Source organism: Sander vitreus, chromosome 10, assembly GCF_031162955.1.
Source record: "Sander vitreus isolate 19-12246 chromosome 10, sanVit1, whole genome shotgun sequence".
NCBI classification, from domain to species: Eukaryota; Metazoa; Chordata; class Actinopteri; order Perciformes; family Percidae; genus Sander; species Sander vitreus.
The window spans coordinates 26703630-26775718 of record NC_135864.1 but is presented as its reverse complement, the minus strand read 5'-3'; the positions used below and the strand labels follow the sequence as shown (position 1 = coordinate 26775718).

At 40.0% G+C, this 72089-nt stretch overlaps 1 pseudogene; it reads left to right on the top strand.

Moving 5' to 3' along the window:
• The first annotated feature begins 35054 nt into the window (after positions 1-35054).
• Positions 35055-62083, top strand: LOC144524270 (uncharacterized; annotated as a pseudogene).
• Positions 62084-72089: the final 10006 nt, after the last annotated feature.

Here is a 72089-nt window from a genome sequence, read left to right as displayed (position 1 = left end):
TTTCAGCAGCATTTAAAATACAATTTGATTATTGAAAAATGTGATTAACAACATCAAATGGCTCTCATAATAATCACAATATTTTTTACAGAGAATATTTAACCTTATAGATCAAATTGCGTTCAATTCTGACTACGTCCAGAGCTCCCAGTTAGCTAAAATGCCAGTTGTCAGGGGCATCTTATAAAGAGTGCCTTTGTGCCTCTTAACAAATGCAATTAAAATGTCTGTGCAAAATAGACACGGCCCTTAAGTGACAGCTAGCCTTCAGTAACGCTATTACTGTGCAAGCCACAGGCATCATTTGGACCGTTTCCATGTAGTTACATAGTCACTGATATGGTCATAACCACTACAGTGCTCAATTACCTATTTTCGAAGGGGAAATAAACTTCAAGTTTTCATTATGAAGGCATGACCTGTCCTCTGGACCGGCGCTCCGTGGATTGTTGTCGGCAGCGGCAGGCGACGAAGGCGGCGGGAGAGAAAGCAGAAGTGAGGATGCTGGTCGGGACTGTTAGCCCGGCTAACTCACTAGCGCCGCTATATGACATTACAAACTTTCAATTTCAACATTTTCTTCACAATGTATGAGTTGAAAACGCATCTTGTTGTCACGTAACATTGACATTTTAATTGCATTTGTGTCTGTTAAGAGGCACAAAGGCATTCTTTATAAGATGCCCCGACAACTGGCATTTTAGCTAACTGGGAGCTCTGGATGTAGCTGCAGCAACTCCAGTTTGCTAGCACCAATTTTGCTCGTTTTTTTTTTCCTATCGACAGTACTGGGAGATATATAGCGATCAAGATTCAGGTAAAAATCGGCCAGAATTCTCCTTTAAGCACCATGGCTACATGCAACCACATGCATTTTAGACACCCCATTGTAACAGGGACTATCCCTAGCACCCAGAGTAGCCTAGCACCACCTTAAATGCCTGTCATCACCAGTCCTGGCCACATTCAGAGCAAATGGCCCCTTACCCACCAATTAGCCAACTGTCAAACAGATCACAGAATGTACAGTGATTTGATTAGTTTATTCAATAGTATAAAACAATGAGTTCATAAACAGATAAGTATGTTTGTTTCACACTACAAATCTCACAGTCACTTTAGCCCAAAAGTTGTACCAGAGACGTAACTGTAACAAAATGAACAAAATGTGATAAAATCTGTTTTAATTGAGTTATGAAATATACAATGTACAACAAATATGATACTAGATAAGAGATGATATGTATTTTGGCTTGTATAAGGAAAAACCTGCACCCTCCTTGGATCACCTTCAGCTGCCGCTGTACAGCCGCAACAGCTACGGATGGCCGCCGCTGTGAAGCTGCAAAAGCCACGGCATGCCAAACGCCTTAAGCATAGGTGTTCAAAATGCAAGATCAGCTAAATGACTTCATCTAGTGGAAAATCCCCAAAAGAGGTGGTCTTTAGCCTCGAAAATAGCCAATTGAAGATTTACACGCATGTTCTGAGGGTGATCATTGGAGCGTCCCTCAGGAGGAGGATCTTCCTTTTATAATGGGATGCTAGACAAAGGAATCTTTAGCAAGCTTTGTCCGGACCTTGCCCAGGCTTTCTTGTGTGTTGATTTACTTTCGTGCACATTAATGCTCTTTTTCTCATCTGATTCCCTTGACTTCTCTGTAGATCTTTTTACGACTTTTTTCAACTTTGTTGTACTTTAAACAAAACAAGAAGAGCAATTGAGCAGTCACAATAAGCGGTGAAGTCCATGCCGTTAATCTGGCCTTGAGCCGCGGACATTTAAAATTGACTTCTACATAACAAAGGTTTAAAGCTACTGCAAGGTGAATGAAAGCCTTAAGAAAGTTTAGGGGACTATTGGGCACCGCGCAACTAACATTCGAACCAGCAGGCTCTCAGCCAGTGTTTAAATAGCCCCTTTCAGACATACACCCTTTTACAATAATGTGATGGCAATTTAACATTTTGATCTAATGTCTGAATAAGCACAAGTGTCACTAAATGTCAAGATGTAAATCTCACTAGGTCTGAGTTGTAACATTTCAAGACAATTTTCATTCACATCAACTGCATGGATGAATACTCAGCAAAAATGCTTTCCATAAAACATGTGAGCTAACAGGAATAAATGCAGTTATTTAATGCTTCTGAGTTGTTGGATATTATTAAACAGGAAGCAGAATTTGCTCTTGAAATAATGTGAAATGACGAAATTGATTTAAATGAATCAGTGTATTCGCTGTGAGAAGAGGGTGCAAGCATCACTCACTCTCACGATGATCATCGTACATCAAGGATGTAACAGTGATACAGTGAATGCAGCCTGTGAGGAAACGTTTTTAACTCACTGCTCTCACGTGTGTGTTTGCAGCTCTTGCCATAAATGAGCTGCCATGTGTGAATAAAGGTGGAAGGAACCTTAACATAAACGTCACCAGTGTTTGCATGACATAAAGCCAGCGCTTTAAAAGATAGATGAACATATTCATATATACGTAATTTGGTAAAGTTGGAGTGTTCCTTGATACACTCTCCTTGTCTGTAAATATACATCTATTTATCTTATACCACGGATGCTGAGATGTTTTTGTCATTGTTCAAGGAGTGAAAGAAAAAAATGGTTTAAATTAAGTGAGTGCAAATAGTGAGAGTTGAACAATAAAAGTACCACCCATTATGTATTTATTTATTTCAATGTTTTGTTTACATTGGATATGTAGTGAATACACCGTCTACATCCACACTTCACACTGCTGCCATCTGGCCTCAGATACAGGACTCTGAGGTGTAGAAGTACTCGCTTTGGCAGAAGTTTTGTTCGTTTCTGCCACAGCACTGCTGAACAAACCATCCCACTGACCTTGTATGGATCTGGTGTCGTTGTAAATGTGCTTGATTCTATGTGTCTATATACCTGTCTTTATGTTATCTGTTGATGTATTTGTCGGTGTGTTGCCTCAGGAACTGATCTGGTGCTTCGGCTCTGCTCCGCTGGCGGACTCACCGGGCCAGCCTCGTTCCTCCTTTGGTGTAGTAGTTCAGGTTTTAAAAGGTGTATTGACAAAAAGTTTGTGTTGTGGGAAACAGTGGTGGAGAAAGTATTGAATCTCAGTACTTAAGTAAAAGTGCAAATAACCAGACACATATTTACGTTAGTAAAAGTAAAAGTACCACAATGACAACCCTACTTAAGTAAAAGTAAAAAGTACCTGATTTTAAATGTACTTTAAGTATTAAAAGTAAAAGTACTTGCATAACGATTTATTCTCTTAATGTCTATATTCTAATAATAATAAAAAAAACAAAACAGTATGGGCTGTGGCATTTTAATTAAGTTAGTTTTAGGTTAATGTAATAGTGCTTACCATCTGTGGCTCAGTTTACATTCTGACTTACAATTCTGGTTATCTAGCAGGGTGATCTGCAGAGTTAAATATAATTTGCAAAACCAACAAAGAAGACTGGTTATATGTCTTTAAAATATTTATTTAACTGTAACACAGACATTTAATGTTAATTGCAGTACTTCAACCATTTTAACATTCTAAAAATAATATTGTTAATTGCCATATGTTTAAGGCTGTAAACATTTTTGATTGAAGTTTTAATTTGACATGAACATGTCATCAGGAACATGTATTCTCTGCTTATAGTGCTCTGCTTATAGTACATCTATTTCAATCTTCACACAACTCCGTTTCTAGTCTCCATCAAGTCTGAAAAAAACAAAACAACCTGTGAACATTTGGAGCAGTTTTTAAAAACTTCACATCACCAGTATTTTTTGTTGAGCTTCAAAAGGAGTTGGTTTTCAAAGTTCTCTGAAGAGTCTCTCACAGGCTGCAGAGGCAGGCAACGGCGTATTTACCTTAAGCGACAATCTGTACACGGCAGGCACTGATTTGAGAACGACCATGGTGGTAGCTGTGCTGGCCAGGTATACATCCAGCTGCTTAGAAGTCTCTTGCACGTTGTCTTTCATGATGTCAAAGTAGTCCTCCTCCTCCTCCTCCTCCTCCTGCTCTGACTGAGTCTTGATGTAGTTCATGCCTGTCCATTGGACCAAATAAAGGAAAGAAAGAAAAGACTACTGTATGTATCTCCATAACCAGATATGACCATTAGGGTGACTAGGCTATGGTCATTTTGCTCCTCAGTAACTATACAGTTTTATAAATTTGGGCACCCCCGATAACCCACATTTGTCAGCCATCAAACCTGACTGACCGTGAGATATTTTGTAAGGAGAAATGGTTTAAAATACTTGCAGTCAAAAGCCCAGCAGATGATAAACTGAAATCCTAAAAATTATCAGAGGCGTCCAAACTTTTGCATAAAACTGCAACAACACATTTTTGATTCTACTGTTAGGAGCTGCTCTTTGCCAGGCTTTCCATCTTGCAAATTAAAGAACCAATGACTTACCCAGTTTCAGCAAGTCCTCATTTCTTGTCCAGTTACTAAGTAAAGTTTGCTGCTGCAAAGTAAAATTGTAGCAGCAATGAGTTCGGGGTCGGAAAGCATGGGTCCAAACCGCTGCTGTATTCCTTCTTGAAGGGCAAAGATCAGTGGCTCGCAGAACTTGGAAGAGGTTAGGAGGCGGTCAAGCTTCACAGTTAGGACGGTAATAGTGGGCACCAGCCATCCCATATGGACATTCACCTCTGTCTGCATTATGTTCAGTGCCTTGGTGATTGGGCTCATGGTAGCAGCATATTCAGTCAAGAAGGCAAGTTCTGCAGGGCTGAACCTGTCACACAGTGATAGAAAATCATACAAAATGTCATATGGCGATAACATTTGTAACATACACAGATGGCTAATGTTACTAAATATTACATTAGTTAATATTGCATAAGCAAATATTGGAAGATAACTGCTATTTGTATATGTTTATGCAAGACAATGTGTTTGGCAGCATAACACTTACATGGGGACTTTAAATGCAATGCAAACCGCTCTGATGACTCCTTCCCCACTGTCTTGAATGATTCTTAGCAATCGTTCCACTGAAAGAAAGAGGGAGTTCCACCTAGTGTCATTTGGCCAAATAACTTATAGCTTGCACTCCCTTTCAATCACCTCTGCAGCTGTGGTGGAGCGAGCACTCTTGTTCCACAGTGCCGTGCACTTTGCAAATGCTGCACACGACATTTTTTTGTAGGCCTGATTTGAGTTGGCTTTTGCTACTGTTGAAATCAAGTTCAGAAGATGACATGCACAACGGTGATGCTTTGGGAGCTGATATTCGGAACCACCATCCTCTTCATCCATGAGACCTTGTATCTCAACACCCTCTAACTCCTCTTCCAGATCTTCAGCATTCTCACTGTCACTCACATCTTCCTCCCCCCCCGCCAACCAACCAACTTTCTTTCTCCAGCTAATACAAATGTATAGGATCCTTTAAGCCTTTTGCATGCAAGAGCAACCGAACATCTCTCTAGGCTGTCTGGCTCGATCCAATGGGCGGTCACCCCAATAAAACTTTGACGAAAAGCCGTCCAGCAGTCTGTCGTAGTTGCAATGTATTCAAAAATATATAGTATATGGCTCTTATTTCATTGTACGCTTTCACAGTAGTATTACCAATCTACTAATCTACTAGCTTTATCTTCCTGCCATTTAGGTTGCTATATGTCAAGACACATTTCACAAGATAATAGGTACTAGCTAACGTTAATGTTAGCATAGCAACAAGTTTGCTTACCTCAACATGCTTCTTCAAATTTGAAGGAGAGTTCTTGAAGGCCAGCAGCTCATTTTTTCAGGGCAGGCATAGTTTACATAGGAACCTCCACAAGTTGTTTTTTGCTCCCGTAATTTCGAATAATTCTCGTAAATATGGCCATGGGTGGCTTATTGACTCAGGCTCAGATTCCATCTCCTAACGGCACCACCACACCAGACGGCCGTTGGAAAAGTCGAGCGGAAGGGTCCGGGCTCTGGAATCTTTGGTTAGATGAAGGATCATACCTGATTGGATCCAGACTCCAGAGCCTGAAGGGCTGTGATTGGGTCAAAGATTACGGTTCTAGACTCTATGGTAGCAACCCATATATCGCAACCAGTGTTGCCAATTTAGCGATAAATTTGTCGCTAGATTTAGCAACTTTTCAGACCCCCTCAGCGTTTTTTTTTTCAAAAAAGCAACTAGCGACAAATCTGGCGACTTTCTGTAGAAAAGTCCGTAAATAACCCATATTACAAAAAAAAAGACTAAAACTAATAAAAACTAAACTAAAAGTAAGCATTTTCAAAAAATAAAAACTAAACTAAACTAGCAAACTTGTACTAAACAGAATTTGAAAAAAAGGCAAAACGAAATAAAAATAAAAACTAATGAAAAATGCAAAACTATAATAACCTTGGTACCCACTCAATCACTCTCTGGGACATGTTTTCATGCTAATCGAATGTGTTTGTAGCTTGAAAGAAGCTAGAGCGGATCGCTGATTAGCTTACAACGCTAGTATTCGGGGCACAGGGAAAGTAAAAACAAATCGCTATTTATATCACTAAAAATGCTAAAAAAATATCACCAAACTTCAACGGTAGCATTATGAGGGTCCCTAAATGTTAACCCGAAGCATTGAGAACATTGTAAGTGTACAGACAGTTTATTGAACGAAAAGCTGCAAGAGCTCCGTGAAAGGGCTACGAGAGAGAGAGAGCTACCGGTAGTCAATGCCGCAACACAGCCTCGTACTTCGGGAAACTGGTGGTGTACCTGTGGACATTGTGAAGCTATGGCCACCGAACAGGAGTGTCTGTGTTGCACGGAGTGGGACCTGTTGCGTCGCAACACCCAAGAGATGCAGTGTTTTGTACAGTCTGAAGATTTCCCCTCTGATAAACATGGCTGTACTTTATGGTGCTAAAACAGTATCATAAGTATTTGTAACTTGTGAAACACAATGCACAAATCCGTATCTGTAAGTACAATGCACAAATAATGCAGAGGGATCCGTATCTGTAAGTACAATGCACAAATAATGCAGAGGGATCCGTATCTGTAAGTACAATGCACAAATAAATGCAGAGGGATCCGTATCTGTAAGTACAATGCACAAATAAATGCAGAGGGATCCGTATATGTAAGTGCAATGCACAAATAAATGCATTGGGATTTGTATGTGTATATCTGGGTCGTATCTGTGCCTCTAATTTGTAACTCGTGAAACACAATGCACAAATGAATGCAGAGGTATTTGTATCTATAAAGGTGTATCTGTGTCCGTGACTCTTATTTGTAACTTGTATTTCATCATTTGTAAATCAACTTAGTATTTTTTAATGGAAATATATTTGTGAAACTCCTTCTATCTGTGTGGATACTTTTGAGACTGTTTTTTCGCGCGGTGTATAGCCAGAAAATATTTGTGTCTTTAGTGCCAATCCAGCGTTCTCCAGTAGATGGCACTAATGAAGGCCTATGGATGCCAACAGAAAGCGACCCTTGTGGGTCGGCAGCAGCATTGCTATATAGCTGCTATAATGGAGTATATCTTCTCAATACTGTTATATGATAATGTACTATTTTTTGAATCACACTTTATTAATAATTCATAACTTAGCGAACATGACGAGTAGAATCTGAGTTTCACTCTCAGAACCCAATCGAGCCCAACCATTACAACCATTGCAGGTCCCCTACTCAACTTGTAGCTGCCGAGCAGGATTTTGATGCGCATATATCCGTGTTGTTATGGTACAGATGCTTGAAGCGGCCAAAAACAGGAACGATTCCGCCACTTCGTCTCCGTTCATGTTTCCCCGTCTCTCAGCATTTACAGGTTACAGAAATACAATAGGGGAATCCACTGCTTGTGTGAAGTCTTAATTTCTTTTGCTTAAAATAAGCACTATTGGGCATTAAGTGTAAATTGCATAAGCAGGGCACCTATATTCATGCAGAAAAAGCTACATTTTGATCAGCCAGGCATCCTGGAGGGCCTGTTTGGAAGCCCTAATCCCCAACTCTAATATGTCAAACACAAATCTATTTGCACAAGCATTAAGCCCCGGTAAGTTTATTTAAATGAAATGGCCAAACTGAAAAATATTTTCTCAACAATTGATATGATATGTTAGTCGTTTTTTCATACATATTTTGAAATTATGAAAAAAAAAAGTAAATGTCATACCGCAGTGGAAATCCAAAGTTTTCTGTGGCCTCTGTGAAGAAAGCCAGTGTCGTTTGTGCCAAGTTGTTTGTCGCTGCACCCAGGTACATGACCTAAAAAAAAAATGGTAAATGGAAATAGGGTGGAAATAATTGTCCTAATACAAGTGACCACATTTACCAGTGTAATTACACATCACATAGGCCTATTTTATGTTTGAAAACACTTCAGGCAGTTTTATCTAGCTGGTGGTCATATTTACCACCAAATGCATATCTACCAAAGGAAACCGGTGTTCTTATTAAGGCACACCAGGCCACTTGTGGGGGAAAACGGTAATGGAGGGAAGTCAAAATTAGTTGACTGGTATGGACCTTTAATTCTAATATTTAACAACCTACACATTTTAACATTAACCTACCTTTCTGGAGAAGCCATCGATTCCACAAAAGATGACAAAATTGTACCTGGTAATATGAACACATGTAATTTTTTAACACAGAACACAGTCAAGACACAGAGGAATAAGTGGCAAGGTAACCAAAACTTGTGTTTCTTTGTGCCTAACAGGAATAGCCAAAAGATGTTAAATTTCATATAGTGTATAGACCCCTTCTAAATACATTAACTTGATAACAAACAATTATCGAGATTGAGCATCTTTTAGTTAAGTTTTGTAGAAAGGATATATGAATGAATGGTTTATTTTCGTGCCTGGCCGCTTACTTACGGCCCATCCATTATAGGATTATTCAGACACATTTTGAATTAACACTTTCCCAGTGCTGACAGAAAACAGCACATGATAAACGAGAAGTATAAAATGTACAATTCAACACAAAAAAACAGATAAAAGGTAAATGCAAGTGGAGTACTAACAAAGTTAACATTTTAACATGAAACCCTTTCAGACAAGAATAAATGATGGTACAAATAGAAGATAAACAGATTAGGCAGATACTATAGGTATTCCAAATAAGTAATAAGGTAGAGAGAGAGAGAGAGAGAGAGAGAGAGAGAGAAACAGACAGACAGACCAAAAGAGACTAAACAAGACTGATGTACTATACATTTTAGTTGTTGGGGATGAAATTTTCACTCTCTGCTTTTGATAGTTTGTCTGCCATGACATTAGAGACACTGTCAAGGGATTTTTAAATGCTACCAGCTAGCCTCCACCAGCCACAAATGCAACTGCAATGCTGAAAAAAGTAACTGGCATGTACCTGACAAGTTTGTGACAGGTGTCAATGTGTACCATATATTTGGGGCAGGGCACTGTATAACAGCGCCGAACCACACATCCCATTTGAGTCAGCCTCGACTAAACTCCCACTGTGTCCACTCTGTGCATGATGATCTGTGCTGTGGATGCACGGATTCTATCCCATTGGACTCTGTGTCCCATTGCCTTTAGATTCCCTCTCACCATGCAGTACCCAGCTCTTCATCTGTCAAGTTACTGTGTAATCCCTTAACAGACAGATTGAGGTCTTTCATCCTTCGAAATAGTGGGGCACGGGATACTCCCATTAATTGGGCTACCCCAGGAACAGAGTATCCAAGTTCAAGAAGATGGCAAAGGCGGTCTTCTGATATTATGAGTCTTGGACGCCCATTAGTTAATTCCAGATGTGCCGCTTCTGGTTGTTGCTGGTTGCACAACTTTAGTAGGTTGTGTAGTTTTGTAAGTGCTTCAATGATATCATGAGGGATTTGGACATTGTTTCCCAAGGCACTAACAAAGACCACCTCTTGAGTTATAACAAAAGACAAGTAATCCAAATTGAGTGGCTGGCGTAGAAGAGCTTGGCTAAGGCGAGAATGTAAACGCTCCAGAGTGTGGGCCGTCACCAATTCCTTCAGAAGAAAAGGTTACACCTTAAGAACAACAGCCATGACAATTTATCGTAGCTGAGGGTGAAATTGTAGTCTAGAAGCACTATTTGAATGGTTCAAAATAACTTACCGCAACCATTATGACTACATTATTACTTGCTAGAGAGTTGGATAATAATATATGTGGGATTCTTAATAAATTACAAATAATAATCCTGTTTACATTTTTTTCATGACATGGTTTTGTATCCCATGAGAAACCTATTTTACACTTAGCGGACTTAATATTTTCGTAGTTTGGTTAGGTTTAGGCAACACGGCTGGTTATATAGCATTGTTGACTACTGACACATGGGTGCTAACCATGGATGTAATATATGGATTTGAGTGATAATAGCATCTACCTTAATAATATGCCTACTGACTCATGACATCTATGCTGCAGAAAAACAATGACTCTTGACACCGTGTGGCAGCTTGTAGCATCTAACGTTACTGAGGTTTGCATGGTTTGTTGTCATGACAGGTCACTCAGTTTTATGATTTTTGTAAAGCTGTACTTTTTTTGTTTTTCATTTAATTGTATTAACTCCTGCAAAGGAGGTTATCATTTCGCACGTCCGTTAAGTAGGCTACTTCAATGTTCTCTCTTTTAACACGATTTTCATTATCTTAATGAAAACTGTTTCACCAATGTCACTAGCAAGTTAACGTTAAAGAGAATATCATGGTGTTATGTAGCTAGCTAGCTACATGGTAACGTGACACAAACATTACGTCGTTAAGTTCTTGGCAGAGCCAAACTGCTAACGTTACCTTTGCCGCAAAAGAATATCATCTAATTTTACGGGTTCCATTTGTGAAAGCACATAGCTAGCTAGTGTTAAGGTTAAATACTGATTGATATGCTTGTCAGTGAACTGCTCAGTTGCAGCCTTTCTTTGGAATGAAAACCTGTGCATACTCTCGGCATTCCATGTTCTAACATCAATGGTTCTAACATTAAGTTGATCAGACGTTATTAACGTGTTACTGGTCTAGTAACTATGTGCAGTTAACCCACCCATTGCCGACAAAACTTCACCACTTACCCATCCAACTTGCAAGCGACCAGACGCCATTGTTGTCTTCCCGCTTTACAAGTTCGGCGGCTTGGTTGTTTTGGAGGAACTTGCTGGGAGTTCTTATCATTGGCCTGCGGGCGTGCCAGAAGTCCTGCATCTACTCTGTCTCTGATTGGCTGCTAAGCGATCAGCGGGTCTTTGAAATGGATATTTTTGGATGTACATATTTAATCAGTGGTGTTGTCACCAGCAACAAGGCGTTGCTCAGCTTTGTTCGAGTAAGTTATGCACCGTAATAACTTTTAGAAACTCTGCGGGAACCTCCGTAAGTGACGTACATACCGTTCTGCGTCTGTAAAATATGCAACAATAATACCAATAATGAAAAAAATGCTGTTTTATGTTAAGCCTTTTGATTTCCCTTGTTGCAGAAATGTGTTATATAAAAAAACCTTACATTCCAGTGTTCAGAAATACAGCATAATGGTGTTTTTGACAAATTTGCATTTGTTTAGACTTGTAGTTTATTGTTTAGACTTGTAGTCTATTGTTGTAAAACACAGAAAATGAACTATTTACAAAGATGAGCATTTCTAATTTATTTTCCATGCATCATTATTTAAAAAATGCAATTTTCCAAATTTGCGATTGTGGAATGTTAATAGCAAGAGACTAAAGGGGAAAAAAACATGAGCATAGTTATGTATGGAACTTTGTTTGATTTTGATTTAACATCACACTGCATTATTTTTTTTAAATGAATGACTTTTTTGAAAAAACTATTTTTAGATCGAACATATCAGAAGATGATCCTCATATCAATCACCGTGTTTACAGATTGTAGCCATCCTAACCTTTGTAGCCTACTGAGACTACTTTTTTTTTATTAGGAAGGGACTAGTTTTAGGATTTTTTTCAGGAAATTAAAAGGATAAGCAGATTGTTGCTGAGGTTTTTGTTCACAGAGTAACATATATATAGCTTTGTATGGGTATGTATACATATACAACATGTGTTTTGGCCTTTTTGGCACAGTTCTACCTCAGCCTATACTGCACACAGACACAAGTACTTTTATATGCTTTGCTGAAATAGAGACCTGTGTGCAGTGGTGCCATGCCAACAATCTCATTCAACCATTTCACAAACTGAGGAAAGGGTCGTGACATGGGTCAGAGGTCATAAATGATGAACCAATCGGTCGGCTCTGCTTCTATAGGCACCTTGCTGTTGATATGGACAACACCTGGCTGGAAGGCCCGTGTTCAAAGTGTGTGTTATCATTTAGAGCAGACAACCACGTTGAATCAGATAGTTAATGTTATACAAGCCTGCATTACAGAGCATATTCATATGTCAGAAAGCATGGCGATATCTAAAAACATCTCATTTAAAGCTTGCTTGTCATGAAGGTTGTGGAGAGGAATAGATGCTGCAAAGGACTGTGTATAGGTTGCTCTTGTCACTGTTTATGAAAGACGTGCAATAAATTGTGGCTGTGATGTGCTTCAGTAAGGCTACATATCACTGTGTTTATGTTATTTTTTATTTTAAGTATATGTCAACTGTATGATAAAACACTATGTCAAGTGTTATGTGTGAAGCATTTGTGCTCAAGGCAAATATCCTTCTGGGAATCTTTGGATATATATGTACAGAGGGAGCGAGAAAACATGCTTTAAACATTGCCCTATGTGGAAGGTTGGTGATATGACTTATGTTGACAATGACCCAATGAACCAAGTTTAAAAAAATATGAGGACCAAGAGCAGTTTGAGGTGTATATTGCATTTAATTGTGCCTTTTTTGCACACAACTTGAGAAAATTCTTTTTTTTTATAAAATCATCAATGTGTTGTTTTACTGTGGTTCAAATGACTGGCCATTGTAAAGGGTTACCAGTAAAATGTGTCAATAACTTTTCATGAAACTCCTTATTTATGAAAAATGTGGTAGGAATACAAATTCTGTATAATTACAACAAAACATTTCTGGAACTCATTCAGCTAAATTGAGTAGTGGCAAACTATCTTCAGAAAAGTACAGTAGTTACTTGAATATACAAATTATAAAGTCACTGGCTTGAATACGAATTAAAATAATATGTCAGAAACTAAATAGTGCATATATGAATAGGAATTTCTTCTGGAACGTCAGAACTTAGAAAGGGACTGAGTGCACGACCTTGATGACATTAGCACCTAAACAAGCCCAAAACCACAACTGACAGAACTGATGGCCATCATCAAGTCCTGGTGGAACATCCTGTAGGTCTGGTAGTGGCTTGGGAGCCTTAATTTGAGGAAGCAGGTGAGAGCCACTGGGTAAGTAGAGGTTACAACCTCAACGATGAGGTTTCTTGTCAGCAGCTCCCACCCAACCCAGAACCTTATGAGGTCATGCAGCACTTCCTGTGACGCTATGGAAGAGAACATTTTATGTATGTAATACCTCAAATGCATTTGATCGAAACATGAAACTTGAGCACATATAACTTGACAAAAAATGGCATACACTGTGCATAGATTTATATCTGTACCCAAATTGTGTGTCGATAATCTGCCGTCTCTTCAGATGCACTACACCCTTTTTTGTCAATTTTTAATCCAGCATGTGTCCTACCACACAAAAACTAGGTGCAAATATAGATGAGGGATGCACTACATAGAGGAAGAAAAAATAAGGCAAGTGTTACTTTCCTCTATGAATTTCCTCAAAAATCCAGTGATGAGACTGACTTTCTCCAATGGATCAGGGTCGTCCTCCTCGTCGCTGTCACATTTGGGTTGTGGCCAGTGGATGCTCTGGATCACGTCCTAGAAGGGATCAAATGCAAGTGTTTTTCATTCTTTAGACTAAAACTCTGATTAGATGCTGCAGCACAATCTTAAAAATAGTAAAGCATTGTTTTTACACTGTCAACAGAATAAACTAAAGAACTAAATAACATGACATTTGCAAACAAATCTCAGGAATAACAAGTTAAAAACATCTAGTTAAGACACAAGGCAGCTTACCTGTGGGTTAAGCTCCTCATTGGACTCCCTTGGAAAAATGATTGGGTGGACATCTTGCCTATTTGAAAGAAGCGGCCAGATTCCCGTCTCTTTAAGACCTTTGCGGATCTGTTTGATAGGCTGCCTAACATGGTGAATTACCTGCAAACAGAATTGATAGGACAAAAGTCAACATTTACACAAAGGCACAACTTTATTGGAAACACCAGAGTTGCATATGCAGCATGACTTAAATAGCTGACCTCCTAAATGGTTAGACTGTTATTTAACCATTATATTGTTTCAATTAATTTAAAAAAATGTAATGATTATGGCATGCGAAAGCAGTTCCTGGAACAGCCAGTTGTGGTTGGTGGAAGATGGCACTGGGAGATTCCAGGACAGGCAAAGATCTGTTACACTGCTGGTCTCATTTGCAGTAAGCTCTGCATTCTTGAGCTAAAACAAGCACAGATTAATAAAAGTAGTAAAATATTTAAGAATTATATACGTTATTTCGAGAAAATACACACAAAAAAGCAAAATATACAAATAGCTACCATCTGGAATACATCACATGTACACAAACATCTTTGGAATTCACATGTTGCTAAATATCCCAACAGTAACCAATAAGTGAATCAATATGATGATTCCTGAGATGACAAACCCATGCAGCATTGTGGTGCATTGGTGTATGGCATGCCAACTTTTAATTTAGTTACTTACAAAACCAATTGTTTCGCGATGGTCAAGATCAGGACAGTCCAGCAGGGACAGAGCAGACACTGCAGTGTCTGTGCTCCCACCAGTTAACAGCGTCACTACAAGCAAACTGAGTCCTGATATGCCAACACCACCATGCAGGACTGAATGGCCAATCATTCGACATCTGAAACAGGTTGCTTTCCCTAAGCACAACTGCTGCAGAAGGAATCCGGTGTTCCTTTTCACCTTCAAAAAGGCTTGTAAGAGCAGCAGAGCCTAAATAAAAAAGGAGCAAATGTATTAGATACCATGTAATGCCATTACATTAATTTAAGTCAAGCAACCATGAAACATGCATGATCACAGCTGAACCAAAACTCAATATTTGAAAGTTTATTTAACATGTAAATAACATTCCCCCATTTGATTACATGTGCGACACTTATAATATACACACACTAACCTAGATTAATACAGAAGCATGTCTTCAGTTTTTACATGGCCATTCCCAGAACATGTCGATTTACTCCGTCACCGACTGCTGCGTCTCCTTAAAAACAAAGAGGACTACAGATGAAGAGCACAAGAAACCAGATGATATGCAATACCTTAATGCAATAGAAGTTATTTCTTCCATGGATTAAGGAACATTCAATAAACCCTTATTATGCAATTTATTTATTTTAGAGTTAGTATTTATTTAGTTTATTAAGTGAAAATTCATTTGATAATACCCATAATGAAAAAAAATACATAACACTATTTGGTAAGTACCTGTCAGCCTGCACTTAAATGGACTTGCCCAGTTAACGTTATTCATTTTATAGAATGAAATCAGAGAGCTGTCCTGTTCTTCGCCTGAATCGAACATGTCAAGTGAGAGAAATAGGCGTGGACGTTCACAGTTGCGGTCCAGGAGTTCTTCTCTGAACAATTGGCATGCTTTCCGCGGATCTACTTCGGTGGCCCATGCTGAAAATGTAATTTGAAAAAAAGTGGTTGGTGCAAAGGAACTTCTAAATAGTTGTATCAGCTGCCATTCCAGAGTCAAACTGAATTTGTTTTTGGAAGCCCAGCATTTTAAATCAACTAGTACAGTGCCAGTTCAAAATGTGCTGGTCTGGGACCAGCTTGGCCTATGGTATTGCTTATTGTAGGTTTAGTGAGTGTGTATGTGCGTGTGCTTGAGGGAGACAGAACAGGGGCTTTTTTTTATTTATAGTTACTGTATTAAGGGTAGGTACTTGAAATCAATGTTCCTTTTTATATGACTGGATCAAACATCTTATGGCAACATTTTCTTAAGGATCTTTGTTTAGTGACAGTGTTTGTGGGTTGTCACTAAACCATTTACAGCCAAAAGGTTTTCCACTTTTAAATTACACAACAGCAGTAATATTTCTGAATAAATAACCTGCTGAAAAAGATTGTGACAATCTTGGAACAGAAGGTCCTGCTGAAGGTCCTGCTGAAGATCCTGGCAATTCCTCTCTCCTTGGACTAGCTACTTCACTGTGGAGATCAATGTACATTTTCAGTATAGATAAAAACAACAACTTACTAGCAAGAATGAGAAACAGAGACAAATCATGAGTGGTGATTATTTTTCACCTATTTCTTCCTGCATATAGGCTCCATCATACAAAGTAATATAAAATTAGAACCCTAAAAATTATTTAGCAATGCTATGATTTTTTGGGGGGTATTTTAGGCTTTTATTTTGACAGGACAGCTGAAGATATGAAAGGGGAGAGAGAGGGGGAATGACATGCAGTAAAGGACCGCAGGCTGAAGTTGAACCCTGGGCCCACTGCGTCAAGGAGCAAACCTCTATATATGGGAGCCCACTCTTCTAACTAAGCTATGCTTTGATTTTGGCTGTGGTTACAGAGGTGCAGCACATGCTCTGATGTAGATGTTGTGCGTTGGTGTACAATGTATGACACATGTTACAGATATAACACTGTGTCAAGGTGGTCAATAATCGCCCAGACCATGAGGCATTAGTATTACAAGCCCAAAGGAAACAGTAGAAGCTTGCCATCTACTTAGTCACCACTATAAACAGAGTTACAAAAGTTGAGTTTTTTTTCTTACCCATCAAAGCAAAAACTGGCATGTTCTGGTAGAAAGTCTACCAAGAATTTCTTCTGGCAGATTGGACAAGTCTGTGAGAAAACAGCAGCAATGTATGAGTTTATTAAAAAAATGTAAATATATGCCAAACATTGTCAAGATGCTTGCAATTTTCAATTTCCTTCTGTCATGTTCAATTCACCTACAATATTAACACCTGACGATCTTCCTTTGAATCTCACTTTGCAACCATAACTAAAAGAGGACTGAAATGTAAATAACCCAAAATAACAAAAGTGAGTGCTTAAATACCACCCATTTTAAAGTACAGCAGTGACTGATGAAAATGTGTTGATCGGATGTGTGTGTTAGTGATCTGAAAAGGGAGGAAGATAGAGGGGGTTACAAGGCAGGCCCACTTGTGTGGGTAGCCTACATGTAAATATTGATACATATGAGGTAATTCAAATAATCTTTATCTTAAAGAAACTCCCTTTTTTAACTTATTCATGGACTTGCAATTTTCACTTTCAAATGTAATTTAAATATTGAAAATCACAATGAATTTGAGGCACAAAAAAACCCCAATATACCCCAAACTAGTCTTCAACAACTTCAATCACATCAATAGCAGCACCATCCAACTTGTCCCAATCCAAAGGCTCCTCAGATTCATGTTCTTGCTCCTACACAAACACAGACACGTTGAAATTGTGTACTAGTGGAACATGAAATGCAAAAGCCAGGGTAAATTCCAGGGAGGGAAAACTTACACTTTCCAACACATCACACTGTTGTACATGTAGTGCCAGCGTTTGCAGTGCACACTGGCATCACACGTTTTGCAGGAGGCTCTAGGCATTTAAAAAAATTCTGGAGCATCCAGAGGTAATGGTGTGGTAGACATCTCCTCTTGCAGTGGAACAACAAACAGGAGTTTTTTTCCATTGTTTGATGCAGTTTTCAGTAGACGAGCGGAGTAACCATCTGTATCAGTCGGGATGATTGATAGTTTACGCTGGCCACTTCCCCCTGAAATAATGAAAATGTGTTTATGCATGATCAAGTTCCAAATAAATGCAAATCCTTCAGAACTTAACTCTGGCTTTTCAAAGTCAACTGGGTCGAGTTCCTGTCTGTTCAAACTGACTGAGGCATGCTGACATTTAGTTAATTTCAGTTAATTTCAGTGATCTTAGACCACAATGACTGCATATAAGTTTGTAGTTAACTAACTAGTCTCACGATTCGATTACGATTATCCTGTCAACAATTCAAATCGATTTGATATCCCGATGCATCACTCTTCAATGCTATTAGATATTGATACACATGGTTTTCATCAACAAATCTAAGCAGTCAGGTATACATGAACTCCCCTTTTTTATTGTATCGACTCCTAAAAAAAGACACTTCCTGAATGTAGCGGAGTCTGAACGCAACAGACAAAAGGCAAAAACAAAAAAAGCAGCAACTGGAAAATCAAGTAACATAAGTAGGAAATTATGGTCTGTCACTGCATCGATACAGAATCGTCTAGGTCCGCATCGCGTTGCATCGATGCAATGATTAATTTCAACACCCCTATAACTAACTAGAGGTGTGAATCTTCACTGATCTCCCGATTTCATTCGATTACGATTATCATGTCAGCGATTCAATTCGATATCTTGATGCATCACGATGCGTCAAATAAATGCTTCTATTAAGCCATGTAGGATATTTAATTCATATTTAACATTCTGCAGTGCTCTAATACTACATAAATTGGATACATAAAACTACAGCACTGAGCACATGGCACTTCCTGAATGTGCAAAACATAACAGAATATGTAAACAGAAAGGTTGTTAGGCCTACATTAAATTGTAAACAGAAATAATCGATTATGAGCCTGCCAATTATCGATGCAGCATCGTCCATGTCCACAATTCGATGCATTGATTATTTGATTAATTTCAACACCTCTATAACTAACTGGAGCTAGTATGAAGAACAGTATGAATTGTGCTGAGAAAGCATCATTGGTAAATCATTGGTAAATCGGAAATAAGTCCAGAGTTACAAAAATCCGAACCCTTCAAGTACAATATAAAAGACACAAAAGTATAAGTGTGTGAGGAGGTGCCAGGCTGTTGTGGCTGTGTATGGTTCCTCCACACGCTACTGAGGCTCCTGTTTGTGAAATGAATAAATTGTTAAATTGCCAATATGTCTTGTTTCTTCAGACTTCATCCAATCCACCAAACACCAAACAAGTCAATGGCAGAATAAGCTGTTTGGCATTGCCAGAGAAGATTTGGCAAATTTGTCATGGGCATAACCCACATACTCAGCACTGCTGCTCATCCCACAAATGCATATTCCTTACAAAAGGGCCACCATTTGAAAGGGAACTAAACAGGCTTTCCAACGGTATAACATTTATTGCCAAAAAGCATCGTTACCACAGAGAAATAATCTACCAAACACAAATTTCCTTACTTTTTGTGCTAACTTCATATTGTGTATCACCATTCAACATAAAAATAGGGAGATAGGATTGTTGGTCCATATTGCCCAGTGTGTGTTTGTGTTATGAACACAAGAAAATAAGAGCCAAGTCTTGATTACAACATCTTACCTCTTGGTGGTTACTATCATCTGAAATGGAGACCTGTTTCCTTCCAAGTCCTCCTTGTGCTAAAATTAGTTCAGAGGAAGCCTTTGGACTAACTTCAGTTGGAGCAGGCAGAGTGTAGATATTAAATGTTGTGCATTTAGCTGGGGTCGGAGCAGGAGCACTAAAACGTCTTCGTCCCTTTAGTTCCCGTTTCCTGCCGAAAATGCCAGGAAATTGTCTACACAGGAAGAAAGAGTGATACAGTCAAATTAATATGTTATGTTTTATTGTGCACAATACACAATGACCCTAGAAACACTAATGTACAGTATGTGCATGGATATCCTCTTATAAAATGAGGTTTTGGAAATAGTGACAGACTGCCCTACCCCAGTTTTATCATGTATGCACTCAGAGCATTCTATGTTTATTTTTGTCTGCAAAACAAGAATGTATAAATTACTTTGTATTTAAACAACGTTTTACTAAATTGAACATTTGAAAACATAGATATGATCACAAACAGTTTTGTGACACAGAAAGTTTATTAAAAAGATAGATTATGAGGACAGTCGCGTTCTCGTATACAGGCGGCCGTCGTCTTGGGAGCTACTGTCTTTCTAAACTATCTTTTTAATAAACTATCTGTACACTTACAATGTTCTCAATGCTTCGGTTAACATTTAGGGACCCTCATTATGCTACCGTTGAAGTATGGTGATATTTTGAGCCTTTTTAGTGGTAGAAATAGCGATTTGTTTTTACTTTCCCTGTGCCCCGAATACTAGCGTTGTAAGCTAATCAGCGGTCCGCGCTAGCTTGTTTCAAGCTCCAAACACATTAGATTAGCATGAAAACATGTCCCAGAGAACGATCGAGTGGGTACACATCTGGTATTAACCCGTCCTTAAGATGATTAAAGGCAAGACGGCGGCTCACTGACATACTTAATACATAAAATATACTTCAACATTTTGTTAATTGCTAAAAATATAAGCATTAATGTTATCATTGCAAAGTGTTCAAGCTAATGTCTTGTGTTTATTCCACAAGATTTATAGATAAGCTGTTTCATTTATAATTATTAGATTATTTTCAAATGTTCCTCAATTTGTGTGTTTCCAATTTGAATGGTCAGCGTATGAGGCAAAGGGACAATTACTTCTTCTGAAGAGTCCATCATGTTTTTTAATCCTCTGTGTCGTTCTTGGCTAATAGCAACTGCGTGGAGAAGGGGTAGGGGTGGGGGCGCGTGCATGATCACGGAAGGGTTGTATCATGTGGATGCGCCGACAGTGTTGTTGTCATTAATTAGAATTCCTCATGGGGGCGACAGAAACTATGCACTATAGCTTTAACACTAAAGATAACTATGCAGAACTGACATATGCATAGGAGCTTCTGTGTCAGATGTGACATTAGTGATGTGTACGCCAGGATTGAATGTAAAATGGTAAAACTGTCCCTACAAAGCACCTAGACTTTGACATTAAAGGAAAAATACGTTTGACAGCAGGTATTCCTGTATTCATACAAGAAAACTCCATCTAGAACGATGTTCACTGTGACTGAGAAAGCATGTTAGATTGTTTGGGTTGTCAAGAGAGCCGCTATTATCACACAGACAGTGCCAAGGTTTGCTCTGCTCTCACAGTCTCCCTCAGGAATTCATAACTGGCTTCAAAAGCCCGGACACAGTGACAATATCCTTCATACATGAACTGTATCTTTCATCTGCAGTGGGACTGCGCTGCCAGGTGTGAAGGGGGCCATAATCGCACATGATTGTGTAGTTAACTTAAAACCCTCACACAGATGGTAAAGGAAATGAGGTTAAGAGCAGGTGCATCTCTGGCATAATCAAGTAGGCAGTATCCACATACACAGCACCAGAGGCAAGATTATAAAATATCTGCTTACATCCCCTTCTCCTCTGGGGCACTTTCCGCTCTTTCAAAGCTACGAGTCATGCACAAAGAAATAAAAAATAAAAAACAGTGAGCTGAGGGATGGATAGATGGTACACAGGGTGAGGTTATTAATTCAGAGCTTTGTTGAAGCCGGCTCCCTCAGGACCACCTGGCTGCTTTTCAAAAATGCCTCAGACGAGGTACAGTTAGATCTATTAAGTTGTTGAAGAACTAATGCAAAACAGCTCTGAGGATAGGCCCTCAGAAGTGTGCTTATTCGCAAAACCTGTTCCAGGATTATAGGGTCAAGTGCAGCAATGCCGTTTGGGGTTATCAAATGGGAAACCTCCATTATAGAGATGCCATCGGGGGCTAGACCATCAATTCATCACAGTGTTGGAAAAGTTTCCCAGGGGCAAACATGTTTTCCTCTTTAAAGATACTATTCAGCTACAGTTGGGGAAAAGCAGTGATAGAGAAGGTAGATATTTAAAGGAACACGCCGACTTATTGGGCCTTTAGCTTATTCACCGTATCACCCAGAGTTAGATAAGTCCATACATACCCTTCTCATCTCCGTGCGTGTCGTAACTCTGTCTGACGCACCCACCGCTAGCCTAGTTTAGCACAGATCCTGGAGGTAACCGGCTCCATTTAGCCTACTGCTCCCAATAAGTGACAAAATAACGCCAACATTTCCTATTTACATGTTGTGATATGTATAGTCACAGCGTGTACAAATAACAAGGTCACATGAGACACAGCCATCTTCTAAACATATACAAACTGGCAACTATATTCTCAGAAGGCGAAGCACTGCAACTTCTGCTACTTGGGCGGACTGATTTGCTCGCAGCACACGAGAAGCCCCGTGGTGAGGAGCAGAGAGTAACAACGGTGCTTTTCAGGTGTTGTGCTAATCACTCCGCCCAAGTAGCAGTGCTTCGCCTTCTGAGAATATAGTTCCCAGTTCCATCCATCCATCTTCGTCTGCTTATCGGGTCGCGGGGGTAGTAGCTCCAGCAGGGGACCCCAATCTTCCCTTTCCCGAGCCACATTAACCAGCTCCGACTGGGGGATCCTGAGGAGTTCCCAGGCCAGGTTGGAGATATAATCCCTCCACCTAGTCCTGGGTCTTCCCCGAGGCCTCCTCCCAGCTGGACATGCCTGGAACACCTCCCTAGGGAGGTGCCCAGGGGGCATCCTTACCAGATGCCCGAACCACCTCAACTGGCTCCTTTCGACGCGAAGGAGCAGCAGCTCTACTCCGAGCTCCTCACGGATGACTGAGCTTCTCAGCCTATCTCTAAGGGAGACGCCAGCTACCCTCCTGAGGAAACCCATTTTGGCCGCTTGTACCCTGGATCTTGTTCTTTCGGTCATGACCAAGCCTTCATGACCATAGGTGAGGGTAGGAACGAAAACAGACCGGTAGATTGAGAGCTTTGCCTTCTGGTTCAGCTCTCTTTTCGGTGCGATAAATTGAATGTAATACCGCACCCGCTGCGCCGATTCTCCGACCAATCTCTCTCCCTACCTGGAGAAGACACTCTATCGGTTTCCTGCTGAGAACCATGGCCTCCGATTTAGAGGTGCTGATCCTCATCCCAGCCGCTTCACACTCGACTGCGAACCGATCCAGTGAGTGCTGAAGGTCACAGGCCGATGATGCCATCAGGACCACATCATCTGCAAAAAGCAGCAATGAGATCCCCAGCCCACCGAACTGCAACCCCTCTCCACCCCGACTACGCCGCGATATCCTGTCCATAAATACTACAAGCAGGATTGGTGACAAAGCGAAGCCCTGACGGAGGCCAACTCTCACCTGAAACGAGTCCGACTTACTGCCGAGAACCCGGACACAGCTCTCGCTTTGGTCGTACAGAGATTGGATGGCCCTGAGAAGGGACCCCCTCACCCCATACTCCCGCAGCACCTCCCACAGTATCTCCCGGGGGACCCGGTCATACGCCTTCTCCAGATCCGCAAAACACATGTAGGCCGGTTGGGCATACTCCCAGGCTCCCTCCAGGATCCTTGCGAGAGTAAAGATCTGGTCCGTTGTTCCACAAGCAGGACGGAATCCTCATTGTTCCTCTTCAACATGAGGTTCGACTATCGACCGAACCTTCCTTTCCAGCACCTTGGAGTAGACTTTACTAGGGAGGCTGAGAAATGTGATACCCCTGTAATTGGCACACACCCTCTGGTCCCCCTTTTTGAAAAGGGGAACCACCACCCCGGTCTGCCACTCCTTAGGCACCGTCCCAGACTTCCACGCAATGTTGAAGAGGCGTGTCAACCAAGACAACCCCTCCACACCCAGAGCTTTAAGCATTTCTGGACGGATCTCATCAATCCCTGGGGCTTTGCCACTGTGGAGTTGTTTAACTACCTCAGCAACTTCCACCAGGGCCCCTTGAGGCACCTAAGACCCTAAGACCACAGCTCCTCGCTGCAGCTTCAGCAATGGAAACTTTGACCATTGTCCACTTGGGTTTAATGCCCCCAGCCTCCACAGGGATGCACGAAAAGCTCCGCCGGAGGTGTGAGTTGGACAGGGGCCTCCTCCAGATGTTCCCAATTTACCCGCACTACCCGTTTGGGCTTACCAGGTCTGTCCAGACCCCCTGACCCAACTCACCACCAGATGGTGATCGGTTGACGGCTCCGCCCCTCTCTTCACCCGAGTGTCCAAAACATACGGCCTCAGATCAGATGAAACGATTATAAAATCGATCATTGACCTTTGGCCTAGGGTGCTCTGGTACCTAGATACACTTATGAGCATCCCTATGTTCGAACATGGTGTTAGTTATAGACAATCCATGACTAGCACAGAAGTCCAACAACAAACAACCACTCTGGTTTAGATCAGGGAGGCCGTTCCTCCCAATCACGCCTCTCCATGTGTCTCCATCATTGCCCACGTGCACGTTGAAGTCCTCCAGCAGAACTATGGAGTCCCCGACTGGAGCCCCATGCAGGACTCCACGCAAGGTCTTCAAAATGGCCGAATACTCCGAACTCTTGTTTGGTGCATATGCACAAACAACAGTCAGAGTTTTCCCCCCCCACAACCCGCAAGCATAGGGAGGCGACCCTCTCGTCCACCGGGGTAAACTCCAACGTAGTGGCGCTCAGCCGGGGGCTTGTGAGTATCCCCACACCCGCCCGGCACCTCACACCATGGGCAACTCCGGAGAAGAAAAGAGTCCAACCCCTATCCAGGAGTATGGTTCCAGAACCGAGACGTAGAGGTAAGCCCCACCAGATCTAACCGGTAGCGCTCCACCTCCCGCACAAGTTCCGGCTCCTTCCCCCAGAGAGAGGTGACATTCCACGTCCCCAGAGCCAGCATCTGCTGCCCGGGTCTGGTCCGTCGAGGCCCCTAACCTTCACTGCCACACGTGTGGCAGCGCACCCGACCCCAGGATCCACCACTCCACCACGATAAGGTGATGGTTCCCGGAGAGTTTGTATACTTAATAGCTATACTGTAACACATTTCTGTAATTTCTACAGCAAAATGTTTTTTTTCATTTTACAAAGTTTAGCTGTATATTGCAATGCATTGTGGGTCAAAAAACTATTACAGTAGAGTATTACAGCTTTTTTCCACAATAAATTACAGGCATATTTGCGCTTGACTGTAAATGATGCAGTAGTACAGTTATTTACTGTTGAATGCGTTGCACGAGGTGGTTAGCTTGACACAAGACCATTTGATGGCAGATTGCAGAGGAGCAGCCACATTGCCACTCCACTCATCCACAATACGTAAGTATACTATTATAAATAGCCTACCTATTTAAATTGTGGTTTAACTTGTTAATGTTGGTTGAAATAACCTAAGTTGACTGTGTATCAGTCCGTGTATCAGTCTAGTTAACTTATAGCTAACGTTAGCTGGAGAATTTTCAGAAGACATTTTGAACAAGCAATCCCAGGCGAGGCAGTTTAATGGTAAAACTAAAGTAAAAGTATAGTGGGTATAATGTTAACGTTTACCCTTTTCATATTTATTTAATTTTTAACTGAGCGTAGTAGTGGACTTCAACGTCTGTGTTGTAACGTTATAACATTAACGTCACTCAGGCAGGCAGCAGACGTACCAAGGCAGACGGTCAGGTGCCACCGCCACGGAGCCAGGTCTTTGATAAGTAACGTTAGCCTAACGGTACAACGTTTTATTTAGCTACGTATGACTGACTGTAATACATTTATTTGACGTTCTAGCTAACACTAGCAAACTAAAGTCAACTTTAGTGAAGTAAAAGCCAGCTCATTTAACCGTATGCATTAGCCGCATCACCTGCAGATCAGGGGGGCTGCAGACGGCCCATTAACGTTAATCCGCAGTCCCAATAGTTCGAAAAATGTCTTATTGAACCGAAAGCCCATAACGTAATGTAAGTCTGGTCGTGTTTTGTCCAGACGTCACTGCTCCGAAAATATATACTCGTCAGTGACTGTTGGCCGCCGTTCCTTCATTCCAGACGTCATTAATATATTCAGGATTTTCGATTTAACAGATAATGTGTAAATTATAACGTTTGACTTTGCATGACCCCGGAAAAAAACCTTTTAATTTCGGCTGATATTTAACTTTAACAGCTCTTCTGTGAACTAAGTTAGAGCCTGACATTATGGCTCCGTTTAAAACATTCTTGACATCTCTGTTTTACTGTCATTTATGTTAATAATAGCTGGGTGAAAAAAGGCTTGGCTATTTTCAAAGGGGTCCCTTGACCTCTTAATTCAAGATATCTGAATGAAAATGGACTGTGTAGGCACCCACGAGTCTTTCCTTCACAGACATAGCCACTTTTTGATAATCCCATGCAGTTTATGTAATGCAGTGCACAAGTGTTATTTTCACCTGTTCTAAAAGGGTGTATTTAGATATTTCAGCAGACTGGGGTCCCTAAACAGCCTTGGAGTTGCATGAATTTAGTCTAACTAGAAAACTGAGACTTTTGTGGACTCAATAAATGTGTGATGATGTATCAACGAAAAAATGCAATTCTTGCAGAAATCTTATCAAACATTTTTGGTAACAATGCCCAAATTCATTTTTCTATGGTGTATCTCAAGTCTTGGTGTCTTAATGTGGTATTTTGGTGGTAATTTGACAATTTTGTATCAATTCTTGAGTGGAACATTATGATGGTCTATGTTGGGTCTCTGAGGGTTAATTAAACAAGATATTTTTTTTCTTTTTGTAAAAACAGAATGTAATTAATATTGGCTGAGATAGTTAGAGGTTTTGCTGCTATTGGGTTAGATCTTAGTTCATGTTATATTAGGCAGGCATCATTAACATTTTGTAAGCAGTTTAAATGTGCCCAATCTTATTAGTAACCAAATGTGAGGCTAATCCAACATAACGTGTGTTTTTCAACTTTTGCATTGTTTAGCCTAGCTACAGGTCGAGGAGAAACATCCTAAAGTGAGCGCCATCTCTGCACAGTGATCAACATACATGGCTGAAGACGATTTTCGGGTAAAAACATTTGTCATTTATGCGTTCTGTGGCATTTATAAATGTGACATTTTACCAAAGACATGATGAGTTTTGGATGTGTTTCTGTTATTCTTATCTCTGCTGGCTGCAATGGTGCAAAGGCACTTACAGTAGGTGTGGCTGGGTCATGTCAGGACTGCAGTATGGGGTTTACCTGGCACCACCTGAGCCACCTTACTGGAACACCACTTAGTTCAGAATACTAAAGATGTTATCACATAACAACAGTTGGTAAGTAAATGTAAAACCTACATTAAAGATAAGACTCTTTAAGATGTTTTTGCCTAGAATGAGTCATTATGTTTATATTTTGTTTGTTTGAAGAGGTTTTCTAAGTTTTCTTCTTTTTGCCTGTTGTCAAGGTGATGTTTTGAACAGTTATTGTAATCCAGGTCCTGATTTTAAATTGAGCCTTTAAGCAATGTATATGGTGAATTTTAATATTGCTGGACCTCGTTGCAACACTTAATTTGAATTCCATTGAATGTTTAATGAGCTGTTAAGAAAAAGAAAAGTTACCTTCTTAAAACGTACAGTATTGTAACACTGTATTGCGTATTAATAATGAAATTTCATGATTTTCAGCAAAGCTGCGAATGTAAAAAACAAAAATTAACTGTAATTTTTTTTACAACATATTGTATTGTGAAATATTTAATCGGACTGAGTTGCTGGCAACTCAAGTTGCCAGGAAAAGCTGTAAATATTTCACAATACAATATGTTGTTGTAAAAAAAGATTTACAACAACATATTGTATTGTGAAGTAATTACAGATATTACCTGGCAACTCAAGTTACCAGGTAATATCTGTAATTTGAAAAGAATACAAGATAATGTTGTAAACTAAATTACAATAAAGTGCTGTTTTCCTGTAAAAAAAAACCCAATACAGTGCTGTAATTTATGTACAACAATGACCTGTAAAAGAAATCCTGTATTATACTGTAATTATTTTTACAGTTATTAACAGCAATTTTTTGCAGGTATTTACTGTAAAATCTACAGTCAAATTCGTTACAGTATACTACAATAATACCAAAGATAAATTGGCCTATTTGTTAAACACAAAAAAAAAAAAAAACGTATTTACACATTGAAGATATGCTTACTATAAGTAACTATGGTAGCCAGACAGTTAAGCTTAAGGAGTCACCTTCTGGATGTATGTTTAACATTAAAACATGATGCATAAATAATATCAATTTATTTTTATCCGTTCTGCCCAGTTTAATATGCAAGTCAATATATAATCAATATATGCGTTAGGGGTTCCCTACTCAGTCTCTCTTTCAGCTAAGGGGTCCCTGGATTAAAAGATGTTGAAGACCCCTGGTTTAAAGAAATGCAAACAACCCAGAGCATTTTTTTCTCCTATCCCAGAATGTCTGTGGTGTAGCCAGACCTCATTCCACAGCGCTGGGGAGATAGGTCTGGCAATGCGGGCCTTATGTCCACCTGATGTAGATAAATCCTATATTCACTCTCTTGTTTTAGCTTTGTTTTGATCTCCACCAACTCCCGAGGGAAATATCTGGCTCTTTAGCTGCTGAATGCTCCACTATGTTCACCAGCTAGTCTCTAGCTGTGCTGAGCAGGTAGTGTACTCTGGGTTTTTACAGCTTTTTCTCTAAAAACAACTGCATGCTGAATCTGAAAACAACCCTACGACAGCGGTGAGTGAACAAAAAACAGTAAAGTTATGTGCCGGACAGTTAAACAACAAGCTAAAAAACTCACTATAAAGGTATTAATTCTCTGTTATTCGTCCCATTCATCCCATTGTTTTCACATTGTCATTTGAATAATATAATATAATAAATATTTATAAAAAATATATATGTTGGTAGGCTAGCTCAGTACTTGCAAAGACAAATACCAATCCTATGTGTGTCTGCAGAAAATACTATTTTCTGGTAACCTGAAGCTGCAAACTATTTTAAAAAAGTGCCTTGGAAAATTGCAAACAATGTTCATATACAGCTCACATTTCATAAACTACAGCCAGTGTTTCCCATACATAGGTTCTACTTGGGTGCACCGCCCAGGTAATAATGTATTTTTTACAGCGCACACAGACTAGCGGCCTCCAGCCCTTCCCCCCCGTGACAGACTGATCTCACTAAGTGGCGTATGTATGACACGCCAATTCGTATGCCATTTTGCCGTGTTATCAAGACTTCATTTATCGACCTCTTTTTTTTTTTTTTTAATAAAGCCTTTCCCAATGTTCTTTTCCTAAACCCAACCGTTTGTTTTCCTAAGCGTTTGACGTTGGTCACCGTTGTGTTTTTGACGTTTTTTAGTGTTACTAAAGCCTTTCCCAATGTTCTTTCCCTAAACCCAACCCTGGACGCCACGTGGTGTGTATGTTTACATCCGCTGTATACAGCGTAGACATACACGTGGATAGCTCAAAATGCGTACAGATAACACGCCATTTGGCTTTAGGAAAGTGCCGTGTATGTTTACACAAAGTCATGATGCCGTGTTGCCCGTGAAGTCTTGCGCTGCGTGCATGAAAGTGGCAACGCTTCACTTCAGGCTCAGAGGCTATCGTTAGTAGTAGCATGCTGCTGGTGGTCTTTGCCGTGGGATTAACTGTACTGATAAACTATATAAACACAGCAGCCACACCGCTGGTCATTTTTAGAGTCTGGTTGTTCACCCTCTCCGTGGCGTTATCCACCACTCCATATCTTTATAATGGAGCTGACCGCTAATCGGAGCTAATCGTTGTTCTCCGTGCCTGTATCCATTAACTGTATTTATGGACTCAAACACGAATAAAAACGCAAGATTTTATTAAGTTGGCTGTCAAAAGTTTTGAACTACAACTCAGAGTTGTTTGAATGACATAAATCTGTTCAAATGAGATCATAATGAGTGCACCATGGACCACCGGTACAGTACAAAACTGTCTTTAGGATGCCCAAAACAGGGATAAAAACACTTAAAAAAAACAAACAGTGATTTTACAAACAAAATGAGAATTAACTTTAGATAGCCTTAGTCTTATATGATTTAACAGGAGTTAGTAGGAGACAATGTTTAGGTTTATAATAACATGTAACTATCTGTATGGATTATAGTAGCCTATAGTATTAAGATTAAGTTGTTAATACATATGAAATTAAGCGTAAATTCAGACAGGAGGACTATCTTACATCACACACTCATTCACCTACTGCTTCACATTACAAGCTGATTAGGGAGCGTTTACTCTTTCATTTAAACCAACCAGGTCTAGCCACGATCTCTATCAGCCAATCACATTCTTCATCGCGAACAGCAAATGTTTACATTAAGTTTTGCAAGTTTCGTTAGCAGTAGCAAGTTGACGTCCGACTTAACAAAGGAGGAACATCTCTTCTCCCACTCGTTAACCTGCTCAGGCACCTTCATCTGCTAGTACAGGACATTACGTGCAGGTAACAACCTGATCGTACAGTACAGTGTCCGGCTAATTCCACCTAAGCAGCTAGCAAAGTGCATGCCTTTAGGTCCTGGAAATGCTTCGGCATCTCCCTCATCAGTGTCCGATCATGTTGCAGCCTTACCTAGCGCTCATCAGCGCTTCACATTCACTGCGCTCGGCACTCAAGCATGCCCACCGGCGCACAACTCCATCCAGATCCCTACAGCAGAGAACCGGCGTGGTTCAAGTCATCTAAAGTTAAGTGTGTCATATTTGACGTGTTTTCTCATCGATTTAGTGCTTTTACTACTCCGTTTATACAAATTCCGGGTCAGACTGCTAACAGCTGGTCCAACCTTAACATTGTTTTCATTCTCTCTGTGGTTCTGTCCGTTGAGGAAGAATTACCGTGAATTCGGTAATAGCAGTGGGCCTTGTTTTAACTACCAAGGCTTTTGTTTAAGTAAGCATGACAGGCCGCATTCTGATTCATAAGGGTGTAATCGTGTTTTTGTAAATAAAATAAAATCACGGGTTTTCCACTCCTGAACCAAGACGGTAACGTTTGGTTTCGGACGTCTTTTTTTTCAGATACATCTCGACCCATTCACGCACTGGCCTATCGAGGCCTATTCACGCACTCTGTCTATTGCGACCCAATGTCAAAGATCACTTGGTCTTTCGCGACCCCATGACACCCATCACTTGGTCTATCGCAACCTATTCATGCACAATTCATCGTGGCTCATTCATGCTTATAGTGCAACGCAACCCATTCTTGCACATAGTCCAACGCGACCCATTCGTGCACGTAGTCCAACGCAACTCATTCATGCACATAGTCCAACGCGACTCAATCATGCACATAGTCCATCGCATCTCAATCATGCACGTAGTCCAATGTGACTCATTAATGCACGTAGTCCATCGCGATTCATTCATGCATGTAGTCCATCGCTACTCATTTATGCACTGCCCATTCACGCACTTGGTCTATAACGACCCCATGACATCCATCACTTGGTCTATCGCGACTCAATCATGCACACAGTCTATTGGACCCATTCATACACCGTGACCCCATGCGCACCATAGCCTATCGTGACCTCTTTACATTATTTTTTATAAGTGTAGTAATTCTCCATGCATTACTGCTTAATTCTTGTATTCGACTTGATTGCTGCTAGTATGGTAAGAACCAGATATACTGTTGAGTTGGCTCCTATTTAAATTATTTTTTGGGGGGTATCCTACATACTCACGGCTTCTGGGCCCCCTTTAAATATGATGACATCACGATGGACAATCATTTATCATTATTGTGCACATGTCAATAAATAATTGTTCACTCAAATGAGGTCTCTCCCTATTGAAATGAAGCTAAGCGTAAGTTCAGACAGGAAGATTATCTTACATCACACACTCATTCACCTCCTGCTTCACTTTACAAGCTGATTAGGGGGCGTTTACTCTTTCAGTTAAAACCAACCAGGTCTAGCCACAATCTCTATCAGCCAATCACACTTGCTGTCAATATTTATATGTGTTCCTCTCTGTTGCTGTCAACTCTCATTTCAGCGTGAATCGTCGCAACCCTCATCCACCCCGTTCACCCCGTTCACCTCCAGTTCATCATTCCCGCTCCCAAGTCTGAGCTCTCCGGAGCTCGCTCCTCTTCTCATTCATCCAGATCACAGCATCCTTTTCAGTCATCACCATCACGGCTTCTCGGCCCCCTTTAAATATGATGACGTCACGATGGGTCTAATCGCCAAAGACAATCATTTATCATTATTGTGCATATGTCCTCCCCCTCAATACAACAAGTGCTTTTAGTTGCACAAAAAATTGTAGGGAAAAAAATCAAATGACATTGAACATTTTTGCTTAAACAATATGTATTCAAGTTTAATATGCTGTACTAGCAGAGGAAAATATGTTTAATATAAACATTTTGTTTGGCTACTGCCTCAACATTGATTCATTTACCTTTTCATGAAACCATGGGAGTAGTTTACTCCAAAACACTTAAGTTCAAGTAAAAGATTGAGTGCAAACATCCCTCACACCTAAAATTAGCTGTGAAAGAGGCATTTACCTTTAAAGGTGGCCTGCCACACAAAACCGTTTTTACTTGCATTTCTTTCAAATATGTTAGGTCCATATGTGTTGGTGTTATGTCGTGAATGTGAAAATGAACTGCTACCTCCTCTGTCAGCTCTAGCCACTGAAAAGAAATAAGCGGCGAAATCAGGCCAATTACAAAAGCTGGTCAGTCTGATGTGGTATTGCCTGAGCTCATTACTATTCATGAGCTCCCCCAGTTGCGCTGGGTAAAGGATGCTGATAGCCAGGCTCTCATTGGCTAGCTGGTAGACAATCAGAGTCAAGCAGCTTAGCTCGTTGAATATTAATGAGAACTGGCACAAATCGAGCTGAGTCTTCCTGCAGGCTTTCTATACCACGCTAGAATGGCTTGAAACAAGGTAACCAAGACATTTTTTCCACAAAAAAATGTTACAGAGTCCATGGTAGAACTTAAGACATTACCACAAAGTAATGAAATACGTGTGGCAGGGCACAACACACAGTAAACAGCTGGCAGTTTACATATGTTCAGTTAAACAGAGACTAAAAAAAAGGGACTAGACAATTCATCATGCACTGTGCAAAGGTTTCCACCCCCCTAGCGAGCTTAAAAGAGCTGTTTTGTAGGTTTACCATTGGGATTCATCATGCATAAACATCAGAAACCAACAAATGACACAGATTTGAGTGTCTAATAAACAGTATCAGAGATGAAGATCTCCAGTGTCATAATAACGGAGACTATTTTAGTTTTTTCTGTCTGTCTGGCACGTTAAAGACACTCAACCCCATGGGGCGACCTCTAGCTCACCCAGTAAGAGCGTGCCACTGTCACTCTGAAATAAAGGAAAAAAAGCCCCAAAAAATAATATAAAAAAAGACACTCAACCCGAGCTGTGACAAGTCAGTTTAAAGAGAAAGATAAGTAAATAAAATGGATTGGTCAAATACATGAGTTTAAAGAATGGTAGAAAACCCATCAGAATGTCTGTTCTCTATCGTATCGAGACTATTCTCTACAGAGTTACATATTCCATATTTATGGGGGACTGACCCACTGGGGCAGTTGACATGGATACCACTTCAAGACACACCACTACGTGGCCCATGCTTAGGCATAAAAGGCCCAGGTGTGCATGGGTTCACTGATTTACATTGATTAGAACGGTATCCGTGCGGCCTTGCCCTGGAGAGATAGTCTCTTCACTCAGAGAACCAAGGTTACCTTGTAACCGAACAATCTCACAAGCTAAATTACATTTTAGGCTGAAAAAGATCTCTGAGTGCACCAGAATAAACAACGATGTTGCTAAATGACTCTGGTGTAAAGATTATTTTGAACAAAAGAATTAGAAATGCAATTAGAATTAATAAGAAAAGAATTAGAAATGCACCAATTTAGTCACACACACACACACACACACACACACACACACACACACACACACATTGCTCAGTGGGAAAAAGCATTTCAAATACACAGGCAAAGTTGGCCCTCATTCATATGTTAAACTTCCTATTAGATGAATGCACTTGTGAAGATTATGCTTTATCTTCGAGGTATTCCAATGCAGATATAAATAATGCTTTTTTCCATTCCCCAGAAAGGAAGGCCTCTACTTCCTCCTCTCATATAAGAGTGGGTGTTGGGTCAGTCTGCTTGACCATGAATGGGCCTTTGTGTTCACCAGTCAGACTGTGGCATTAATTTAACAAATGCCTGCAGCTGGAATAGTGACTAAAAATAAATCAATTACATTTTCTCAAATGGGATTTATTGAATGAATTAGCTGACAGCCATAACATATGCCAATGTTGAAATCACTATTTCCCTTTGAAGTTATTTCTTTTTGCAACAAAAGGCTTTTTTTTGTCTCGCTTCTTTTTTGTTCCCAAGCCATGGGCACTTTGTTATCATTTTGCATATTTATAAGAGAAAAGTGACTGTTTTTGTCTTCTAATAAAGTCCCAAACAGTCATTTTTAGTTTGACCGTTCAGCAGGACGCCCTGCCTGCTCTGAGTCTACGGGGGCTTAACAGGTAAGGGTTTTTGGATTGCTGATATAATTTTTTGTTCTGTTTTACTGAGGCTGCTGATATTTTCTGTAGTGTGTTTCCCCAGAATTGTTGTTGAGTGGAAACTCAGGCTACGTTCAGACTGCAGCCAAAAGTGGGTCCAAATCAGATTTTTTTTTTGGGGTCAAGTAGTGTGAACACTCAAATCTTGCCCAGATCGGATTTTTTCAAATCAGATTTAGACCACTTAAATATTGGGTCCTGATTCAGACCCAGGTCTGACCTTTTTCAATGCGGCCGCAGTGTGAACCAGCAAGGCGGATTTGATGTGACTTTTACGTCAATAACCCTCGCTGTGCCCTCTCTCCCCGCGGGGAGGGACGGGCCCCCCTTGCTCCCGGTGTGGCTGTCAACCGGGGTGGACTGTCCTCAGTGCGCATGATAATACACATGAACCCAAGGGATGGGCCAACTAGTGAAGCTTCATGAAGCATTTTGTGTATTTTCTGAGCCCACTAGATGGCGCTCTCTGTTCAACAAAGGGTTGAAAGCGCACAGAATTGCCATTACTTGAGCCTTTTTTCTTTTAAACCAAGAGCACCATCTAGTTGGGTCAACACATACAGCTAGTAGTTCATGAAGCTTCATTTGGACATCACAAGTTTCAACAAACGCGCCAATGGGAGGGACTCACACCCGTGTGCGACTGGACTGGCTAATCAAACAAAGAACAGAGAAACACAGATTACAACAAACAGAGGGTCTGTGACTTCATTCTCTGCCCAAGACGCCATTACTCCACTATATCTTTACAAGGCAAATATTTCTTTACTGCTATATTTGTGTTCTGAGTGTCGAGTACAGACCCTTCAATAAATTCATTGGAAAGCAGCATGTATTTGGAACAAAGAAGAGGAAAATTAACATGAATATCATCCAGCGCTATGCCCCAACAAACAACAAACAAGACAGGAAGATGCAAAGGAAGACTTCTACAGCAGGCTGGAGACCATCATTCAAAGCTACTCAGGAAGAGACATCACCGTAGTAATGGGAGACCTCAACGCCAAGATCAGGCTGGACAACACAGGCTTTGAGAAGGTCATGGGGCAGCACGGCCTAGAGGAAATGAACGACAACGGAGAGAGACTTGCAGACCTATGCGCCGCAAACAACCTGGTCATCGGAGGAAATGTCTTTCCCCACAGGCGTATACACAAGGCTACCTGGATATCATTAGATCTCTCCACAGAAAACCAGATCGACCACTTTTGCATCACCAAGTTCAGGAGGTCACTTCAAAATGTACGTGTCAGACGAGGTGCCGACGTTGCTTCAGACCACCATCTCCTTGTCGCCTGCATTAAAAACTTAGGAGAAATTATACAGGGGAGACAAACCAGCAACAAAAATTCAACATGGCGCTTCTGGAGGATTCAACCAACAGGGAGGAGTATAAACTAACACCTGCAAGATCTGATAGAAGAAGAAGAAACTATAGCCACGAAATGGAAGGCGGTGAAGACAGCTTGCCAGGAAGTCTTGGGCCCGCAAAAGCACAACCACAAGGAGTGGATCTCAACAGACTCACTGAAGAAAATAGAAGAGAGAAAAGAGAAGGCAGCAGTCAACAGCCACACACGTGCAGAGAAAGCCAAGGCGAAAGAGCTGTATACTCATGCAAACGAGTGTGAAGAAAAGTATAAAAGTGGATAAAAAGAACAATGTAGAGACTTTAGCGACAGAAGTGGAAGAGGCAGCTAGAAATGGAAATATGAAAGATCTGTAAGCCACCACAAAGATGTTATCTGGAAGGTTCAGTAAACCAGAGAGACCAGTAACTGATAAAGAAGGAAAACAAATCAAGGATGAGGAAGGACAGAAGTGACGATGGATGGAGCACTTTGAAGAGCTACTAAACAGGTCAGCTACGCAGAACCCACCTGACATCCAGCCAGCAGATAGCGATCTGTCGATAGACTACAGTGCACCAAGCAAGGAGGAGAACTGCAAAGCCATAAATAAACTGAACAGCAGCAAGGCACCAGGACCCGACAGTATCCCTACAGAGGCGCTAAAGGCTGACACAGAGACTACGGTAGAGATGCTCCATCCACTCTTCAAGAAGATCTGGGAAGAGGCAACATCCCCGCAGAATGGAAGGAAGGCTACATCATCAAACTACCAAAGAAAGGAAACTTAAGCTCCTGTTCAAACTATAGAAGGTTTGATGACGACTACCAGCTATGAGACCAGCAGGCCGGCATTAGCAAGGACAGATCCTGCACTGACCAGATCGCAATGCTGAGAATTATCTTGGAACAGTGTCTTGAATGAAATTCATCCCTATACATCAATTTCATTGACTACGACAGTGTGGACAGGACTTCACTCTGGAGGTCACTTAGACACTACGGGGTGCCTGAGAAAATCACAACATCATCAGAAACTCTTATGAGGGACTTATCTGCAGAGTGGTTCACCGAAGTCAACTCACCGACGCCTTCCATGTACAGACAGGAGTGAAAAGCAAAATGGAATCCACTGGACGCTCTGGATGCAGCTGGACGACCTCAACTTCACGGATGACTTGGCCCTTCTCTCTTACACCCAGCAGCAGATGCAATAAAAGACCACCACCGTCGCAGACAACTGCCTCGGCCTCAACATCCACAAAGGGAAGAGCAAAGTCCTGAAGGTCAACACCACCCCCACATTACCCATTATGTTGGAAGGCGAAGCGCTGGAAGAGGTGGATGATTTCACCTTCCGTCAACAAACGCAGATGTGAGGGCGAGGATCGGAAAGGCCAGCACAACTTTTCTCCAACTGAAGAATATATGGTGCTCAAGGGACTTGTCCATCAAAACAAAGATCAGGGTCTTCAACACCAATGTGAAGTCAGTCCTTCTCTACGGTACCAAAACTTGGAGGACCACCGTCACCACCACCAGAAAGATCCAGACATTTATCAACACATGTCTGCGATGCATCCTCCAGCTCCGTTGGCCTAATACCATCAGCAACCAGAAACTGTGGCAATGCACGAACCAACTCGAAGCAGACAAAGAGATCATCCAACGACGCTGGAGGTGGTTAGGGCATACCCTCCACAAACCACTTCCAACATCACCAGACAGTCCCTTTCATTGAATCCCCAAGGGGAAAGGAAGAGAGGTCGACCCAGAAAAAGCTGGCAGCGAGACCTGGACACTGATATCAAGAGGACAGGCTACACTTGGGGACAGCTGGAGAGGCTTGCTCAGGACCGAGATGGTTGGAGAATCCTTGTAGACGGCCTATGCCCCAGTAGGGGAAAATAGGCGGAAGAAGATGTATTACGGCACAGCTTTGCTCAACAATGTCCAACAGTGTTGTGCCGTTCATTCTATACAGTATAGAGACAGAAAACAGAGGGGAAAACAACTCTCCGCTCTTCATTGACTTGTATTGCGTGAAGGTTCTGTCTGCTAGCAAACAACAGAAAAATGCCTAAAAGCTCCCGTGTTGTGATATTCCCTACCAACAATGTAAAGAACTCAGAACGTTGACAAACAGAAAAACTAAGCTTTTATGAAGACAAAAGTGGATACAGATGTGAGGGAATCAGCAGCAAGAATGAGGAGACTGTGGGATCCTGAGACCAAGCTAACGATATGCCTAACATTACACGTATTAGCTTGACTTACAGAAATAAAGTTAGCCTAAAACTGATAAACAATGATAAACTTTCTCACAGATCTATTAAGACTGACGTGGAGGCTAAAACAGAATTGATTTATTGATATTGATATATACCTCCATCCTTAGGTTCCCCCAGTATCTGAATACCCACTGTAATCTGCCTCATTCAAATGTATGTGTGCACCCCCAGTATCCATGTGTGTTTTCACCTGCGTGCCTGCGCTTGTCATGCCTTGTTAGCCAAACTATAAAGGCTGTCTTTGGACATTGGCTCAGGGTGTCACAGTTTCACACCTCAGGGGAGCACTAATGATTCCTCTGATTCAATTTAACAGGCCTCCTCAGCCACAGTGCATGATCAGCGACACTCAATAGAGGCCAAAGGGACAGGAAGAGATGTGGGGGAGGGAGGTAAGATGGAGAGTATGAGGAAGCAGAGCATGAGGAGAAGAGAGTTTTGGTGAAAGGGAGGTATATGTAGACATCAAAGGACTTTTATTCAATAGAGGGCATAGCAAGACTGAACCCGATTTGCCAGGTCTTGCAGTTGCTGTTGCCATCCTGTACCTGTCCCAAAGGTGTGATATTCGGATGTACCGATCCTGTGCAGGTGTTGGTACACATGCCTCTGCGAGGATGCTTAGCTGTCCTTCCTGTCTTACTGTAGCGCTGTCTTAAGTCCTATTTACAGGCTTTGCTTATACCGTGCAAATGCACCACACGAAACTCAGATGAGGGGCTCAGAGGGTAATTTCTAAATTACACAAGGTCCCCAGATGATCCTAATCCCGTGCGAACAGGGCTTTAGGCGTCTCACAATACGGACATTGCAAATTATTGCCCTGGCCACATCTGCAGGCCTCATGCCTCCTTGCAGCATGCCTAAAGCCCTATTTGCACATGATTAGTATTACCTGGTGACCTCAGGTAAATTCTAATAATTACAGAGGTTGTCTGTGATCTTAATCCCGTGTGAATCAGCCATGTCTGTAATTTGTCAAGTAATGACCTATACAAAATTTGTCAACAGCGACAGCAACCGCCTCAGGGCCACCACAGGCCACCTCGGTAAGTATGTTTTCCAAATCACGTAGCATTGGATTCTTGTCAAGGCTAACTTAACTAAACTAAACTAGCTAACGGTAGCCAGTAGAGATTGACCTACCATATTTCGCTGAACACCAAGGTCCTGTGATAATATTAGTCCCGTGCAAATCGACATGTCTGTGATTTGGCAGGGTTGTTTATCATTTTTTCAAGGTTTTTGTTTCCTGTGCACTTTTTTATCCCTCTCAAGAAGATGGATATGGGATGGCGGATGTCTGCGGATGCCTCCTTTCATGGCCAACCTAGTCTGGACCAATGCCCGACCTGTTGGGCAGTTTAAGAACACAACAGGACAGGACAAATGGGCCGTTTCATTGACACTCTTTGCCGCCGAGCCACCTTTTCTTGGTGTGAATGCCCACTAAGGCACGTTCAAGCAGATTAGAAGGGAACTTGGGCATTTTTCATTTGGTGTTTTTCAGTCAGTAGAAAGGCACTTTCCAAAACATTTTTATAACTGTGACCTTAATTGCCTACCACCTGTAAGCTGTTATTGTCTTATCGACAGTTCCACAGGTGGACGTTCATTAATTGTTTATGGTTGTAACATTGTTTAAACCCTTTACAAAATTATCTTTAAAATACAGTGTCCTGAAAAAGGGACGTTTCTTTTTTTGCTGAGTTCATAAACCCATAAATCCATTGTATACACTACCAATAAGAATGAGTATGACTTAAAGCTATAGTGCGAAGTTCCGTGATCGCGCACAGCCCCCACCCCTCCTCCATGCAGTTGCTAGTAGCCAAGGAGGACACGGAGGATTAAAAAAACATGATGGACTCTTCAGAAGAGGTCAATATCTTTACTCGAGTTTCTGCGCGCAAAAGTTGCTGGACGACACAATCTTCTGAACATAGCCATACTGAGAAATACAGAGAGAGTTTTGTGCCTACACACCTGCACCCCTACCCATGGGTCAGCCCTATGTTCTCTTTTTGTCTTTTTTCTTTTTTAGAGTATTTTTGGGCTTTTTGGCCTTTAATGAATAGGACAGCTGAAGACAGGAATGTGGGAGGGGGTGGGGGGGGGGGCACTGTGGTAATGACTGATCCTTCGTACAACCAGGTGATCTACCAGGGCTCCCTGGGTCAGCTCTTCTTTCTACAGTCATTTTTTTTGTTTTTATTTTTCCTTTCCTTTTTTGGTTTTGTTGAAAGCCGGACTGACTCAGGTTTTCGCGCGTCATCTGTCACTTTCCCTTTTAGCTTTAATTTGTTCTTCGTTTAATTTCCTTTTTTTCAGTATCAGCCATAACTACAACAGATAACTTCTAAAATCAAATTAAAATACAATTAGGCCGATATAAAAAACATTTCCTGCTACCCTTTACCTGGCTGGATACTCACTAACACAGGCTTTTCCAGTGTTACACCGAAACCTGTGACCCATCAGATTGTCTGCTCTGTAGCGCCGTCTACCTGCTGTAAATCATTTTGTGACTTTGAGGGAATAATATGACCCGGGCAATATGGGGTGCTTTTTGTAAAGCAGCTCACACTGAAAATAACAGCAACATTTTGTCACATTTAGCTTCAAACAATGTTTAAAAAACTGGTATGAATTTTCATTCACTTTTTAACGTATTTACAACAATATTTGTCAACTTAGAGATATTTTAAATTGTTAAATCTAAATATTAAATGTTACACCTAAATATTAAATGTTACACCTAAATTTTAAATGTTAAATCTAAATGCTAAATCAAAATCTAAATGTTAAATTTAAATCTAAATCTAAATGTTAAATCTAAATATTAAATCTAAATCTAAATGTTAAATCTAAATGTTAAATCTAAATCTAAATGTTAAATCTAAATCTAAATTTAAATGTCAAATCTAAATGTTAAATCTAAATCTAAATATGAAATCTAAATCTAAATGTTAAATCTAAATATGAAATATAAATGCTAAATCTAAATCTAATTGTTAAATCTAAATGTTAAATCTAAATGTTAAATCTAAATGTTAAATCTAAATATTAAATCTAAATCTAAATCTAAATGTTAAATCTAAATCTAAATGTTAAATCTAAATCTAAATGTTAAATCTAAATATGAAATCTAAATCTAAATGTTAAATCTAAATGTTAAATCTAAATATAAATGCTAAATCTAAATCTAATTGTTAAATCTAAATGTTAAATCTAAATGTTAAATCTAAATGTTAAATCTAAATATTAAATCTAAATCTAAATCTAAATCTAAATGTTGAATCTAAATGTTAAATCTAAATGTTTCGGGTGAAACTAAATATTTAACTAATATGCAAATTCAAAATGCCGGTAACCGGAAGTGCCAAAATAAAAGCTTGAGGAGGTCAGTGTGTGTTTATAGTGTCAAATAACGAATAAAAACCATCTCATCCGGGGAAATGGACTCTTGGACATGGATTATCGTGATAATAACTACCTAAAATAATAAACACGTTTGGAGAAACTGTATTTGAAGAGTACTTTGAGTTTTTAGTGTCACTTTTATGAAGGGTGCGGGACTTATGATCTGTAGCCACTATAGCCAGCCACGAGGGGGCTCACTTTGACTGATCTGTCATGTTCGCTTGCATAAAGGCCAGCAAGAGCCTATCCCCGTCCGCCCCTGATCAAGTACGGTACTGTCAGTCATGGTCGCTCTGCGAAAATGTCCAATGAATAGGCGTTAGCCGAGAACATCGGTAGAGCCTTCCTGGCAGCTATACAAAATTTGTCAACAGCAACAGCAACCGCCTCAGGGCCACCACAGGCCACCTCGGTAAGTATGTTTTCCAAATCACGTAGTATTGGATTCTTGTCAAGGCTAACTTAACTAAACTAAACTAGCTAACGGTAGGCAGTAGAGATTTGCTACTACCACCATGCACTTTATGTGTAGCACATTTGTTTCTATAAACCGTAAAACTCACACCGGTTAAGTGACGCAGTGGGATGAACTCATGAGTAAATGTGAGTTCAAGATTATGTGAAGATGTTTTGAGCAGCAAAGCATAAATTATATAATTTAGCGTTACAGCTAATGGAGGCTACTTGTCACAAATGACACTGTAAATTGTTGGTCAAATGGAAATCTGCCTCTGTCCTCAGTCAGACATCTCACCTTGGCTTACCTGCTGGCCTTTACTCACAAGATAAAACCGTTTTCTGCTTGGCTAGAGAGAGAGTAATGCTGATGGAGGACAGAGGCAGTCACAATGATAAAGACATTTAATTTAATGTGAATAAGGTACCAGAGTCAGATTGCATACTGTAAAAAAGCATAAAATGTATATCTCTTTGTTTCCTTTGCCAATCTCAACCCTGGTTTTTGACTGCTGGGCATATAAACATTAAAAACACATGAAATATAATGTTGCTAATATTTTGCTAATGTCTCTTCAGGCTCCCACCACCTACAATAACACACCGGGGCCAGCCACACCCACCACCTCCACTGGGACATCATACCACTCAGTATACTTTCATACTCATGTAACCTAGCTGGCTGTTTGTTGATTTTTTAATTTGTGTGACGTAATGTTTCGGCATTAGTTCCAATCATGGTGGCATATTTTACACAACACCAGTGTTTTGATTTAATGAATTGCTTAATGACGAAAAAAGGTTAATGAACCACCTGGCAAATCGATCAGTCGTATAGAGACCCCATGATGGGTTGATGATACTATCAGTTAGTTGGTTTGCATCTACAGTTTGCATTCACAATGAACTAAAAACGTATTGCTCTCTTGTAATGCACAGGTGTCTTTGTTTTCATTGATTTCAGGTTTCCTTTCCATCAGTTCTTTAAAGGCCTGCTACACACGTTTTATCAGAAAAAACAAAGCCTGCAAACACTATACAAGAGATGTTGTGTGCTTGCCTTTTTCGTCAGCATCAACATTCCGCATTCCAAGGGGAGACTCAAGAGCAAATTTGGCACAAGATGGCCTTATTGTGAAGATCTCCTTTACATCTGACTGGTCTGAAGCACAACTTGAAGAAATGACTGCCATTTTCAGAAGAACGTTTGCATTGTCTATGGGCCAGTCATTCCCATTTGAGTATTTAAGTACAGTCAAGGGATGCAAAAGACTAATGAAACCAAACATCTCGAGCAGTTTTCTGTGGGGTGGAAAAGAAGTTGCCTCGATTAGTTCAGCCACTTGTCTCTATGTAATGACATTAATACGCAAACCTGTACAGGTAAACAGTTTATATGACAGTACAGAGTTTCAGTTATGGACAAAATTCAATGTATTAGAAGTAAAAATATGTATGTTGCTTATTCTGCTTCTTTACATAAATAACATATCCTTTTTTTAGGTTAACTTAGTGTTAAATACTTCTGCATTGTCACTGGCTTGGTGTATAATATACCACACATAACATACTTTTTTCTCCAGGAGGAACCTGAGGAACTCTCCGATAGTGACTTTGAAAGTCCTGTGGGCTGGAGAAGGAGAGGTGGGTGTGAGAATTTGAAATGTTGTTTCGCAACAGGTTGTAGGCACAGTCAACAGTTATTTTCTCACAGCAATGGGTTTATCATTTATTTATAACATTTTATCTGTTCTAATTCTGCTCATCCCAAAATTCAGATATGGGTAATTAATTAAAAATGTTAAGTACTTTGTTTCCAATTACTGATATATATATTTTCCCTTCTTTTGTCCATAACATGTCATTTAGTTCATACAGTGTCACCTTCCACAAGTGAAAGTGAGCTCATCAGTCAAGGGAGTGAAAATGACAGACTGCAAGAAAGTCCATCACGTCAAAGAAGAAGTAGGTTAAAGCACTTGTTTATATTGTTTTCTATGGGCTGTATGGTAACTCGGTAAAAAACCCCGGTCCAGCCCTGGTTTGCATGTCCTCCCGTGTTTGTGTGGGTTTCCTGCACCATCAAAAAGGGGCACATTTAGGTTAATTATCCAGTCAGTGCCCTTGACCAAGGCACTGGCTCAGAATCTGGAGTTAGTTCACAGGCACTGTGCTATGGTTGCCCTTGCTCCTGGGATGGGTTAAATGCAGAGGACAAGTTTGACTGTACTAAATTGTATGTGTGATTAATAAAGTATACCCTTGTCCTTGACAACTCAGTAATTACTGCTTTATTTACTGCAAACGTTGAGTTTACACGTAGCCCTGATTTTCCACTTGCCGAGAGCAATCAACAAACTTTAACCAAATGTAATGTAAAGTTATGTGTGATTTCACCCCCCAGTCATGAAGTGTGCAAACCACAACACTCCTGAGTACAAGACAGGCATGTAGTGTGAACAGTACAGTGATCTTAAGACTTTGGAAGTCCTGTAGTGTGACCAAAGCTTAACAAAAGCCAGCCTGACAGAATTTAAGCCCCAGTTCTTTTATTTAAATTTTTTTTGTCATCCTGAAATGGATCACTGTAAGCAACCTGTAAACTGTGGATTGGATGTCTTGATTCATCTATCTACAAGTCATTATAAGAGGTGTAGACTGAGCTTAGTAGCACAATTCAGTCATTTGTACTGAAAGGGAGAGGCGACTGTCAAACCGAGCTCATCTCATTCAGTTTTGCTTCACCCTAAATCCTTAAAGGCTGCCTTTTACATTTTTTTTTTTAAAAGGAAAAACACTTAAAGATGGAATTAGGGTTAAGTTGCACTTAGATAAAATGAGATTAACATCATTACAAAGATATTTCCCTTTGACCTCCTTTTCTTTATGCAGTGCGGAGTATAGTGCCTTCATCACAGAGGGAAAGTGAAGCCAGATGTCAGGAGACAGAGAGCAGCACTCAAAGAGTGAAAGTCAGGGCCAGGCAGGGGACCCGAGACAAGTGTTTCCTTATAATGTGGCAGAATTTGTGTAAGATATTGTTTGGGCTTCATAGAAATACAGCAGTGTAGATGTTGGTCTGTTTACATTATGAACCTCTGATGAAAATCTCTCTCTCTCTCTCTCTCTCTCTCTCTCTCTCTCTCTCTGATTTCTGCTGAATTTTCTGCTGTCCCTGTTTATCTCCGTTTGCTCAGCCCTGTTTATCTGGAGGAAGATGAGGCTCTTGAAGAGGCAATTCAGCGTAGTCTACTAGAAGAGTGTGATGGACCTGCTGTTAATACTTTAAAGTAAGAGTTACAAGTAATTTTTTATTACGGTAAATATCTTGTTTACACCAGTGTAAACATCGCAAACAACATCGACCAGTTATATCATCGTGCACTGAAGGTGATAGTGGAGTAAATGCACAGATAGCCAAAGGTCTGTTTATCTTTGTCATTGCCTTTTTTAATATAGGTAATCTGAAATGCTGAGCAAAGAAGAAATTGCAGGCCTTCTACAAGCTCACAGTGAGAGAGTTATTACATTGGGAACAAGACAGATCTATATCAGTTGAGCCAATGTTTGGACCACAGCCTTACGTGTGTTTAAGAGACCCAGTTTTGCAGAAAGCTGTGACACGCTCTATGTCACATTTGCAAGCGATGAACATGATGCTGTGGAAGATGCTGCTGACCTTGGGGGTCCCAGACGAGAGTTTTTCCGCTTACTGGTGAAGGCTATCTTCCAGGACAGTGGAGCTTTTGAAGGTTTTTTATAAATATATATATATATATCTATATATTATATATTTTGTGGCTACCTGACCACAAATATTGGTTTGTAAATGCCAGAGAAAATAATACAGAATGTGCTGCTTAACTTATTTAATCTTTCAGGCACACCAAATGGATGCACACCAAGACTGAACATGCTCCACTTGCAAAATGGAGTGTATCGAACCATTGGCAGGATGATGTCTACAATAATAGTGCAAGGGGGTGAACCACCTGCATTCCTGTCCCCTAGTGTAGTGGACTAAATTGTGTCTGGGGACATCCTTCAAGCTCATGTGACACCTGATGATATAGGTGACCCTGATTTAAGGGAGAACCTCAATAAGGTAATGCACAATGTTATGATCTGAAGACTATTGTAGTAAGCCTTTGCTTTTTTTGAATATTCCACAGCAGTACAGTTACTTTTATTTTGGTGGAATGCATTATCAAAATAATTTTGTTTTCATATTACCAAATAAATAACTGAAAATTCCAACTTTTCTTGTCATAGGTAAGTAACTATTAAGTGAAATGCACAGTCTACATAGTACTTCTGTAAATGTTGGTTAAATGCATTAATTTGAGAAAATAACATTTGATCTGTAATATTTAGGTTCAACATGCAACCTTGCAGGATGATTTGGAGAAAGCAGTCAGCTGCTGTGACTCATGGCAATATCAAGTAGAGGGGCTTCCACTCGTAGTCACCATGGCCAACAGAGATGTGTTTGTGAAAAATGCAGTTCTATACCATACTGTTGTGCAACAGCAGAGCTGTCTTGATCAACTCATTGATGGCTTGTCCCACTATGGAGTAAGATTTACCTCGCAGTTCTGTATCATCTTTGATTATCTTTATGGCCTTTCATTTATGGTGTTGAATTTCCCTCCAGGTTTTATCACTCCTGAGAGAGAACCCCAGCTTGCGTGTGCTGCTTGACATACCAGGAGAGGACAAAGGTCAAGAAGCTGATTTTGTAGTTGGTATTCTCAAACCAAGCTACTCCGTACTGGGGAGCAACGGAAGAGCTAAGGTGGAGTTGATGGTGGTCAAATTTAGGGAGTTTCTCCAATGTGTTGAAAGTAAGTATGTATTTGTAATTCAGTATATTATACAATAAGGCAATCCAGGAAATTTACAGATTCATTTTATTCTTTACAACTCATGAAGCTGTGCCTATCTAATGTTTATGTACCACAAACAAGAATACAGTTGTTATCGGATTGCTTTTCAGAATAAAATTGCTTTTTCACCAAAATACCTATACAGTAATCCATTAGTCACTCAATTTTTCATTGATTCAGGCTTTCTTAAACCTGAGTATTTTCCAGTCTCCTAGTCAACACTGGTTTCCCTTTGCTTTTAGATAAAGAGCTTAGAGACACATATGGGGACAGGACTCTAACCAACAATGAGGAGGCATTCCTGAAGACTTTGAGCCCTGGTCACAGCCTGGCGTTTGCTACAGGGAGCAGCAAAGTCCCAGCCATTGGTTTTCATCCAACTCCTAAATTAATATTTATTCATGATGAAAAAAAACATCTTCCCATCGCGCACACTTGTGCAAATGAGCTTCACCTTTTTGTGAACGCAACAACAATGGCTGATGATGATGAATTTAACTACTGCTTCCTAGTAGCACTAATGAATGGATCTTTATTCAGCACCATTTAAACAATGAGATGTTTAACAGCTACCATTAAAAGTACAAGGCTTATCTTTTTGCAAGCACAACTGGAGCATAAGTGTACTGTCCTAGTTTTAATTTTTACTGTATATCTACTATAATTTACTGAAATCAGTTAATTTGTAAAAGAACCCCTGTAGTGTAATACACCACTGTGTAGTGCAGGGCTCCCCATGTTTGTCAAATCAGGCTGCTGTGGTGTTCTGTGTACCCTCTGCCCCCCTCATGGTAACAACCCTAAAACTTTACACTACAGCCCAGTGGTTGATTGTGTCCATGTGTAAGTGTATTTCATAGAGGACATAGTTTGTCCATATTATAAAGCAGTGGTTTCAACTGCAAAAACTGCAAAAAGAAATACTTTAGCTCGTGTTTTCCCATCTTGCTCCACATTCTTTGCCCTGTTTTAATCATGAAATTTTCTGTTAAGAGCTCCTTTGCAATAAAAATGCAACATTGTGATGTACACATTACGTGAACACATCTATCACTTCCTGATTTCTGTAAATCAACAGCCAGCCATATGCAATCAGTATAATATATCACTAAAAAAAAAAAAAATTCAGTAGCTGTACTTGAAGAGTGTGCAACCGTAGCCCCTTTGAGTTCTTTATAGGCTAAGGACTTTAGGTTTGGCTGTACGTATTAGTATAAAAGGATTGATAGAGCTATCGGCTCTGGTTTCCATGTGGTTTCTGTGGTTTTGGATTGTTAAAAACTCTATTCCTGTTTGTGGATGTTAATTACAAAAAGTGTTTACCTCTGTGAGAACTGTATCTGACCCTTCTTTATACTGTAAGATGTTGTACTGTATGATTGGAAGGCTATGGAATCAGTCATTGGAGTAATAAATCACTAACCTTGTGATGTGTGTTTTTTAACAATGATTGTTGATGAATCTAACTACCCATGTTTTTTTATACTGAAACAGTAGTGAAGGAATAAACTATGTACATTTACTCAAATAAGGTACTTCCGTAGAAATTTGAAGTACTTTTCCAATTACAATTTTTAATTCCCCTCCTTACCCTTGAAAGCCATGTATATTCAGATTTATTGATGTTGAATGTTTTGTGATAAGCTGAAGAATGTATTTGTTCATGTGTTGAAAAAATTCCTTCTCCTATTCCTACTCCTCAAGCACTTTACAAAACCTTTTGGATTAGCTGCAAAATGCATCGTCACAAAGCTGAAAACTGTTTTTTTCTTACCTTATGAACAGCAGTCTTCTCAGAGATACATAATAAAGCTACAATAGTTATGTATGTAATGTATAAGATATAAAACACTGACAGGTATCGTTTTACTTCACTGAGTAGTTTTACTTTGCATATTTAGGTACTTTAAAAATCAGGAACAATGTACTGCAATGTAGTGGAAGACAGTTGACCCTGAAAAGTATTTCACTGTTCTTTCACATAACAGGAGTCATCTTGTATTCATCCACAGTACCATTGCTTTTGACTTGGCAAAAAACTAACAGACGCAAAAGTGTGTCTGCAGCCTTTTTAACACTGACATCAAGTATGTGCCATCGTGTAATTTTCAAACATCTATATGCTGGCAAGAGGCTTTAAATCTTGCAGTTCAAGAAGCACAACAAAACATCAAAATTTGTTTCACAGTGTACTTTTGAAAGTACAATAAGGCTAATGTTACCCAGCTGTCCATGTTATGCTGAGATCACACATTTACAAGTTTTTCAAAAATAAACTATTGTGTTCTCTGAAACAATGTTTTGCCATTGTTGTTGTCATTTTGAAGAAGGTTAATGGCATAATTCAGTTCTTTCAAATCCCTGTGATTCAATGGGGAAAATCCTCTTTGAGAGTTTGGTGAGGAACAAAAAATTACCCTACTGAAGATGAGGCAAATCATTGTCCAGAGTAAAAAGCTGAACTGGTGTTCTATTTCCTTCAGTTAAATCCAGCTTTGAATTCCTCCAAAGTGCGGTTGATTCTGGGTAGAAAGACATAATGGAGACAAAATAGGTCTGTTGCATTGTCTATGTCTAGGATACCCAGGGATTCCAGTTCATAAAAAATGGGTGCATAAATATGGCTGCAGTTTTTGTTCAAGTCTCAGTTAAAACGCTCGATCGTCTGGTTGTGTACAGAACTTCCTGTTAAGACAGAGCCTTCCCCCCTGCTCGCATGCATGTCCTCCCAAATCTGAATGTTCTTTCCTCTGTGATCAGTCCTGATGTGTAGTGGTCTGCCAAACTGTCCAACAGCTGCAGTAAAGAGGTCTCTTACAGTTTCAGCACGATTATTGTTGGAGCAGTGAAGAAACATTAACATCCTACTGTAGCTGTCTATGACACCATGAACAACCAATTTCCACCTAATCAACTTATGATTTCCGTCTACATGCCATATGAAATTTGGATGTGGGACAGAGTATACTCGCCGAGCTATTGCTGTTCTCCTCCTGGCTAGGACACCAATTGGGTCCATCCTTCGCAGTGAATCTCTTACACGTTGTCTTTGAACCACAATGATTTTGGAGCGGAGATGCCCCATAAGCATCACTTCTCCAACATTTGGGTGTTCAGTTTTTATTTGTGATACTGAAATTTTGACGTTGGGATATTATAGTCTTGCAGTAACTTGTAGAAAGTTGGCCTTGAGATTGATTGGTGGTTTTCAGGGATGAGATGGTTTTTATTTGTTATTTGACACTATAAACATACACTGACCTCCTCAAGCTTTTATTTTGGCACTTCCGGTTACCAGCATTTTTAATTTGCATATTAGTTAAATATTTAGTTTCATCCGAAACATTTAGATTCAACATTTAGATTCAACATTTAGATTTAACATTTAGATTTAGATTTAACATTTAGATTTTGATTTAGATTCAACATTTACATTTTGATTTAGATTTAACATTTAGATTTTGATTTAATATTTAGATTTAACGTTTAGATTTAACAATTAGATTTAGATTTAGCATTTATATTTAGATTTAACATTGACAAATATTGTTGTAAATGTGTAATATTTAGATTTAACATTTAGATTTAATATTTAGATTTAGATTTAATATTTAGATTTAACATTTAGATTTAGATTTTGATTTAGATTTAATATTTAGATTTAACATTTAGATTTAGATTTAACATTTAGATTTAACAATTAGATTTCGATTTAGCATTTATATTTAGATTTAACATTTAGATTAACATTTAACATTTAGGTGTAACATTTAATATTTAGATTTAACTATTTAAAATATCTCTAAGTTGACAAATATTGTTGTAAATGTGCTAAAAAGTGACCGTCAAAAATTCATACCAGTTTTTTAAACATTGTTTGAAGCTAAATGTGACAAAATGTTGCTGTTATTTTCAGCGTGAGCCGCTTTACAAACGGCACCCCATAGGGCAAAGGCCTTAATAAAAACTATTTAAAAAATAGCTTTTTACTGTTAGTCTCGTTTAGAGTTACAGGTCATTTATGATCATCAGATGAAAAAGTACACAGTTTCAGAAACATTTAAAAGCTAGTTATATTTACTTTAAATGTTTACTGTTCAGAGTTTACTTGTCTGTGATGTGGACAGAAATAGTATGAAAGAAAAAAACAAAGACTGACGCTTTTGCGGCAATTTTTTTCCCCCACATTCCACACACATGCAGTGTGTTTATCAGACACACCAGGCCAGAAGACGCAGTTTGTGTCATTTTAGCCAGTGCTTAAAAAGTGCTTCTCTCTCCTCATTACATGTGCATTTAAGTGAAGATCCCACAAATAATAGGAGACGTGTTTACAGAAGTTGATGACAAGGTTGATTATGTGTTATTTACCAAGGTCATGCAATTTACAATGGTCAGCTCTGCTGGGGAAATTCTCCACCTCTTGAAAAACAGACGTGATCACGGTGGGATTTACAGGAATGACTACAAATTTGACAGTTTATCTCGGTTTCACATCAACTGTATCGCTACATCTCCACCTGCTGCACATTAAGGTTGTAGCGCATAGTTTCTGTCACCCTAATGAGGAATTCTAAGTAATGACCAGGGTTGGTTCAGATTACTTTGAAATGTAATCCATTACTGACTACAAATTACATGGCGATTTTTGTAATCAGTAATGTAATCAGTTGGATTACCCAAAACATGTAATGTAATCTGATTACTTTAGGATTACTCTTCGATCACTTCAATAAATATGCACTTAAGTAAAAGACACTGCCACAGAATTGATCAATGAATTCTTATTTTATTTTTCTCTTTATTATTTCATTACAACTAAGAAATCTTTTTGCTCTCATTAAAGCATTCCTGTGTGAACTAACTAAAAATGTTATTATAGCTAGCAATGTTTCAACGATGCCGAGCATGTTCCTGTAATGTTAATGTTAACGTTCAACTTACCTCCAAGTGTTTCTTCAGATTTGAAGTAGATGTTAGCGCCGTTGACAATACTTGTACTTTTGGTTTGCACAACAGTGTCTTTAAATCAAAGTTGTGGCGATATTGCCAACTAGTAAATGCATTTTTCCCAACTAAAGTTAACATTAATGTAGCGCATTAATACATTTTTGTTTTTTCTGTGCCGTTATACTTTATAGGAATGTTTGAAATGAGAAGTTGAAATGATGAATCCATTTTTATTTTAAGTGACTGCATATGCAGAGCCCAGAACCGGTGACCTCCATTCCACACAAACGCTCTATTAACCCAGAGTCAACCTGTCACATGGCTTTAAAGGTAAATATAGCAGCTCCAGTTTAGCCCTCTTGTTTCATTTATCAGCCCTGTGTTATGTTACATGTAAGCAGAGAAATGAATCTCCACCTCTGGAAGTCGCTCATCCTGATAGACCTATGACCTTTTTTTCCTGTGAAAGACGGATTCTGCAGAAGAAGACGGCAGACTTCAAATGGAGTCCGGGGGAATGCCCTTTCACTTCATTCATTCATCCATGCACGTTGTGCTCTTCCACGTGAGCTGAGCATTAGATCTGCACCAATCCTGAAAGCCGAGCTGGTGAATTGTTTTCCCCTTTCATTTAGCAGATGAAGCAGGCAGATTCAGAGGCAGAGGGAGAGAAAAAGTTAGCCAAGTTGCTTGCACCACATTAGGCCCTGGTAGTAGAGCTCTTGTATTTCATTCAACAACACATGCTGTGTGCACCCACAGGAGCTGAGAAATATCCTGCTGATCCATGCCCTCAGGATACCGACAGGACTTTTTTTCTCTGTACAACACTGAATGAAAAATAAAAAGCTACTGTGCTTGCTGTACACGCTGTACAGAAGTATGTATCACTATCATCAACATCACTGTGTAGGGCTGGGTATAGAATTCAATACCTTTTAGGCACCGTCCGAATTGCCTCTGAAATATCAAGTATCGAAAAACCAGCCTCGTCATTCAATACCCAATTTCAATACCTAACAAGTAAATCTCATTTGCATCAGTGAGCCAATAAGCATGCAGCATGCTTCATGCTCTAATAATGTTTGTGATTGGCTGTCTAACATTACACGCCGTAGAGACACGCAGGAAAAACTCTACTTTACGCACAGAGACGGGGCTCACGTAGTAGGAGCTGAAAATAAATAACGATTTGTGCCGTAATGTGTAATGTAATTTCTTTTTCTTTTATAAAATTGCTATTGCAAAAAGTACTGTTTAGGAACCTGTTTTAAAGTCACGGCATTGGTATCAGTAACAGTATTGAACATTTCTTAATGATACCCAGCCCTATCACTGTACGTGCCCTAGTCTATATCCACGACATTCCACTTCCAGGATTGCTCTCATTCTGCCGGAAATTCCGCAGGAAGTCACTCTTTTCGAATGTCCGTTTTTGGATGTCCTTTATCTTCCGCTTTCTTTGTGCTCTGCAGGGTAAATCCAGACTGTTAGCTAGACTATCTGTCCAAACTGAGTTTTCTGTTGCACGACTAAAACAACTTTTGAACGTACACATGTTCCACCAAAACAAGTTCCTTCCCGAGGCTATTTTGTACGGTGGCCGACAGGGGCAAACACCCTGCAAACACACACAAATAGACAAAACACAAGCAAATTAAGAAAACAACTTCATTAATTTGACAACACATGCACAACATTCAGCAAACGCACTGCAAATGCACACAACACAACCAAATACATAAACGCACTGCAAATACACACAACACAACCAAATAGATAAATGCGCTGCAAATATGAAACAATGCAAAAAGAAAAGCACACAAACCCAGAAAACAAATGCAACAAAAAAACGCAGCATCCAGATTACACAACGGAAGTTCTCCAGACCTCTAGAGGGAGCAGCTAGTGGAACAGCTGGATTTTCGACCCCACGGGGAGAGAGCGCTCTGCCTTTTTATTAGAGTCGGGTATGGCTGCAGCCCGGAGAACTCCATAGACTGTATATTAAATTCATGTTATTATTATTATTATTATTATTATTATTATTATTATTAACAACATAATATATTAATAATATACAGTCTATGCTCCTGTCTCATGCCCTCCCGGCTGGTGCCGTCCCCGAGCTTCGGCTTTTCAAAATAAAAGCTTGCGTCTGGTCCGCTATGTGTTTGTACTTTGGTGTGTTGGATGTTTGTGAACTAAACAGTACGACAATCATGCTAATGAATACAAGAACTTTTTCAGCAGATGTCTTACTTACAACACGTCGGAGTTAGCAAAGCAGTTTTGTGTTTATATGTGCGAGCGGGATTTATTCAGATTGATAAATCCCACGGTAAATTGGCTGGTTTACTAAACAGGGAGGGACTATAAATCCTGTCTGTTTTTTTGTATTTCAAGAGCGAATTGCTCCACAATATGAATACAGATTGATCACTTATTTTGTTGGTAACCGTTGTTGTATAATCACAATATTACACTTGAGTAGGCCTATACTTCAGTAATGCGCCTTTCGGACCTCGAAATTAAACCCTCTCATGTAATATGGCTTAAACAAACGTCAACATTAAACGCTGATGCAGTTTTAAATGTTTTATCACCACGAGTTTACAGACGTCTCTGCTGATTGAGTATCACCTGTGACCTGAGCCGAGACACACCCACCAAACGAGAGAAAACATATCTCAAACATAGACTTAATATTTACAGTCTATGCAGTTGCTCTCTCTCTCTCTCTCTCTCTCTCTCTCTCTCGCCCTCTCTCTCTCTCTCTCTCTGTGGGGTCGAAAAACAAGCTGTTCCACTAGCTGCTCCCTCTAGAGGTCTGGAGAACTTCCGTTGTGTAATCTGGATGCTGCGTTTTTTTGTTGCATTTGTTTTCTGGTTTTGTGTGCTTTTCTTTTTGCATCGTTTCATATTTGCAGCGCGTTTGGTTGTGTTGTGTGTATTTGCAGCGCGTTTGCTGAATGCTGCATGTGTTGTCAAATTAATGAAGTTGTTTTCTTAATTTGCTTGTGTTTTGTCTATTTGTGTGTGTTTTCTTAAGTTGCAGGGCGTTTGCCCCTGTCGGCCACCGTAATTTTGCAGACGAGAAGGAGAACAACGCTGTGGAGGAAGGTCTGGAAATGAGAGACTATACTTGCCCCAACTCATTGCTTTCTCCATCATTCATTATTCACTGTCCTTGCATACAAGCTACTAAATAAAACAGCCATCTAGCGTTCAAGGTGCTTACCATTGTTGCAGTCAGTGTTTTTGCAGTGTTTGCATATAGAGCTCAACAGTGGTTGCTGAAGTGAAAATTCCATTATTTTTCTCCATAAGGGTTTTGATTACTAGCCATAATGTCTAAACCATCCAAGATAGACTGACCATGAGCTAGAAGATTGTGAAACAAATGCAAATGTTTATGCCTCTGTAGAAGCCACAAGTCCGTGAGAAATCAATCTTGGGGCGGCCTCTATCTCACCTGGTAGAGTGTGCGCCCCATGTAGGCTCAGTCTTTGCCAGCAGCCTGGGTTCAAATCTGACCCAAGGCCGTTTGCTGCATGCCATCACCCCCCAACTGGCTTTGGCAAGAGTTTGATTGACAGATGATTCATCCAGTCACATGCCAAGAATTTTCTGAAAGTGCCTGCCCTTTTCCGAACAGTTTCCTATAACTGCTTCTCAGATGGTTCTTTGTAACAAACCATCCGGCGCATCAGATTACCAAACACCGGCTGTAAAAAAAATGTTTTTGTCATTTGTGTTACTTTGATGGAAAGAAGAAACAGAAACAATTATTCATACAGTAATGTTGCATTTTATTACCTAAACTGCACATATGGAGCCATAAAGCTCCCCGATTTGAATCAAATCAAATCACTTCACTCAATGTAGGGAATACAATAGCTTGCCAGCCTGCTTAGTGGAGTTCCACATATCCTATACAAGTTTGGTTGTATCATTTGTGTCCCCTTCAAAAACTTGCTCTTGAGAAGATTAGATGAAATTTAGCACCATGGTTACAAGTGTAGTGTGCATTACTCCTGGACTTTCAAAATTGCTCTCAGTGAACACATACTTAAGGAAATACCATTAACTGCCATTAAATTGCCTTTGCATTATACTCCCACCAAAGCAAAGAGCAGATGCTGCTTAATTGGGCCCTTTATCTACTTTGTACCCACTTAGGCTTAATGTCTTGACTTTTGGTTTTGTTGCTAATTTGCTCAAAACAACATATGAAAGTTCCTTGTTACATAACTACATAACGTAACTGCATACCAACTTATCTTTTTATAACAAGAGGTTTTCTGTTATAAGTGTGTTGATATGTTGTTAGCAGCATTGGGAAGGATACTCAAAACGTATTCCGTTACATAATATATGCCCCAAAATGTAATTTGTAACATATTAGTGTAGGAATGCAGCCATCACACACAGCTTACTAAACAGGCCTATTCTGGTGTGTTCTTCTGTTCAAACTGGCTGAATGTGTACCTGAACAAGCAGATCGATTTTTGTATTTGTAGTCCCGAACTGCATGCTACAAAAATCTAACCGCAGTCTAAGCTACCAAAAGCTAATTTTAGCTAACGTTAGCTAGCATGTCAAACGGCAAAAAGGGTCAGTCTTTCAATGGCTCTGGAGCTAGTAAATCAGCACACAGGAGAATGTAAAGTCGCTGGTCAACTATAAAATAGCAAGGTGACCAGTAAAACTACAGCAGACGACTACCCTTGGCTAATAAATAAAAAAAATAACTTACTTTAAGATGCTTCTTCAGGTTGGAGGTGGAGTAATTTAGATGCTGAAAGGAGGTTGGTTGCTGGCCAGCAGAGGTTGCACTCCGCAGTTATATTTCGTTCTCCCTGTTCTTTCTTTAATGTGAAATGCTGTTTGAATTTCCAAGATAGAAACACATTCCTGCCCTGGCTCTGTTGTTCCGGTTCCGGCTCCATCTCTACCTCTATCAGTGATCACGCAAATAGCTCATTATTTCGTTTTCATATTGGGGCTTCTGGGAAATGCATGGAGTTGCCTTAATTTATTCAGAGAGTGGATACAGAGAAGTATCGTCATGTAATCCATTGATTTTAACAATGTAACTGTATTCTAAATACCAACTATTTAAATTGTAACTGTAATGGAAAACAGTTACTCATAATTTGTATTCTCAATACGTAATGCCGGTACATGTATTCCGTTACTCCCCAACACTGGTTGTTAGGATGGTGTTGTCTTGTTATAAGCAGTAAAGATGTTATATGAGAAACTGATTTTTTTTAAATAATTTCCTGAAGTAGACACGGCGCATTCAGTATGTCCTTTATGACTCGCATATTGACAGTCTTGGCACATCGGTTCAATCTGAGTTCAAGTCAGCCTTCTGGGCGTATAACATTTGTCAGTTCCTCTGCTTTTGTTTCTGTCACTTTCTTCTGCTCATTATCTGAGGGGGAAAAACATCCACCTCTGTAATTCTTTCACATGAGAAAGTACTCTATGTAAAGGCATGCTTTGGGTGCAGAAATGCTCTGCGCATCTATCTCTAATCATCAACTGGTTGAGTGATTGCAGTAGCAATGCAATCATGAATAATCCCAAAAAACATTTATTCAGCAGAGGTTGTTATTAAGGTTGCTTTATTTTACAAGTTGGACATTTTCCTCGAGAGAACTGTCATTTGATACAAATCATGTTAAAAAAATAGACAGAGACGGTGTTCAGCTGCAATCACAATTGATTAATACCAATGAATGTAATTAGAGAGCCCTCTAGTCAGTGCAGAGCTCATCTCAAAACATGCAACATTTTAAAATGTGTCCCCAGGCAAGCAGTTCATGTATATGTATATGAAGAATAAAGTTTATAATAATATATCAGTGATGACTGAATTTACTTGGATTTAAAACAGAGCAGTTTTCTAAGGATATTAAAATGTATCTTATAATAAGTACAAAATTACAGTAAATAACAGACCTGGCTTCTATTAGGGTCTATTCCGCGTTACTATTTAAAACTTTTAGTCATTATTTGAATATTGGCTTGTATATATTCCCTATTTTTAAAAGCATATTTTATCATATTTTAGTATGGCATTTGCTTATTTTCTGATCTGCACCCACTCTTATTTGCTATAATGTTAATAATAACAGGGTTTCTGCAGGTTTCAACAAGTCAAATTTAAGACTTTTTAAGACCTTTATGAATGAAATTTAAGACCTATTTCACGACATTAAAGTACAACGAAATGCAGAGTCACAAAAGTACTTGCAAAGTAAATAAATGTATTCAAATTGAATAAAAAATGACACAGAGTAATAATAATCTGTACATATAAAGCAAATTATATTTGGACTATTGAAAGAAAAAACTACAACACCACGAGCATTTCGAAGAACATTAAGGGTAGCGTTACATGGACATATGAAAATCAAGACATGTTTAAAATTATTTAAGACCTAGAACACAATACTTCAGCGAATTTAAGACTTTTTAAGGCCTAAAATTTAAGGCCGGAACCCTGAATAAACTAAACACATCTTCCAGGTTTAACTGTCTCAGTACTTTTCATTTAATGTACATTGCACAGTAAAAGATCCGCAGGAAGCATTGTATAGTATTGACAGTAAAGCTTAAAGGGGACATTTTATGCTTTTCAGTGTTTTCTGTCATATCTACAATTGGATTTTAATGTTAAACGTGGCCAAAACTAATAACCTCAAATAAAGAGGTAAACATGTAGACAAATCCCTGTGAGCTAAAATGTTCAGGTTTCCAACTATTCTGAACACTTTGGTTTCAACAGTTTTTTCTACTCTCGGCTAAGTCTTCCGCAACTCTAAGCTGGCCTACTATGATTGGTCATCTGCTCCAAGTAGGCAGGACTGGAGTGTTTTTTTTTAGCGACTGCGGTGTTAACATTGTCTTATGTAACGTTAACTACATGCTAACGGCAGTAAAATATGTCATTTTGGGTGACAGTGTCGTTAAATTCTCCCCAATTCCAAGTCACATTACTCCTGAAACATTTTCTGTTTATGTAGTATCTGGTTTAAAAGCCTTTATTTGCATTCTATTAGTGTCTACTGCTAACTATAGTAGCTACATGGCTAACGGCAGTAAACAATGTCATCTGGGCTGCCAATGTTGTTAAATTCTCCCCAATTCCAGGTCGCATTACTGCTGCGACATGTCCGATTGGGTAGTGTTTGGTTCAGAAGCCTTTATTGGTGATTTTTCACGGTACGAAGTCCTGCTATATACTCCGTTGCAGTAGCTCCAGCTTCAACTAGTGAAACATGGAGTGGAGGCTCCGGAGTTTCCAGGAAGCATGCTGGCCAATCATAGCAGACTGGGCTTTTTCGGGAGGAGGGCTTAAAGAGACAGGAGCTCTTACAGAGCATCTCATTCAGGGTGAATACAGGTGCAGCAGCCATGGGCAGAATGAGAAAAATAAAGTGTTTTTTAAACATTAAAGCATGTAAATATGTTCTAGTACAAACACAAAATGCAAGTATAATCCTGAAAATGCTATATAATAGTTGCCCTTTAACACTAATTAAAAAACGTAAGAGTAGAAAAACAATTTAAATTACTTTGTGAATAAAAACAGTATTTCTGTCAGAAAGAGAGGTCAGAGCAGCTGAGAGTGAGTATAACATCATGTTGTTGTACAGAAGGAATAAGTGCTGTGTACATTAAGCTGAATTTGCCAAGTAAGCAGTAAGAGTAGAAGAAATTCAGGAATACATGATTTCCCTAATGATTTTTTCCCAGCCCATTGTAGTGTCTGGCCTTTATTTGTTTGTGCTGGCCGTGCCACCTGCTATTATTTGAGCCCTAGCCATTATTTGGATACTGGCATGTATGTGAGACAACAGTATATTAAAGACCATCGCCCCTATTTTTAAATGTATCCTTTCTCATATTTTAGTAAGACATCTCCCATTTTCTGATTAACTGTCAATGTAAATTCAACACCTATGTTTACCAAATTTGGTATAATGCACATTGCACAGTGAAACACCTGCAGGAGCTTCAATATGATAAAAAAAACAACAACAAAAAAAAACAGCGGAACAAGTAGAAGCAATTTGAATACATTTGTGAATGTCAGGAGTTCTTTTCTTTTGTAAAGAGAAACTAGCAGCAGAGTGGTGAGTAATAGAGGCAGACATTTTTTCAGGAATCCTGTGGGTTACGGGATTTGTGTGTGTTTCCCACAGGATGGGAGTCATTTTCACTATTCATCATATGACTGGGATGGGACAGGAAAAAAAGTCAATGGGGAAACACTGAAGCACATAAAAACACAAAGCAACGTAATTATCCGTTCATTGTCAAATACCGCCGCTTTGTATTATACAGATGCTAAAAGGTGCCTTGTGTGTCAGTATCAAATGCTGAGGGTTGGGAATGAGAATGGGCTGCACACCCTGGACACAGTTATTGGCTGGGGGTAAACACCCACTTGGGGCCCAAAGGCTCTTTGTTGACGCCCATAAATGTCCCACACAGTGAAATAATAAGAAAAAAGAGAATCCAGGCAGAGGGCAGGGTTTCTGCAGATACAGACACCTCCACACACTTCTATGGGTCTTAAGTGATGATTGAAAGGGATTACTTTTGTATGAGTCTATACATACTTTTTAACAGTGATGTCTGAATGAAACAAAAAAGCACAGATTTTGCCATTACTTGAGCCTTTTTCTTAAAACCAAAAGTGCCATTTGGATCAACAAATACAACTAGTGGTTCATGAAGCTTCATTCGACATCACTAGTTTTTAAGTAAAATCCTGCATATTATACCTTTAATGCACGCTGAACACTTCATGTGTTTCCTGTTGTCTTGATAAATGATCGTGAAAGGTATATGCACAAGTGTTTAGTTTCACTAACAGTAGCCTAAAAAAAAAACTGTAGTAGTGATTGGAAGTAATAATGTGAGTGTTTCTATTAAAAATAGAAAGCGAAAGCAGCACAGTGGTTATTAATGACTGTACCAGACTGTATTTGTTCATTCTGGCATATTATTTGAATAAAGCATAGTCATAGTATAGGCTGAACATTGTACTTTAATTAGCTGATTGTTACTAGCTGTGTCATTCATTCTTCACAAATGTCTCATTCACAGCTGGTAACATCCAATCATATTCACGCAGGTAATAGTACAGCCATCATAATGTGACACTTCTCACTGTTACTCCCCTGATACACTCAAGCCAACACAGTTTGCTGCCGTGGCTCCCTGCACTACCCCAACCTCCTTATATGCTACGTTTTTGGTATTGGTGATTTAATGAAATGTAATGTTCATGTATGTCACATGTGTCAAACTCAAGGCCCGCGGTTTATAATACATTTTGGCCCTCCTAGCTCCTGTCTTTTTCGCACCAAACCAAAAAGACGGGAAAGTGTTTTTCAAAATGCTGTTATGCAACACCCAAAGCAAGAATTTGGCAGATTAGTTGACTTCGAGACTCAGAAATTCCCACAGAAGCAGAGAGTTTTCAGAGTTTTCAGCTGTGTGGTAGCCTGCTTTTAAAAATGTAACTACTGTTTTGCGTTGTGAAATTCTATAGTGGCTAAGGGACTGTTTTGCTGACTTTTTTGGGGGCTTTATGTGGACCAAACTGTAAATGAGAAAGCTTTATGAGACATGCAATAATATAGGACTTTTAAATAAAAGCATGTCAAACTATGCATGTTGATGTGATTCTCATTTTCCAGCCTTTAGTGACATTGAGTTTGACCACCCCTGGTGGTTGTGGCAGCCAGGGAGCTTATGGGGCATTAATTTGATGCTAGCAATACCAAATGCAATGCAAATGTAACAACATTTAATATTAATGGAAATACTAGCATATTCAGTTGTGCGAAGTCCCCTCATGCTTCAAAAGGAAACTGTCATTGGGCTCATCCAGGACTGTGGAGATGGTGGTGGACTTCAGGAAGCACCCCACAGTGCTGCCCCCCCCCCCTCACAATATCCAACAGCCCAGTGTCAAATGTGGACTCATTCAAGTTTCTAGGCTCCATCATTTCCCAGGATCTGAAGTGGGAGTCCAACATCAACGCCATCCTTAAAAAGGCTCAGCAGAGGATGTACTTCCTATGGCAACTGCAGAAACATGGCCTACCACAAGAGCTGTTGGGCATCTTCTACACTGCTGCCATTGAATCCATCCTCTGCACATCCATCACCGTTTGGTTTGGGGCAGCCACAAAACAGGACAAACGCACATTACAACACACAATTCGGACAGCTGAAAAAATCATTGGGGCCCCCTGACCTCCCTCCAGGACTTGTACACTGATAGGACCAGGAAGCGGTCAGAGAACATCACCAAAGACCCCACACATCCTGCACACACTCTCTTTAACCTCCTCCCCTCTGGCAGGCGCTACAGATCCCTGCGCACAAAAACAACCAGACATAAGCTTCTTTGCCACTGCCATCACTCTACTGAACTGCAGATAAGTGGGGTCATCCACACTTTGGCCACTCACCCACTTCTCTACACATTACATACTTATCATTCCAATATGCATCTTGCACACTACTTTGCACTATTACCTTTTGCACTTTACATCCCATTCCATGTATACTTGTCTTGATATTATGTCTTAGTTGCATATTTGTATTTTTGTACATTATATTGATATGTGCCTATATGTATATTGTTGTCTCTATTGTACATTATGTGTCTATATTAATATTTGTATACTGAATGTTCACTACTACATGTCTGTTTGTTGAATGTATAGAGAGTTACACCTACCAAAGTCAAATTCCTTGTGTATGTAAGTATATTTGGCCAATAAAATAAAACTGATTCTAAAAAGTATCACTCCAGGTGTTTATGAGTGTCTGAGTCTTGTCCAAGTCACCCTGATACTTTGTGTTAATCCATCCTGAACTAGGCCTGTCCTGTTTCCTCTCAGATCCAACTAATGTCCCAGCTCACTTCTGTTCCCCTCCATTTCTCTCCCATCTTTATCCTGTCTATCTTCTCTCTAACCTCTCCTGCTACCGCTGTCATTCTCTGTATTAAGATCAATGCGTTTCGGCTGAGAGGGAACGTCCGCCGGGTTGCGAGCTGGTCCGCTTAACCTTCTGTAGTGGCTTGGTGTACCCTGCTCGATCACACACACACACACACACACACACACACACACACACACACACACACACACACACACACACACACACACACACACACACATACACACACACAGAGCGGCAGACACACTCCGACAAACCTGCAGACACGTACAGACGGAGACATGCACACCAGCGTACAACCACGTGTGCACATTGTGACAAAGATTTAATCTCTCTCTCTCTCACACACACACACACACACACACACACACACACACACACACACACACACACATACTATATATATATATACACACACACACACACACACACACACACACACACACACACACACACACACACACACACACACACACACACTGAATCACAGAGCCAGGCAGAAAGGTTACATTGATCTTAGTCATGGGTGAGATTGCAAAAGCCTTCATCCCTCATCTCTATCTCTCTCCGCCTCATTCACTCTCTCTCCCATTGCATGTCTATACCTTGCTCGCCCATGCTTTCTATTCTTTATTTTGGCCCCCTTTTTTTGTCCCTCCCACCACACTCCCTCTCCCCCATCCTCCATCACCTGCTTCTGTCTCTGTTTCTCTTTCATTTGCTTCCCTTTCTCTCTCTTCTTCCTCCTTCATCGTCCTCCTCTCTGAGTGCTGGTAATATTCACTATAAATCATGACCACCCTGACAAACACACACGCAAACACACTCTGCAAGACAGCACACTCAAACACACACGCACACACACACACTCACACACACATACGCACACATTGGGACAGCCAGCGGCTTGCTTGCGTTAACCATGCACTAAGTATGCATTGGCTCCTTCCATGTATTTTGTGTGTGTGTGTGTGTGTGTGTGTGTGTGTATGTCTTCACTTTATAGTCAAATAGCTGCATTAGTCACCAAAGCATATGCAAGGCAAACACACTGAGATAATCACCACATCTTCTGAGACAACACTGAAGTTCCTCTTATAATAACTTGCCACTATTCAACCAGGCCATTGATTTGGAAGCTGACAGATCTCTGTGATGAGATTCTCAAATAAAGGACGTGATCAGAGTTCAGATTTCTTTCCGACTCATAAAGGAAGAATGCCATGTAGTTGGGTCGACCAACACAGCTAGTGGTTCACAAATCCTCATTTGGACATTACTACCCTTTACACAGCCTGTTTAAGGTGGGACTGTGTTATTCTGCCACGTTATTCCACCTTGCTGTATATAAGGTATGAACACAGAGTAGGGGGGACAGAGTTGATCCAACGCTAAGCCGACAGCGGAGGTAGTCACAGAGCCGAATCAACGTCTGTGTAAAAGGGACAGCCGGTATGGCGGGACACACACACACACACACACACACACACACACACACACACACACACACACACACACACACACACACACACAAACACACACACACACACTTTGTGGCTTTGTTTGGTTCAGTGTAGTGATGGCCAAATGAAGCCTCATAAAGATTTGTGAAGCATTTTCTTTCTTTTCTGAGCCCACTAGATGGCGCTCTCTACAAAGCGTTGAAAGCACACTGAATTGCCATTCCTTGAGCTTTTTTTCTTTGTACCAAGAGAGGTATCTAGTGGGCTCAGACTAAAAAATATGGTTCTTGAAGCTTCATGAGGCTTCATTTGGCCATCACTAGTTCTGAGTAAGAAAACAAAGCTGGCGTAATGGTGGATCTTCTTTACGGCAGTATTGCGGAATCTGTGTAAAAAGGGCTTGTGTTACAATTCTGACAGGGAAAGAAACAAGCTGCTAGATGATCATACAGATGGTTGACAAGCCAACAGTATAGCAAGATTATCTAAACCACTTAAATTGGAGATTAAATTGAAAGTGAGCACACCTATGGCACATGTCACAACACCTGCACCCATTGTTCTTTATAAAAGCCCAAGCCCAGGCAGCATGTTGACTTTGTACATATCTTATTTCCCAGCCTCAACATGCATCAACAAGAGTGTTTGAGGCAGAGTCCAGAAATGAAGACACATTTCACCACATTTGCTTCATGGATAATATCCTTTTTAAGACGCCGTGACTATCTGTATGCGCAGCATGTCTGTATATACTGCTCTAAACAGGCTCATACAGACTTTATGCAAGTTTGCACATTTAAATGCAAAAATGAGTCTGACTGACTGGTGAAGAGAGGTTTATTTCCAGATTGTATAAGGCTGTCTATATCAAGAGCCAAGCCAACCTTTTAATTGTTATTTTTCATTTTGTAGGAGGAAAAATGTTTTATTTGTTCTTTCATAAATTACAAAGTCTAACTTTAAAACTTTAAGTGACAGTACGGAGGCAGTAGAAGCCAAATGGACTGAAGCTTAAAAAGTAAAAGTACTTGTTATGTATTACTGCTAGGTAGTTTTATCTGAAACAATGCATCATATCTTGTGAGGTGATTTTACTGTATGTTTTTGTGTAAAATCTAAACCTGCAAAGAAACTACTAATCACACTTTCAAATAATGATTAATACATTAATTGTTAATTAACTGTCAAGCCCTGAATGTGTGCAATGAAATGCATACAAAACATTTTTTAAGTGATATATTACCAATATTACCTGGAAAATCGCACCCTGCTCAGCTGCTCCGAGCTTTGTGCACTGGCGCCACGAAGGGAAGCAACACATCTGCACACAGTGCCCACACTGCCATGACAGAGTGCTGGATTTAAGCAAAATATCTCTTTAAGTATAGTGCAAGTACCTTCAAATTATAACCTACTCTAGTAAATGCACTTACTGTAGTTACTTTCCAGCACTGTAAAAACATCACCAGTATCCTCTCAGCTAAATCCCATGCAGAAGAAGAGCAGAACTAATCTTTACAATAACTTTTTTTAATAACCTGCTTCAGATCTTTTCATTTTTCCTTGCAGAAATATCCCTAATGTATTTTTAATGGATATTGATTTGAATAACCTGCCCTAATTTATATAAAAGGCGGTGATCCAATGCCTATGAAGTGACCCTATGTCTGCGTCTACCTTAATTATGTTTCCCAATAGAAATACCCCGACTGCATATTTGAGGAGCAGTGGCTTATATAAAAGCAATAATTCAGAAAAATGACTTCAGTTTGAGCTTTGGATGATTACATGATGTCAGTGGCTAATGCTCCAGTGAGGCCAATGATTAACCAGCAGAGTCAGAGGTGCTTGGTCAGAGCCTACATTAAAGGGAAATGTAATACACGAACACACTGCAGCCAATCAGAATCCGGACATATATGTGGCCATTGCCCCAGCAATGACCTTCACTGCTATATGAATAGGTTTTTCTTCCATCAGCATCTCCATGACCTAAGTGTCTTTTTCAATCACATCACATTACAGTAGCTATAGTAGAGTTGCCAGAACGCAGTCAACTGTAAATCAATATATGACATGATGCCTGCAGTCAGGGGATGAAAGCCTCTACAAGGCAACCTTCACACACATTGACATTTGTCTTGCTGTAACTGTGAGGGCCTTGTGTTGACTACTCTCCGGATGTTCCACGTTGCCTGGCCCATGACATCAAGATGGACATGTGCACTAGCGACAGTTTGTTTGAGTTGTCGTAGCAATACTGCTCATTCATGGGCTTCTCTCTTGTGGGAACAAGTATATGCAGAAAACTTGTGGTTCATTGTCGAAAATATTCAATAACGTTAAACATTGTGTTTTCATCGTTTAATGCTTATCTAAATAAACAATGGATGTATTAAGAGAACCAAGGAGATGTTATCATATGTCATGCTACTAGCTTACGTTAGCTAGCTACTAACGTTTGCGGTAGTTTGTGAAAAAAGACTTTAATAATGTTACATCCACGTTACAGGCTTAACAGCACTCAACCCTTGGATGTATTATAAGATGATACACATGATGAATTACAGCCATGTAGCCATTATTACAGCCACAGGAATTTAGGAGAACCGTCAAATGAGCATGCAGCACAGGGCAATGTGGGTGCAGTCCTGCGGGTCGGCTCGCGTTCATTATGTCATGCTACTAACATCAGCTAGCCCCGGGAGTTTGGGAACAGAGACGTTAATAACGTTACATCAACGTTACAGGCTTTAAAGCATACAGTGCTCGGATGTATCATAAGATAATACACAATGAACTACAGCCATTATATCCATTTTTACAGGATTTCAGGAGAATATGAGCCTACAGTCCAGGGCGATGTGTGTTCATCATGCCTAGTTAAATCATTTTGGATTCAGCTATTAGTGCATGTTAAAAATTCTAAAACATGATGTTTTTGGACTGGTAAGTTGATGTACCCCCAAAAAAGTTGTCCGCTGAATATAGACTTTTTTTTAGCCATGTAAAGTCTATGGGAAGAGTCTTTCTGGGCCAGAGGGTTGTCAGATGTTGCAATTCCACCGTTGGCCGCTAAGGCCATGGTTGCTTTAAGACATGTTCCTGGGGGCTTGGTTGGGACACGGACACTGCTACAGATATACATGGTATAATTCAGAACAATTACAGCAGTTGGCATGATGCGCTGTGGCACTTATAGTAACAATAAAGATAATTACTCATTAAAAGACTTGACATTAAAGACAAATGAAGCCTCATGAAGCTTTGTGAAGCATTGTCTTAATTTCCTGAGCCCACTAGATGGCACTCTCTGTTCAACAAAGGGTTGAAAGCACACTGAGTTGTCTTTCCTTGAACAAACACTCTATAATTTCCAAAGACCCAACAATTTTTATTTTCAAAGAGCGCCATCTAGTGGGCTCAAAAAAATAAGATGGTTCACAAAGCTTCATGAGGCTTTATTTGGCAAGCACTACATTAACTGCAATGTAAGATCTGTAATGTAAGCAACCTTTTCTCCTTATGACATTCATATTCAAATATTTTGCATTAACCAGGTACATTTACGGGGAAACTAATCTGGATTACATTTTATATCAGACAAATACATCTATCTTTTAAGTATCAAATACTCGCAACATACAGTATGTTCTTTAAAGGTGGCAAAAGGACATGTTTAATTTTTCTAAAGGTTAACACTGACATCGAGCATTAGTCAAAATGACCCCTTCCTGTTTTAAAGCTTTAGTGCGTAACTTTTTGATATTAATGAATGTCTGTTACATGACATGCAGCAAAGGGCTGCAGGTCAGAATCAAACCTGGGTCTGCTGCGTCGAGGAGTAAACCTCTATATATGGGCACCCCCTCTACCAACTGAGCTATACGGGCGCCTATAATTACCTCTTCTGAAGGGTCCATCATGTTTTTTTAATCCTCCATGTCCTCATTGGCTACTATCAACTGCGCGGAGGAGGGGTGAGGGGGGTGCGTGATCACGGAAGGCTTGTTTCATGTGGACGTGCCTCATGGGTGCAACAGAAGCTACGCACTACACTGTAGCTTTAATGTTGATATGTGTTGCCCTAACCTGGACTAGTGATGGCCAAGTGAGCCTACTAGATGGCACTTTTGGTTTAAAGTAAAAGGCTCAGAGAATGTCATGAATCCATATTCTGGCAATTCCACCCCACCCATCGGGCGGCTTTGGCTCAGGTGGTGGAGCGGTCCTCTACCAATCAGAAGGTCAGTGGTTCGATCTGCAGTTCCCTGCGGTCTACATGTCTAATTGTCCTTAGGCAAGACACTGTATCCCAAATTGTTCCCAATGCTGTGCCATCTGTGAGTGAATGTTTATCTGATGAGCAGTTGGCACCTTATATGGTAGTTTCGGCCACCATTGTGTGCGCTATATAAATGCAGTCCATTCATAGGGTTTTTTTCCTGGCTCAGAATGAGCCTTTAGGGGGAGAGGACTACGCACAACAGTAAGCATGATCAGTCCGCGTACAGTAAAGGCTATGAGTCTGTGTTACCTAATTTGACAGAAATCTATGCGTTTTCCTGTTATTTCAGACAATTTAAAAAACAAAAAATGTATAATATGCTTGAGTAAATAAAACCCCAATTAACAAAACTGGTTAAAACATTTTTTATAAATCACCAGGAAAGTCCGGTACAGGCTGACTCTGGAGATAAATCAACGGTTGTTTGGTAAATTGCTCTAAACACAGTTAAATTCACATTGTCAAATCACAACTGGAGTTATCTCAGGACACTTTACAGATAGAGAAGTATAGACCACACTCTATAATTTCCAAAGACCCAACAATTTCCCACAAGCAAACATTTAGAGATGATTTGCTATTTTTATTCTTAATTCTTGTCATTTTGGTGCTGGTGATTTTCCTTTGGGGCCGGCTAAAACCTCTTCAGGAAGCGCCAACAATTCCTCTGTGCAGGAAAAAGCCTGTATTCATCCTCCTAAGAGATGTTTAACTAGACACCAAAAACCTGTACATTTACATTGTTTCCACGTGGCATATTAATTCCACTTTTCTGTTGTATTTTCTGTAAATGTTACCTTCATATATAATGATCTATAACTATTCTCCACACTGCCAGGAACATAGGTTGGGGAAAGAAATACTAAAAGCCTTCATTTTATTTAGATTTTACGTAATTGTTGCCTAAACAACTGCCACATTAAAAATATATTGTCTCTAAATAATATCAGGATCAGCCTTTAAAAGCCTACTATATCGGTGCATGTTGTATAGTAGTGTAATTGTATGGTCCATGGTGGGCTTTGACTGCTTCCTCAGGTTCTCTAAATTCCTTGCCATAACTTCTTTATTGTCCTCAATGGTAGTTCCAACCCAGAGTGAAATAAAATGTTGTAACCATCCACAACATAGTAAACAAACTTAGCTTTGTTTCCTCTTCTTCCACTGTGTGAGATACTCAGAACTACAGTACTTTGTTTTCGCCCCCTACACTTTAGAGCCTATGTGAAGGAGAGCGAGCAGCTGAGCTACAACACCAGGCTCCATTGCATCATTGCATAAGTAGAGAGTGGGGAAAAATAGGGGCATTTATAGAAAATAATTTAAGAACATTGCACACGCACACATACACACACACCTTGTTAACCTCCATATATCACCTCAGTCTGACAAAATCCCTCGCTTATTACACCTCCTGTTTACACTTCCTGTCTTTGGCTGCGGGGGATTGTGGGTGTTGTATTGAAACATTGACTTGAAATATTCCCACAGGTCCAGCCCGCACCGACTCGTTGTCGAAAGTATTAAATGTTGCAGCCTTTAGCAGCCCACACACACACATAAACACGGATGGTGATGGACACTAACACACACAGCGTCATGTTGTCAAAGAGACTCGCTGTTACCAGTCAGACAGGAATAGAACTGCATACTGGTGCGCTCATCCAGCTGAATAGCCAGACTAATGCCTGTACGCCACACACACATTAATGCAGAAAAAACACACATAAACACACACATAGTCAATGTAATAAACAGCATGACCCCCCCCGCTCCAGTCTCAGGGATCTTTGCTACATTTCAAAATCACTAAACCAGCCTTGTACCTAGCCTGTCTGTGTGTGTCTGTGTGCTCAGGCTGGTGTTTGTGTTTGTGTGTGTGTGTGTGTGTGTGTGTGTGTGTGTGTGTGTGTGTGTGTGTGTGTGTGTGTGTGTGTGTGTTTGTGTGTGTTTGTGCTTATGAATAAACATGAACCTTGCCGTGAGCGTTTTTCCAAGAGGCCTTAACTCTTCCCTCCTTGGAGAGAAAGGTCCTTAACCAGCCCTATCTGATAACTGGCTATTGATTTAGTCTCTCACAAACACACACACACACACACACACACACACACACACACACACACACACACACACACACACACAAACACACACTTCAGCATTGACTGGCCCTCCCTACAGCTACACACACACTCAGAGTGCTGGCATGTCAACAGACTGCAGCAGCTAGACTGGGCAGCAGACAGCACATTCCCCAGCAATGAAAGGCAGCTAATTAGGAAGGAAATTAAATGGAGAGATTCAATGATAGAATCCAAATAGAGTTCAGCTGAGGAGCACAGAAAGGCAAATAGAAATGGTGAGAGAGTATGTGTGAGGCACCTCTCATCCCTCCTTCTCACTATTGCATTTTCTCTCTTCTCTTCTTCCCTTGTTCCCCTCTCATCTAATGTCGAAGGAATCGTTTTCCACACTTGATAATACATGAAAGGTCCTGAAAGGTGGCTGGTTATTAAATGTGATGGAGAGATGCTTTGATGACTCTCAATAGAGTTGAGACGCGCATGGTCAGTAGCATAAGGTAGTTATGACGGGCCCCAATGCACGCTATTATAACAAGCCCTAGTGCACCCAGGGGCGATTCCAGGATTTTTTAAAGTGGGGTGGTACAGCGGGGGACCAATAATCAGTCAGGGGGGGGCTCGGTGGGTGGGGGGCATTTTATCAGAATACAGCATAGAAAAATCTGCTTAGAACATAGGAAATATTGGATAGGATAGAACAACATAATGTAATTCTGCTAAATAAAACATCACATGAAAATAGAAACAATTGAAATTAATAATGAATTGGATGTGTTTTATTTAGCAAAATGACATTGTGTTGTTTTATCCTATCCAATATTTCCTATATTTCTAAGCAAATTTTCTATGCTGTATTATGAATCCCTTGCACCTCCCCTGACTGATTATTGGCCACCCCACTTAAAAAATCCTGGAATTGCTCCTGTATAGATCAGTCCAGCAGTATAAGATTTCTAACCTTCAAAATAAAAGGGGTAGTTGGGGTTAGATAGTGTAAAGGTAATATAATGTGTTAGTTCATCTTTGTACCCAACTAAATAAAACCATGGATTAATAATAATTTTCAGAAAAATAAATGAGTAATATTCTAGCTTGTGCTTATAGAGGCAAGAGGAATTCAACAATGGCTTACCAGCTGTTACTCACTTATTTTAAGTCCAAGCGCATCACACAAAATACAGTAGCCTATTATAGCTGTGGTTCAAAGTTTAATTTCAACCTTGGAAACAGCAGTTGAGAAAAATATAATACGAAAAGGCCTATAATATGACCCTCAGGGGACTCTGTAAACATCACTTGAAAAGACGAAATACTGTATGCAAAGCTAGAAGCGGTGTTGTGGGGGCAAATGTACATCTGGAATCCGATTTTTAAAAGCATAGCAAAAAAAGTAGCAAGGACGAATAGTAGAAATCGAGGAATAAAGAATCAATATGAAGCGGGAAAACCGTTATATAACT